The following is a 68238-nucleotide window of genomic DNA, read 5'->3' on the forward strand; positions in this document are numbered from 1 at the left end:
ACACCTCTAGAGACATGCGATCAAATTTGCCATTGTGCTTTCTTTTATACTCAAATTTTATACTCAAATATATATATTTATCAATGAAAACATGCATATATGTTGCATGCAAAAGCTTAAAAAATCCCCCACAAAATTTGCTAAGCAAATTCTAGAATCTCCATGCAAGCCAGAACTGAGTTAGAAAGGTACGCATGGTTGATAAGAGAACCCGAACACCTGGAAACAAGCTGGTTTTACCCAATACCTGGAACCTAGCTGGTTCTACCCAACACCTGGAAGCTAGCAGGTTCTACCCAACACCACAAACCTAGCTGGTTCTACCCAACACCTGGAAACTAGCTAGTTCTATCCAATATCTTGAACCTAGCTCGTTCTAATGAAGGATTGGAACATAGCTGGTTCTACTCAAAGAATGGAACTTAGCAGGTTGTACTGAAGGACTGGAAACCAGCTGGTTCCAATGAAGGACTGGAAGCTATCTGTTTTTACCCAACACCTGGAAACTAGCTGGTTCTAACCAACATCTAGAACATAGCTGGCTCTAGCCAACACCCGGAACCTAGCTGGTTCTACAAAACACCAACAACCTAGCTGGTTCCACCCAACATATGGAACCCAGCTGGTTCTATCCAACATTTGGAAACTAGCTGGTTCTACCCAACTTATAGAAACTAGCTGGTTCTCCTGAAAATGTGGAAACTAGCCGTTTCTCCTGAAGGATAGTAACCTAGTTGGTTCTACTGAAGGACTGGAACCTAGCTGGTTCTACCCAACACTTAAAACCTAGCCGGATCTACCCAACAGCTGGAACCTAGCTGAAACTACACAACACCAATAAAATAGATGTTTCTAACCTACTTGGTTCTATCCAACATCTGAAACCTAGCTGGTTCTCCTGAAAGACTGTAACCTAGCTGGTTCTACTGAAGGGCTGGAACCTAGATGGTTCTACTGAAGGGCTGGGATGTAGTTGGTTCTACTGGAGGACTGGAACCTAGCTGGATCTCCTGGAGGACTGGAGCCAAGCTGGTTCTACTGACGGACTAGAACCTAGCTGGTTTTCGAGGAGGACTGGAGCCTAGATGGTTCTCCTGGAAGACTGGAACCTAACTGCTTCTCCTGGAGGACTGGATCCTAGATGGTTAAAATTAAATACTGCAACCTAGCTGGATCTCTTGGATGACTGGAATCTAGATGCTTCTCCTGAAGGACAGGAACATAGCTGGTTCTCTTGGATGACTGGAACCTAGCTGGTTCTCTTGGATGACTGGAACCCAGCTGGTTCTCTTGGATGACTGGAACCTAGCTGGTTCTCCTGGATGACTGGAACCTAGCTGCTTCTCCTGGAGGACTGGAACCTAGCTGGGTCTCTTGGATGTATGGAACCAAGCTGGGTCTCTTGGATGTATGGAACCTAGCTGGGTCTCTTGGATGTATGGAACCTAGCTGGGTCTCTTGGATGTATGGAACCTAGCTGGTCCTACTGTAGGACTGGAAACTAGCTGGTTCCACTGAATGACTGGAACCTAGCTTTGCCTCTTGGACGACTGGTAACTAGCTGGTTCATTTGGACGACTGGTAACTAGCTGGTTCTCCTGGAGGACTGGAACCTAGCTGGTTCTCCCAGAGTACTGGATCCTTTGTTGTTCTCCTTGGGTACTGGAACCTAGTTGGTTCTACTGAAGGACTGGAGCCTAGCTGGTTCTACTGAATCACTGGAACCTAGCTGGTTCTATTGAAGGTGTGGAACCTAGCTGGTTCTACTGAAGGACTGGAACATAGATGGTTTTTCTTGAGGATTTGAACCTAGCTGGGACTCTTGGATGACTATAAACTAGCTGGTAATCTTGAATGACAGGAACCTAACTGGTTCTCCTGGAGAACTGGAACCGAGATGGTTCTCTTGGAGGACTGGAACCTAGTTGGTTCTACTGGATTACTGGATTTTAGCTGGTTCTAATTAAGGACTGGAACCTATATGGTTCTACTGGAGGACTGGAATCTAGCTGGTTCTCCTGAAGGAGCCGCCACAAATTCAAGAATTTCCACGCGAGCCAAGATTTCTTTTGAAAGTTATTCATGATTGATACAAGGCCCTTGATACCAACACCTGAACCTTCCTAGTTGTCCTGGAGGACTGGATTGTAGGTGGTTTTCCTGGTAGTAATTGAACCAAGCTGGTTCTCCTGGAGGACTGTAACCCAGCTGGTTCTAATTAAGGACTGGAAGCTAGCTGGTTCTCCTGATGGACCCGGAACATAGCTGGTTATACTGGATGACTGGAACCTAGCTGGATCTCTTGGATGACTGGAACCTAGCTGCTTCTCCTGGAGGACTGGAACCTAGCTGGGTCTCTTGAATGACTGGAACCTAGCTGGTTCTATTGAAGGTGTGGAACCTAACTGGTTTTACTGGAGTACTGGAACGTTGTTGGTTCTCCTTGAGGATTTGAACCTAGCTGGGACTCTTGGATGACTTTAAGCTAGATGGTACTCTTGAATGACTGGAACTTAGCTGGTTCTCCTAGAGGACTGGTAGTTAGCTGGTAGGCATATCATTGGAAGATTGACCATAAGAGACTACATTTTCCAGGTGTCCGCCCGATGTCCTCCATCGAAATTGGTGCGTCTTTTTCAGCTGCTGGTATTTTTCCATGCGATTCTGAGGGGAAAGCAGGCTTCCACGAACTGCATATCAATGAAGAGATATGTGAAAGAACACCTTGAGGATTGATTCTAAACAACGTTTGCCATGTTTCGGTCGATATTATGGAGTTAATTCGGAAAAAATTTGACGTTTTGGTGACTGAATTTTCGGTTCGTTTCGGTAGTCAAATGTGATGTACAAAACGGAGCGATTTCTCCTACACAAAGATTCTTTCAGGAAAAACTGAACATTTGCTATGTAACTGAGAGTCTCCTCATTGAAAACATCCGAAGCTCTTCAAAGGTAAATTATTTTATTTATTTGGTTATCTGGTTTTTGTGAAAATGTTGCGTGCTAAATGCTACTCAAAATGCTAAGCTAGCTTAGCATACTCTTACACAAATTAGTGATTTGCTATGGTTCAAAAGCATATTTTGAAAATCTGAGATGACAGTGTTGTTAAGAAAAGGCTAAGCTTGAGAGCAGGTGCATTATTTTCATTTTATTTGCGATTTTCAGAAATCGTTAACGTTGTGTTATGCTAATGAGCCTGAGGCTTTATTCACGATCCCGAATCCGGGGTGGGGAGTATCAAGAGGTTAAGCCTAGCATTCAGCAGGCAACATTTTCACAAAAACAAGAAAAGCATTCAAATAAAATCATTTACCTTTGAAGAACTTCAGATGTTTTCAATGAGGAGACTCAGTTAGATAGCAAATGTTCTGTTTTTCCAAAAGGATTATTTGTGAAGGAGAAATCGCTCCGTTTTGTTCATCAAGTTTGGCTAAGAAAAACCCCAGAAAATTCAGTCATTACAACGCAAACTTTTTTCCAAATTAACTCCATAATATCGACAGAAACATGGCAAATGTTGTTTAGAATCAATCCTCAAGGTATTTTTCACATATCTATTCAGTGATAAATCACTCGTTGCAGTTTGGTTTCTCCTCTGTTCAAAATGGAAAAATGCACGCACCTGGAGATTACGCAATAGTTTTGACTGAGGACACCGAGAGGACACCTGGTAAATGTAGTCACTTATGGTCAATTTTCCAATGATATGCCTACAAATACAATGCTGCAAACACCTTGGGGAAACGACAGAAAGTGTAGGCTCATTCCTTGCGCATTCACAGCCATATAAGGAGACATTGGAACACAGCGCCTCCAAAATCTGTCTCACTTCCTGTATGAAATGTAATCTTGGTTTGGCCTGTAGCATTAGTTCTGTGGCACTCACAGACAATATCTTTGCAGTTTTGGAAACGTGAATATGATGTCAGATCAGTTGTCGTCTGAGACATGATTACTTATAATAGGACGACATAAACTGTATCTTGGAAAGATTCACATGGAATTGTTGTACAATATTACATGTTGAAATATGAAACTATTTGTGAAGAGATTAAATGTAATTTTAGTTAATAAAATAAGAGAATTGATTTCATAAGTAAAATATGCTCAATCAGTGGCCACGCCCACATGAATAGGCATCCACGCCCACATGAATAGGCATCGGTTGGAAATTATGAGCCAACCCCTTTTCTATATTTCTGTAAGAGCCCTGTGACCCAATTCACAGCGAACTAAGCCAACCACAGCGTGAGCTCTGGTTGTGAATCGTTGAACGACCACAACCAAACTAAATTAACATTGTGTTCCCGACAACGTGAGGACTGGTGTCCATACGTATAAAAGGGCTAATTTCAACGTGGAGGCGACGATTGCCACGCTGGAAGGATGAATTTTGACTATACCAGACAGAATAACCCTAACCCTAACTTCATCCTTTCCATCCAGCCATTCCATGTAAAAAATAAATTGTCCATACAATAGTTGGGGACAATAGAATTTATCCCTTAATCGACACCCTCTTAACTATGGCTAACATATGACGGTAGCCAACTGAAAACGACTGTGAGAAGGAATTAGAGGTCTACAGCTGCACTGTGAAGATGAACAGTTGAATTCAAAATCAGATGATGTCACATAGCTGACATTACTGAATAAAAATACAATACAATATTTGTATTAATGTCTTTAAATAATTTGTTTGTAAATTGTCAACTATACTTTTTTATATTGTATTTTATATTGGGTGGTTCCATTTTTGTTGTTGTTGGTGATATAGTTGGTGTGTGCACCAACAAGAGAGTGGTCTATTCTCACAATTTTCCTTTTCCATCCTTGCTGCACTATCGTTAGCTCCACACAGCTAACCTGCAAACTTTTAAACTTTTCAATCTTTCATGATGAGTTAATCAGCACATAGAATATCCAACTAGACACAGTGCATTTCGGAAAGTATTCAGACCCCTTGACTTTTCCACATTTTGTTACGCTACAGCCTTATTGTATAATATATATATATATTTTTTAAATCCTCAATCTACAGACATAATGACCTCATAATGAGCAAAAACAGGTTTTTAGACAATTTATTAAAAACAAAAAACAGAAATACTATTCAGACCCTTTACTCAGTATTGTTGAAGCACCTTTGGCAGCAATTACAGCATCGAGTCTTATTAGGTATGGTGTTTATCTGAGGGTAGCCTCAAAGCCAACGGGGTTTTTTTTTCAGCTTTGAGACTGGCCATGAGTGGGAACTTACACATTGTCAATAACTTAATAATAAATCATGTGAATTGGTTTATAATAAAATAATGAATATAACAACCAGATGAATTAGTTGAAACATTAAATAACAGAACAAATAACAAATGCAAGTTGGCTTAACGAGTATGCTTACCTTAAACCTTTCTACTATGGGGGATTTTAGATTGACAAAGGCTAGTAATTTTGCTGTTTGTTACTCGTCTTCTTGGCTTCTTCTGAAGATGTGCTTTGAAATTTGGTAAGAAGGACGCACGCAGGTGCATGTTCTGTTAAGACAAAGAACCATAATATTAAGGTGATTTCTGTCATTCTGAGCACCCTGGGTGGACATCCCAATCATGCACCCAATGTATATTGGTCCATTAAATTAAAATGCTGCTGGTCAAATGTCCGGTGCTGCATTTTCCTAATGGAAACCCTGCCGTGTGTGTGTGCATAGTGAGGGTAGGGCCATATTTCAGGACTGCGGAGGACACCTAAAACACTTTGTTGTAATTGAGTCTCTGACTGTTTAAAAACTGAAGTTGGCGTGGAAGGAATGGCCAGGTTCGTAGGTGAGGGCTAAGGGGGTAGAATAAAAGAAGAGGCATAAGTCTAGGGGACGGTTGTTATTAGCCGTATGCACGTTGAAACTTTTTTTTTTTTTTATGGACAAAATTCAAATCACAGTTCAGTTATCACGAAACATTATTTTCCTCATTATAGCCTAACTAGATGATGGGCTATAAAGGCCTGGGTGAAGTTGTGCAATTTTAAATAAAACCTGAGAAAGATGTGAACTTTAGGCTACTTTTGTGAATTTGCGAGTCAAGACATCGAGAGATTCAGATGACAGACCGGTGCGCACCATGTTTTTTACTTTGCCTGCCCTTGCTCTGGCTCGCCTGGGTGCGTATTCATATGTGACCGACGGTCTTATGTAGCAAAATTTGAAATTGTGTTTTTTACATTTGATGAAGGTAGAGACTTAGACATAAAAAATGGTACAGTGCCTTCGGAAAGTATTCAGACCCCTTGACCTTTACGTCGTTTGGTTGCTTTGCAGCCTTGTTCTAAAACTGATTTGATTTTTTTCTTCTCAGGAATCAAAACACAATACCCCATCATGAGTAATCGAAAACAGGTTTTTAAGAAAAAAAATTCAAATGTATTAAAAAAAAATCTAAAATCCTTATTGAAGTATTCAGACACTTTGCTATGAGACTCGAAATTGAGGTCAGGTGCATCCTGTTTCCATTGATCATCGTTAAGATGTTATTACAACTAGATTGGAGTCCACCTGTGGTAAATTCAATTGATTGGACAAGATTTGGAAAGGAACACATCTGTCTATATAAAATCCCACAGTTGACAGTGCATGTCAGAGCAAAAATAAAATGTTATTTGTCACATACACATGGTTAGCAGATGTTAATGCGAGTGTAGCGAAATGCTTGTGCTTCTAGTTCCGACAATGCAGTAATAACCAACAAGTAATCTAACTAACAATTCCAAAACTACTGTCTCATACACAAGTGTAAGGGGATAAAGAATATGTACATAAAGATATATGAATGAGTGATGGTACAGAGCAGCGGAGGCAAGATACAGTAGATGGTATCGAGTACAGTATATACATATGAGATGAGTATGTAAACAAAGTGGCATAGTTTAAAGTGGCTAGTGATACATGTATTACATAAAGATGCAGCCCCCCAATGGTGGAACAAACTCCCTCACGACGCCAGGACAGCGGAGTCAATCACCACCTTCCGGAGACACCTGAAACCCCACCTCTTCAAGGAATACCTAGGATAGGATAAGTAATCCTTCTCACCCCCCCCCCCCCTTAATGATTTAGATGCACTATTGTAAAGTGGCTGTTCCACTGGATGTCAGAAGGTGAATTCACCAATTTGTAAGTCGCTCTGGATAAGAGCGTCTGCTAAATGACTTAAATGTAAATGTAAATGTAAATGTTACAAGCTTGGCACACCTGTATTTGGGGAGTTTCTCCCATTCTTCTCTGTAGATCCTCTCAAGCTCTGTCAGGTTGGATGGGGGCGTTGCTGCGCAGCTATTTTCAGGTCTCTCCAGAGATGTTCTTTCGCGTTCAAGTCCGGTCTCTGGCTAGGCCACTCAAGGACATTCAGAGACTTGTCCCGAAGCCACTCCTGCGTTGTCTTGGCTGTGTGCTTAGGGTCATTGTCTTGTTGGAACGTGAACCTTCGCCCCAGTCTGAGGTCCTGAGCGATATGAAGCAGGTTTTCATCAAGGATGTACTTTGCTCCATTCATCTTTCCCTTGATCCTGACTAGTCTTCCAGTCCCTGCAGCTAAAAAACATCCTAACATCATGATGCTGCCACCACCATGCTTCACCATCATGGTGCCAGGTTTCCTACAGATGTGACACTTGGCATTAAGGCCAAAGTTAAAAATGTATTTCTTCAGACCATTAAATCTTGTTTCTCATGGACTTAGAGTCCTTTAGGTGCATTTTGGCAAACTCCAAGTGGACTGTCATGTGCCTTTTACTGAGGAGTGGCTTCCACCTGGCCACTCTACCATAAAGGTATTGGTAGTTTATTAGGATCCCCATTAACTGTTGCAAAAGCAGCAGCTACTCTTCCTGGGATCCACACAAAATACTAAAACATGACATAATACAGAACATTAATAGACAAGAACAGAACTACATTACTTTTTTTAAGGCACACGTAGCCTACATATCAATATATACACAACCTATCGAGACCATAAAGGCCTGATTGGTGGAGTGCTGCAGAGATGGTTGTCGTTCTGGGAGATTTTCCCATCTCCACAGAGGAACTCTGGAACTGTCAGAACACCATCAGGTTCTTGGTCACCTCCCTGACCAATGCCCTTCACCCCGATTGCGCAGTTTGGCCAGGCAACCAGCTCTAGGAATAGTCTGGGTGGCTCCAAACTTCTTCCACTTAAGAATTATGGAGGCCACCGTGTTCTTGGGGACCCTCAATGCTGCAGAAATGTTTTGGTACCTTTCCCCAGATCTGTGCCTCGACACAATCCTGTCACTGAGCTCTACGGACAATTCCTTCAACCTCATGTCTTGGTTTTTGCTCTGCCATGCACTGTCAACTGTGAGACCTTATATAGACAGGTGCATTTCCAAATCATGTCCAAACAATTGAATTTACCACAGGTGGACTCCAAGTTGTAGAAACATCTCAAGGATGATAAATGGAAACAGGATGCACCGGAGCTCAATGTCCAGTCTCATAACAAAAGGTCTGAATGCTTGTAAATAAGGTATTTCAGTTTTTTTAAATGTATACATTTCCAAACATTTCTAAAAACCTGTTTTCGCTTTGTCATTATGGGGTAGTGTATGTAGATTGATGAGGAAAACAATTAATTCAATCCATTTTAGAATAAGGCTGTAACATAAACAAAATGTTGAGAAAGGGAAGGGGTCTGGATACTTTCTGAATGTATGGTACACAACAGATAAGAGTCAAGCACCATGTCGCCATGTGTTTAATCAGTTTAGAAAAAGGGAAAATTCACATTGCATAATGCCACCAAATTATGAAAATTTTTCAATACAAACCACACATACATGATACAGCGTATCTATCAACATTATTTTGTTTGGTCAGTTCAAACACTACTATTATTAATCAGAGTTAAAAGTATCTACTTTCCTCCGTCTAGCTACTTTGATATTTTTTATTTTTTGAATAGCCCCCCACCCCTCTGCTGCTCTCCCACCCACCCCTGCTCATCAGTTGGTCTTCTCCTTCTGGGCCAGGTCAGTGTGTGTCTGGGCCTGCTGTAGGTGTCTCCATGCATCCAGTATGAGGACCAGAGGAATGATGATCCACAGGATGTTCATGAAGACAAAATAGAACCAAAAGTACAGAGGATGACCCATCTGACTGTGGCTGTACCCATCACGGTGCTCAGTGTAGAAATACAGCACCGCCCCATACAGCTGACCTGGAGACAGAGGACAGGGGTTAAGACACACAGAGCTGTGTAGAAATACAGCACCGCCCCATACAGCCGACCTGGAGACAGAGGACAGGGGTTAAGACACACAGAGCTGTGTAGAAATACAGCACCGCCCCATACAGCCGACCTGGAGACAGAGGACAGGGGTTAAGACACACAGAGCTGTGTAGAAATACAGCACCGCCCCATACAGCTGACCTGGAGACAGAGGACAGGGGTTAAGACACACAGAGCTGTGTAGAAATACAGCACCGCCCCATACAGCTGACCTGGAGACAGAGGACAGGGGTTAAGACACACAGAGCTGTGTAGAAATACAGCACCGCCCCATACAGCCGACCTGGAGACAGAGGACAGGGGTTAAGACACACAGAGCTGTGTAGAAATACAGCACCGCCCCATACAGCCGACCTGGAGACAGAGGACAGGGGTTAAGACACACAGAGCTGTGTAGAAATACAGCACCGCCCCATACAGCCGACCTGGAGACAGGACAGGGATTACCTGACCTGGAACAAGATAATATAATGTCAGCCTTAAAAACACACAGATCAGAATCAGCTCATAGGGTTTCCACCCCCCCGGTACTGTATCAGTGTACGTACCAAGAGAGACAATGAGTTGCAGGACAAAGCGGCATGGTTTGTTGGCCAGGAAGGCAAACACCGTCCACAAACTCAATGGACCCCAGAACCAGGCTGTTACTGTCTCCATACACACCGTGAAGTTATCAGCTCTACACGGAGAGGGAGGAGATGAGGGAGGAGGAGAGTGATTGAACAGGAGGAGAGAGAGAACACTCAGCAGTTGATTAAATTGTTCAGACTACAGTTACTAAACAAAAATATAAACACACAAAATGTAACAATTTCAAAAGATTTTACTGAGTCACAGTCCATATGAGGAAATCAGTCAATTGAAAGAAATTCATTAGGCCCTAATCCATGGATTTTGGGAATACAGATATGCATCTGTTGGTCAGACACCGTACCTTAATAAAAAATAAAAAAAGTAGGGGTGTGGATAAAAAAATAGTTTAAAAAAGGTGTCAGTAGTGCTTTGAAAGGCTAGTCAAAGATCATATCACCTCCTCGACACACTCCACTCTCACCAGTCACCACCTCGACACATTCCACCCTCTCCAATCACCTACCACCCTGACAGATCACCTGACAATGCACTGAAAAATGCCCTTACCCACCTGGACAAAAAAAGTGCATATGTGAGGATGCTGTTCATCGACTACAGCTCAGCCTTCAATACCATAGTGTCCTATCAGCTCATTACAAAGCTCACAGCCCTGGGTCTGAACTCCTCCCTATGCTACTGGGTCCTGACATTACCCCCTCCACACTGATCCTCAACCCTGGAGCCCCACAAGGGTGCGTCCTCAGTCCCCTCCTGTACTCCCTGTATACCCATGACTGTGTGGCCTCACACAGATCCAACTCCATCATCAAGTTAGCTGACGACAGTAGTTGTTTTTACACTGCTGCTACTTGCTGTTTATTATCGATGCAGTCACTTCACCCCTAAATACATGTACAAATTACCACTAACCTGTACCTGCACACTGACTCTGTACCGGAATCCCCTGTATAAAGCCTCGTTATTGTTATTTTATGGTCTTACTTTTTATTATATTTTACTTTATTTGGTAAATATTTTCTTAACTCTTCTTGAATTGCACTGTTGGTTAAGGGCGTGTGAGTAAGCAAACAGATGTATTCAGGGCATGTGACAAATAAAGTTTGATTTAAAGATCATCACAGATCCCCCAATGTTCACAAAATCAAAAGTCAGTATCTGGTGTGGCCACCAGCACTGGAGTACTTAATGCAGCATCTCCTCCTCATGGACTGCACCAGATTTGCCAGTTCTTGCTGTGAGCTATTACCCCACACTTCCACCAAGGCACCTGCAAGTTTCCAGACATTTCTGGGAGTGAGTAGATGGTCCTACATGTGCTCAATGGGATTGGGATCCGGGCTCGTCGCTGGCCATGGCAGAACACTGACATTTCTGTCTTGCAGGAAATCATGCACAGAACGAGCAGTATGGCTGGTGGCATTGTCATGCTGGAGGGTCATGTCAGGATGAGCCTGCAGGAAGGGTACCACGAGGGAGGAGGATGTCATCCCTGTAACGCACAGCGTTGAGATTGCCTGCAATGACAACAAGCTCAGGCCGATGATGCTGTGACACACCGCCCCAGACCATGACGGACCCTCTACCTCCAAATCAATCCCGCTCCAGAGTACAGGCCTCTGTGTAACGCTCATTCCATCGACGATAAATGCGAATCCAACCATCACTCCTGGTGAGACGAAACCGCGACTCGTCAGTGAAGAGCACTTTTTGCCAGACCTGTCTGGTCCAGCGACGGTGGGTTTGTGCCCATAGGCAACGATGTTGCCCGTGATGTCTGGTGAGGATCTGACATCCATGAACATCAATGCCATTCTTAAAATCGATACACAAGTATATATTTTTAAACCTGCATATTTAGTTAAAAGAAATTGTTAGCAGGCAATATTAACTCAGGAAATTGTGTCACTTCTCTTGCGTTCTGTGCAAGCAGAGTCAGGGTATATGCAGCAGTTTGGGCCGCCTGGCTTCTCCCTAACGAAGACCTTAATTAACTTGCAAGAATTGTACATAATTATGACATAACATTGAAGATTGCACAATGTAACAGCAATATTAAGATGTAGGGAGAACGGTTCCATACAGAATGGTTCCGTATTTCACTGAAAGAATAAACGTTTCCGGATTTGAACATATTAATGTCCTACGGCTCGTATTTCTGTGTTATATTATTATATTATAATTAAGTCTATGATTTGATATTTGACAGAGCAGTCTGACTGAGCCGTGGTAGGCAGCAGCAGGCTCGTAAGCATTCATTCAAACAGCACTTTCCTGCATTTGCCAGCAGCTCTTCGCTGTGCTTCAAGCATTGAGCTGTTTATGACATAAAGCCTATCAACTCCCGAGTTTAGGCTGGCAATACTATTTTTTTTTTTTACCTTTATTTTACTAGGCAAGTCAGTTAAGAACAAATTCTTATTTTCAATGACGGCCTAGGAACAGTGGGTTAACTGCCTTTTCAGGGGCAGAACAACAGATTTTTGTACCTTGTCAGCTTGGGGATTCGAACTTGCAACCTTTCGGTTACTAGTCCAATGCTCTAACCACTAGGCTACACTGCCGCCCCTATAGTGCCTATAAGAACATCCAATAGTCAAAAGGTATATGAAATACAAATGGTATAGAGAGAAATAATCCTATAACAGCCACAACCTAAAACTTCTTACCTGGGAATATTGAAGACTCATGTTGAAAGGAACCACCAGCTTTCATATGTTCTCATGTTCTGAGCAAGGAACTTAAATGTTAGCTTTTTTTACATGGCACATATTGCAATTTTGCTTTCTTCTCAAACACTTTGTTTTTGCATTATTTAAACCAAATTGAACATGTTCCATTATTTATTTGAGACTAAATTGATTTTATTTATGTATTATATTAAGTCAAAAAAGTGTTTTCAGTATTGTTATAATTGTCATTAATTTTTTTAAATAAAAAGTCGTCCAATAAATCGATATCTGCGTTGAAAAAAATCATAATCGGTCGACCTCCAGTCCAGAAGCTCTTTTAGTACATAAGAGACGGTAGCAGCAACATTGTAGAAAGCTAAGGTAACTGAGCTAAACGACTACCGCCCCGTAGCACTCACTTCCGTCATCATGAAGTGCTTTGAGAGACTAGTCAAGGACCATATCACCTCCACCCTACCTGACACCCTAGACCCACTCCAATTTGCTTACCGCCCAAATACGACGCAATCTCAGCCACACTGCACACTGCCCTAACCCATCTGGACAAGAGGAATACCTATGTGAGAATGCTGTTCATCGACTACAGCTCGGCATTTAACACCATAGTACCCTCCAAGCTCGTCATCAAGCTCGAGACCCTGGGTCTCGACCCTGCCCTGTGCAACTGGGTACTGGACTTCCTGATGGGCCGCCCCCAGGTGGTGAGGGTAGGCAACAACATCTCCACCCCGCTGATCCTCAACACTGGGGCCCCACAAGGGTGCGTTCTGAGCCCTCTCCTGTACTCCCTGTTCACCCACGACTGCGCGGCAACGCATGCCTCCAACTCAATCATCAAGTTTGCAGACGACACAACAGTGGTAGGCTTGATTACCAACAACGACGAGACGGCCTACAGGGAGGAGGTGAGGGCCCTCGGAGTGTGGTGTCAGGACAATAACCTCACACTCAACGTCAACAAAACTAAGGAGATGATTGTGGACTTCAGGAAACAGCAGAGGGAACACCCCCCTATCCACATCGATGGAACAGTAGTGGAGAGAGTAGTAAGTTTTAAGTTCCTCGGCATACACATCACAGACAAACTGAATTGGTCCACTCACACAGACAGCATCGTGAAGAAGGCACAGCAGCGCCTCTTCAACCTCAGGAGGCTGAAGAAATTCAGCTTGTCACCAAAAGCACTCAAACTTCTACAGATGCACAATCGAGAGCATCCTGGGCGGGCTGTATCGCCGCCTGGTACGGCAACTGCTCCGCCCACAACCGTAAGGCTCTCCAGAGGGTAGTGAGGTCTGCAGAACGTATCACCGGGGGCAAACTACAGGACACCTACACCACCCGATGTTACAGGAAGGCCATAAAGATCATCAAGGACAACACCCACCCGAGCCACTGCCTGTTCACCCCGCTATCATCCAGAAGGCGAGGTCAGTACAGGTGCATCAAAGCTGGGACCGAGAGACTGAAAAACAGCTTCTATCTCAAGGCCATCAGACTGTTAAACAGCAACCACTAACATTGAGTGGCTGCTGCCAACACACTGACTCAACTCCAGCCACTTCAATAATGGGAATTGATGGGAAAGGATGTAAAATATATCACGAGCCACTTTAAACAATGCTACCTAATATAATGTTTACATATCCTACATTATTCATCTCATATGTATACGTATATACTGAACTCTATCATCTACCGCATCCTTATGTAATACATGTATCACTAGCCACTTTAACTATGCCACTTTGTTTACATACTCATCTCATATGTATATACTTTACTCGATACCATCTACTGTATCTTGCCTATGCTGCTCTGCACCATCACTCATTCATATCTTTATGTACATATTCTTTATCCCCTTACATTGTGTATAAGAAATTAGTTTTGGAATTGTTAGTTAGATTCCTTGTTGGTTATTACTGCATTATCGGAACTGGAAGCACAAGCATTTCGCTACACTCACATTAACATCTGCTAACCATGTGTATGTAACAAATAAAATTTGATTTAAAGTCATAAAAATGTGAAAAAAATATATTTAAAAAATAACACGGTTGGTTAAGAGCCCATTAAATGGCAGCCATCCTCTCCGGCGCTCGGTCCCCCACTCATTGGTCACGCCGCTCCCTCATGGTCATTCCACCTGCTACAGAGCCCTCTCTTTTATAGTTTTTATATAACCATTTTCACACTTATTTCCTGTATGTTAGAGCTCGGAGCCTAAGATTTTCACGTACCCTGCAATCACGCCTGCAACCCTGTAGAAGTGATTATTAAAACACTGAATCTGAGAATCTCAGTATCTGGTGTGACCACCATTTGCCTCACGCAGTGCGACATCTCCTTTGCATAGAGTTAATCAGGCTGTCGATTCTGGAATGTTGTCCCACTCTTCAAAAGCGAAGTTGCTGGATATTGGTGGGAACTGGAGCACACAGTTGTACACTTCGATCCAGAGCATCCCGAACATGCTCAAAGGCCATTAGCATTCTGAAACATGAGGTGATGGCGACAGATGAATGGTATGACAATGGGATTCAGGATTTCGTCATGGTATCTGTGCATTCAAATTGCCATTGATAAAATGCAATTGCGTTCGTTGTCCGTAACTTATGCCTGCCCACGCCATAACTCCACCATGGGGAACTCTGTTCACAACGTTGACATCAGCAAACCGCTCGCCCACACAACACCATACACTCTGTCTGCCATCCGCCGAGTTGAAATCCGTAGAGTTTGAAACCGGGATTAATCCATCTAGAGTACACTTCTCCAGTGTGCCAGCGGCCATCGAAGGTGAGCATTTGCCTACTGAAATCTGTAACGACCCTGAACTGCAGTCAGGTCAAGACGACGAGCATGCAGTTGAGCTTCCCTGAGACTGTTTCTGACAGTTTGTGCAGAAATGCTTCAGTTGTGCAAACGCACAGTTGTGTCAGCTGCCCGGGTGGCTCGTCTCAGACCATCCCACAGGTGAAGAAGCTGGATGTGGAGATCCTGGGCTGGCGTGGTTATACATGGTGCGCGTGGTTGTGAGGCAAGTTGGACATACTGACAAATTCTCTAAAATAAACGTTGGCTTACGGTAGAGAGATGAACATTCCTGCAGTCAGCATGACAATTGCACGCTCCCTCAATTTGTGGCATTGTGTTGTGTGACAAAACTGCACAATTTAGAGTTGCCTTTCATTGTCCCCCGCACAAGGTGCACCTGTGTAATGATCCTGCTGTTTAATCAGTTTATTGATATGCCACACCACAAATGAGTGCATAAACTTTGAGAGCAATACATTGTGCGTATGGATGATTTCTAGGGTTTTTTAACTCAGCTAAAACAGACCAACACTTGACATGTTGCATTTATATTTTTGTACAGTATAAAAAAAGAAAACGACAGTAAAAATAAACAACTTACATGACATATCGGCTGTCTCCTCTGGAGTACTCCTTCCCTGAGGACCATAAGAGAAGACAACATTCTGTTAGTTAGTCTGCTTGTTGTGGGTTCTCATTTCCTTTTTCTTGCAGTAGGAGGGTTCTAGAAGAGAATGGAGGTTCTACTGGAGGGTTCTAGTACTAAGTTCTACTAGAGAGTCCGAGGTCCTAGTAGTGAATGGAAGTTCTACCATAGGGTTCCAGCACTAGGTTCTACTTACACAGCTGAGACAGGAAGCTCTGGTCTGAGGGGATGACGTCATAGTACAGAGAGAACCATCCCTCAATGACCCCGTGGATGAACCCACAGACAGCAAACCAGCAGATAGCCAGCCGCCTGGCCACCCCGAACTCCTGACCACGGCCATCTCTGGCCCACTTCCGGCCCGTCAGGACCCAGGTGGACAGCAGGAAGAGACCCGACACAGAGAAGAGGAAGGACAGGATCTCATGCATTGACCTATCGTTCGCCACGTAGCCTGGGATGGACAGGTCCCGCGGCCAATAGGGGTGGGGGACGCCAGCGGCTCGGACGGGGCTTTTCGCCATCTGCCAATCAGTGAGAGACATGTTACCAGCTGCCCCTTCATAGAGGCTAGGGCTGTGTTCCAATTCTCGATCCTTCTACTGAAGTGTGCACTCATTCACTGCCTTACATTACATTTAAAACACTGGATTGGTGAAAACGTAACTGGAGAGTTTCCACCATATTGTTCACACACCAGTTTCAACAGTGAAGAGGTGACTCCAGGGTGCTGCAAAGAAAAACTCATATCTCAGACTGGCCAATAAAAATTAAATATTAATATGGGCAAAAGAACACAGACACTGGACAGAGATATGGCTTTTTCTTTGCAACTCTAATTAGAAGGCCAGCATCCCAGAGTCACCTCTTCACGGTTGATGTTGAGACTGGTGTTTTGCGGGTACTATTTCATGAAGCTGCCAGTTGAGGACTTGTGAGGCATCTGTTTCTCAAACTAGACACTAATGTACTTGTCCTCTTGCTCAGTTGTGCAACGGGGCCTCGCACTCCAATTTCTATTCTGGTTAGAGCCAGATTGTGCTAATCTGTGAAGGGAGTAGTACACAGCGTTGTACGAGATCGTCAGTTTCTTGGAAATTTCTCGCACGGAATAGCCTTCATTTCTCAGAACAAAAATAGACTGACGAGTTTCAGAAGGAAGTTTTGTTTCTGGCCATTTTGAGCCTGTCATCAAACCCACAAATGCTGATGCTCCAGATAAAAAATAGTCTAAAGAAACCCAGTTTTATTGCTTCTTTAAAATCAGCACAACAGTTTTCAGCTGTGCTAACAATTTCAAAAGGGGTTTCTAATGAGAGGAGGATTGAGGAGTGGACTACCTGACATGACTCCTTGCTGTCCCCAGTCCACCTGGCCGTGCTGCTGCTCCAGTTTCAACTGTTCTGCCTTATTATTATTCGACCATGCTGGTCATTTATGAACATTTGAACATCTTGGCCATGTTCTGTTATAATCTCCACCCGGCACAGCCAGAAGAGGATTGGTTTTGGCCTTTGTAGTGAGTTTCCTAGCCACCGTGCTTCTACACCTGCATTGCTTGCTGTTTGGGGTTTTAGGCTGGGTTTCTGTACAGCGCTTTGAGATATCAGCTGATGTACGAAGGGCTATATAAATACATTTGATTTGATGGTTGTGGATAATGGGCCTCTATACGACTAGGTAGATTCCATAAAAATATATATTTTAAATCAGCCGTTTCCAGCTACAATAATCATTTACAACATGAACAATGTCTATTTCTGATCAATTTGATGTTATTTCAAATGGACAAAAAAATTTGACTTTCTTTCAAAAACAAGGACATTTCTAAGTGACCCCAAACTTTTGAACAATAGTGTAGGTCCTGGATGTCAGGAAGCTTGGCCACCATAATCTACTGGGCGGACTACCCTCTGTTGCACCTTATGCCAAGCAGTCTGATGCTGAGCAGTTGCCATACCAGGCGGTGATGCAACCGTTCAGGACGCTCTCGATAGTGCAATTGTATAACTGTTTCTGGATCTGAGGACCCATGCCAAATCTTTTCAGTCTCCTGAGGGGGAAAAGGTGTTGTCGTGCCCTCTTCATGACTGTCTTGGTGTGTTTGGACCATGATAGTTTGTTGTTGATGTGAACACCAATGAACTTGAAACTCTCAACCCGCTCCACTTCAGCTCCGTCGATGTTAATGGGGCCCTGTTCGGACGGGGCTGTCGTCTCATCATTGTCTGATCACTGTTGTGTAATCAGCTAACTTAATGATGGTGTTGGAGTCGTGCCTAGCTATGAGTAACGGCTAGCTTAGTTAGCGGTGTGCGCTAAATAGCGTTTCAATCGGTGACGTCACTTGCTCTGAGACCTTGAAGTAGTAGTTCCCCTTGCTCTGCAAGGGCCGCGGCTTTTGTGGGGCGATGGGTAACGATGCTTCGTGGGTGACTGATGTGTGCAGAGGGTCCCTGATTCGCGCCCGGGTATGGGCGAGGGGACGGTCTAAAGTTATACTGTTACATATGCAGTCGTGGGTGAACAGGTAGTACAGGAGGGTTCTGAGCAACACACCCCTAAGGGGCCCCAGTGATGAAGATCAGCGTGGCAGATGTGTTGTTGCCTGCCCTCACCACCTGGGGCGGCACATCAGGAAGTCCAGGATCTAGTTGCAGAGGGAGGTGTTTAGTGTTTAGCTCAGTGATTCCAGGCTGTATCACAACCGGCCGTGATTGAGAGTTCCATAGGGCGGCGCACAATTGGCCTAGCGTCGCCCAGGTCAGGGTTTGGCCGGGGTAGGCTATCAATGTAAATAAGAATTTGTTCTCAACTGACTTGGCTAGTTAAATAAAGGTTAAACAAAATTAAAATAACAGCATTCTCACATAGGTGTTCCTTTTGTCCAAGTGGGAAAGGGCTAAACTTGTCGTTGCACATCTCACACTACAAGAGCATTGCAGATTGTGCCGATAAAATCAAAAGTTTGGAAATATCTGGATTGTTAAAGACGAGATCGGTAGCACCCAGATTGCATCTCAGTCCCGCTTACATTAAACAAGCGCCGGAGACGGTTGCGTGCCCCAAGTAAACAGACGTTGGGATTTTATCTCAGATCTCAAACTTGTCTTGGACAGAAACTCTACCAAAATCATATAGTTAAAGTAGATTTTTTTTGTTTTACTACAGAAATTACAGGGTAGCCTACTCAACTGACACTGCCAAACAGATCAATAAAAACAACGTTGTCTGATCCATATAATAGGCCTACGAGAAAGGGAGACACAAATAGAAAATTACTTCCATCTAACCTGGAGGAGGAATGTATTGTCCAAAACCAAAAACAAAAAATGGCACCGACCCAATGATAAAGACCGTGAATATGCACACCTACTGGGGATATGGCCAATGTTCTCCGCTGGTGCCAATACAACAGGCTACTAGTTTGCTCAATTAAGTTAAGAAATTTGATCACATAAAGACAGATTGGAGTCTTTTCGTCATCTCTTTACAGCAACAGTAATTTGCGTTCCGCCATTGTATTGTAAAGAAACAGCAGGGACCTTCTAGCCCGAGGTCCGGTGCGCTAAAGTATGCTTGTCCGGCAGAGTCGATTTCCATGAATATAAACCCAGGGTCGTTACACTACTCCCTCCTTTCAAAGAGCGCGTCCTCACGCTAGCTTGTGACTCTACGTCTTACAGGAACACGCTCAACGGCCAAGCACACGCACTGTCGTGGATGGGAGGGGAGATCACTTCAGACACCAATGTAATGACCTGACTAGATCATAAAGGAACAATTGTCCAGACAGAGGGTTGAGTTTACGAATTGACGGTTTATCAACCCAACTTTACACAGGCTACTGTTTGTCCGTAGCCCCACGCCTAATAAACAAAATTTACCCCACAAGCCAACCGTGACATTCTCTTGTGAAGCCCAGACGTAAGAGAGAGAACAAAGGCTAAACCTGGTCTTAACTTCCAATGCTCCATCTCCCTGCCCAACCCCACTCAGAACATTCTAGGCATTCCGTGATTGGCAGATTGCGGGTCCGACATGCCAATAAACCTGCTGACACTGGATACTGGTAAGTACACTGCTCCAAAAAATAAAGGGAACACTTAAACAACACAATGTAACTCCAAGTCAATCACACTTCTGTGAATTCAAACTGTCCACTTAGGAAGCAACACTGATTGACAATACATTTCACATGCTGTTGTGCAAATGGAATAGACAACAGGTGGAAATTATAGGCAATTAGCAAGACACCCCCATTAAAGGAGTGGTTCTGCAGGTGGTGACCACAGACCACTTCTCAATTCCTATGCTTTCTGGCTGATGTTTTGGTCACTTTGAATGCTGGCGGTGCTTTCACTCTAGTGGTAGCATGAGACGGAGTCTACAACCCACACAAGTGGCTCAGGTAGTGCAGCTCATCCAGGATGGCACATCAATGCGAGCTATGGCAAGAAGGTTTGCTGTGTCTGTCAGCGTAGTGTCCAGAGCATGGAAGTGCTACCAGAAGACAGGCCAGTACATCAGGAGACGTGGAGGAGGCCGTAGGAGGGCAACAACCCATCAGCAGGACCGCTACCTCCGCCTTTGTGCGAGGAGGAGCAGGAGGAGCACTGCCAGAGCCCTGCAAAATGACCTCCAGCAGGCCACAAATGTGCATGTGTCTGCTCAAACGGTCAGAAACAGGCTCCATGAGGGTGGTATGAGGGCCCAACGTCCACAGGTGGGGGTTGTGCTTACAGCCCAACACCGTGCAGAACGTTTGGCATTTGCCAGAGAACACCAAGATTGGCAAATTCGCCACTGGCGCCCTGTGCTCTTCACAGATGAAAGCCGGTTCACACTGAGCACATGTGACAGACGTGACAGAGTCTGGAGACGCCGTGGAGAACGTTCTGCTGCCTGCAACATCCTCCAGCATGACAGGTTTGGCGGTGGGTCAGTCATGGTGTGGGGTGGCATTTCTTTGGGGGGCCGCACAGCCCGCCATGTGCTCGCCAGAGGTAGCCGGACTGCCATTGGGTACCGAGATGAGATCCTCAGACCCCTTGTGAGACCATATGCTGGTGCGCTTGGCCCTGGGTTCCTCCTAATGCAAGACCTCATGTGGCTGGAGTGTGTCAGCAGTTCCTGCAAGAGGAAGGCATTGATGCTATGGACTGGCCCGCCCGTTCCCCAGACCTGAATCCAATTGAGCACATCTGGGACATCATGTCTCACTCCATCCACCAACGCCACGTTGCACCACAGACTGTCCAGGAGTTGGCGGATGCTTTAGTCCAGGTCTGGGAGGAGATCCCTCAGGAGACCATCCGCCACCTCATCAGGAGCATGCCCAGGCGTTGTAGGGAGGTCATACAGGCACGTGGAGGCCACACACACTACTGAGCCTCATTTTGACTTGTTTTAAGGACATTTCATCAAAGTTGGATCAGCCTGTAGTGTGGTTTTCCACTTTAAGTTTGAGTGCGACTCCAAATCCAGACCTCCATGGGTTGATAAATTTGATTTCCATTGATAATTTGTGTGCGATTTCATTGTCAGCACATTCAAATATGTAAAGAAAAAAGTATTTAATAAGAATATTTCATTCATTCAGATCTAGGATGTGTTATTTTAGTGTTTTTGAGCAGTGTAGAACACAACCACCTACTAGCCTAACACATAACACACAGCTGTCTGTGCGGGTTGCTACAGTATTTTTAAATATTGCAATATGCTTGGCTGGGTCTCTCTGCTTTTCACTGACAGTCCCAACTCAATAATTATATATTTTGGTATTTACTTTCTGGTGTAGTAGCCGATTTTGAATGATTTTATTTATGTATAGACTATTTTTGGCAATTTAATTGACTTAATGGCCTATGCCTTTTAATGTGGCATAAACACAACCAGTCATCTGATGGTCAAACAATCACTAAACAAAGCAGCTCCTGTAGACTACCCGCGCACGTTAGTCCACTCACAAAATAATTTCAACATCCATACCCCAACAGTGCACTATGCACCCGCAATTGGAAAAAAACATGATTCAAAACACCTACCTGTATTGTAACATTACCCTCAAACCACAACGCAATGTGGGGTTTATACCACCCGTTTTCCAGTCAACTCGCACATTTTTAATGCGTCTGACATGCAGTTGTTAAATAATGGTATAATAGCCTATATATTTTTGTTGTATTAAATTGTGATAGGCTCACGCTTTACCGGCATCGCGTACTCCAACATTTATTTTTTTGTTGCCGGGACGCCATACCGGACCGCATTACCTCTGCGTGTCCACTCGGCTTTACTGGCACATCCATTTTAACCGCTAAACTACGCGCGTACACACACAGTCATCATCATTCCGACAGTGAAAGCTGTCTTGAGTAATTTAGTTTTGTATCATTTCTCTGTGTAACGTCAGCCAACTTACTGCGAAGGTAGAGATGAAGACGCGAGCTAAAGCTGAATAGAGAAGCCAAGTTCCTCAAACCTCAATTTCCAATTGGACGAAAGATCTGACAGCAATATGAGATAGATATTCCTAAAGGTTCCACTCAGCTACCTTATTCCTACTCCAATCAGGTGGATACATAGAAAATCATTCAGACAGACTTCGGCACCTCCATTTGTGGCTCGGGAATAAGGGGTTAAAAGTAGGCGGACCCTTGTGATAACAATAGCCAATAAAACAGCTAACATTATGTGCCGAAGCCACACACGTGAGATTTTAGAAACTGTCGATTGGCTAGCCGTCTCGGAACATGGATGCTGTCACAAGTCGTCGGCCAATAAAATGTATCATAAACATCACACACGGAAGTGTGACAAGTTACCGTCAACAAATGAATCAAGTGAACAAAGCTGATGTGTGAATGTCCTAAAGTACTAAAACCATATTGATAAACTATTTTGCTAAATGCTGTAGTTTCAAAGAATATGATACGGTCGTTTATGAAAAATAAATCTCCAAATCGTGTCAGGGATTATTGAACGGTGGTCTATTCCACAAATTACCACCTGCTAAATCTATGAATTGAAATACCTATTTACTCTGTTCCATCTCACTGCTCAATCCACTGTTTTATCAGCCCAGCTAGAGAAGTTATACACTTCATTTCCACGAAAAAAGTATCTAGACATTGTCTCTTAAGACTATTTCTTTAAGGCTCGTAATTGCTTTTCAACAGCGGAATTTTGAATAGTCGTTGCTGTCTGTCTCCGACATTTGCAACATTGTTTTAATGTTGAAATTCGATCTCCACCTGCACTATTGTAAGGGATAAATCTACATTTACTGAAGTGTTACCTGGAGGAAAATGGGGGTCATGCTTTTTCAGTTTCTGTCAATTGGAGGTTTTACTATTTTTTTAATCTATTCCAGGGGAGGGTCATGTAATTTGTGACATTTCTATATTTGTCAGTGTTTTAGACTTAGATGTTTATTAGGCTATATATCGATGTGTGCCCGATGCCGCACCTCGTCTCTGAATCTCTGCTGGGCGTGCAATATCAAGTGTGCCTATAGGCTTTGTAGAGTGGTCTCAATCAAATGATCCATAACCTATAGGCTATAGACTACAAAGTGTATGCTCGGATAAGCAGAGAGAAAAGTTATATTTCTAAGATAGCTGCTAGGATGGTGTAAATAAAACTAGGCATCACCGCAATGGACATTCCAAGTCTGAGCCTGGCATGCTCTGCTCTTGCTGATCAAAAACGTTTTTGTGTGCTGCCTAACCAATGGCTGTTCTGTGTAGGCTTAAGGTGGAAGTTCAGGAGGAGAGTCAAAGGCTTCTTCCGGAAAACAAATTGAATAGGCCCTCTCCAAAAAATGCACTATCTTCAGTGTGGACTAGCCTTTAGTACAGCCTATGTTCTGTTCAATTTTAGAAGGAAAGTGCAAAGATAAGAACGAGGACCGTAATGATGGTGCCAGGTTTCCTCCAGACGTGACGCTTGGAATTCAGCCAAAGAGTTCAATATTGGTATCATCAGACCAGAGTATCTTGTTTCGTATGGCCTGAGAGTCATTTTGCTTTGTCATTATGGGGTATTGTGTATAGATTGATGTGTAATAATAACAATTTAATCCATTTTAGAATGAGGCTGTAACTTAACAAAATGTGAAAAATGTCAAGGAGTCTGAATACTTTCTGAATGCACTGCATATATATATTTATATATGATTTATTTATAATTCAAGGCACACTTAACCAGCATGGCTCCCACAGCAATCAACAGTGATACGCCATCTGATCTGGTTTGTGCTTAGAGGGACTATCATTTGTTTTTTCAACAGGACAATGACCCAAATCGCTTCCAGGCTTTGTAAGGGCTATTTGACCAAGAAGGAGAGTGATGGAGTGCTGCATCAGATGACCTGGCCTCCACAATCACCCGACCTCAACCCAATTGCGATGGTTTGGGATGAGTTGGACCGCAGAGTGAAGGAACAGCAGTGCTCAGCATATGTGCAAACTCCTTCAAGACTGTTGGAAAAGCGTTCCAGGTGAAGTTAGTTGAGAGAATGCCAAGAGTGTGCAAAGCTGTCATCAAGGCAAAGGGTGGATACTTTGGAGAATCTCAAATCTAAAATATATTTGATTTGTTTAACACTTTTTGATGTCTTCACTATTATTCTACAATGTAGAAAATTGAAGAAAAAAAAGAAACTTGATTGAGTTGGTGTGTCCAAACCTTTGACGGGTGCTGTAGGACAGAACATTTTTAACAAATTACCTTTAGATTTTGTGGGGGGACTATCTGTTGTTCAATGTGTATCAAATCAAATTTTAATGGATCACATACACGTGATTTGCAGATGTTATTGCAGGTGTAGTGAAATGCTTGTGCTTCTAGCTCTGACAGTGCAGTAATATCTAACAAGTAATATCTAACAAATTACACAACATATACCCAATACACACACAAATCTAAGTAGGAATGAATTAAGACTATATACAGTGCCTTGCGAAAGTATTCGGCCCACTTGAACATTGCGACCTTTTGCCACATTCCAGGCTTCAAACAAAGATATAAAACTGTATTTTTTTGTGAAGAATCAACAACAAGTGGGACACAATCATGAAGTGGAACGACATTTATTGGATATTTCAAACTTTTTTAACAAATCAAAAACTGAAAAATTGGGCGTGCAAAATTATTCAGCCCCCTTAAGTTAATACTTTGTAGCGCCACCTTTTGCTGCGATTACAGCTGTAAGTCGCTTGGGGTATGTCTCTATCAGTTTTGCACATCAAGAGACTGAATTTCTTTCCCATTCCTCCTTGCAAAACAGCTCGAGCTCAGTGAGGTTGGATGGAGAGCATTTGTGAACAGCAGTTTTCAGTTCTTTCCACAGATTCTCGATTGGAACCAGGTCTGGACTTTGACTTGGCCATTTTAACACCTGGATATGTTTATTTTTGAACCATTCCATTGTAGATTTTGCTTTATGTTTTGGATCATTGTCTTGTTGGAAGACAAATCTCCGTCCCAGTCTCAGGTCTTTTGCAGACTCCATCAGGTTTTCTTCCAGAATGGTCCTGTATTTGGCTCCATCCATCTTCCCATCAATTTTAACCATCTTCCCTGTCCCTGCTGAAGAAAAGCAGGCCCAAACCATGATGCTGCCACCACCATGTTTGACAGTGGGTATGGTGTGTTCAGGGTGATGCGCTGTGTTGCTTTTACGCCAAACATAACGTTTTGCATTGTTGCCAAAAAGTTGAATTTTGGTTTCATCTGACCAGAGCACCTTCTTCCACATGTTTGGTGTGTCTCCCAGGTGGCTTGTGGCAAACTTTAAACAACACTTTTTATGGATATCTTTAAGAAATGGCTTTCTTCTTGCCACTCTTCCATAAAGGCCAGATTTGTGCAATATACGACTGATTGTTGTCCTATGGACAGAGTCTCACACCTCAGCTGTAGATCTCTGCAGTTCATCCAGAGTGATCATGGGCCTCTTGGCTGCATCTCTGATCAGTCTTCTCCTTGTATAAGCTGAAAGTTTAGAGGGACGGCCAGGTCTTGGTAGATTTGCAGTGGTCTGATACTCCTTCCATTTCAATATTATCGCTTGCACAGTGCTCCTTGGGATGTTTAAAGCTTGGGAAATCTTTTTGTATCCAAATCCGGCTTTAAACTTCTTCACAACAGTATCTCGGACCTGCCTGGTGTGTTCCTTGTTCTTCATGATGCTCTCTGCGCTTTTAACGGACCTCTGAGACTATCACAGTGCAGGTGCATTTATACGGAGACTTGATTACACACAGGTGGATTGTATTTATCATCATTGGTCATTTAGGTCAACATTGGATCATTCAGAGATCCTCACTGAACTTCTGGAGAGAGTTTGCTGCACTGAAAGTAAAGGGGCTGAATAATTTTGCACGCCCAATTTTTCAGTTTTTGATTTGTTAAAAAAGTTTGAAATATCCAATAAATGTCGTTCCACTTCATGATTGTGTCCCACTTGTTGTTGATTCTTCACAAAAAAATACAGTTTTATATCTTTATGTTTGAAGCCTGAAATGTGGCAAAAGGTCGCAAAGTTCAAGGGGGCCGAATACTTTCGCAAGGCACTGTACATATGGACGAGCGATGTCAGAGCGGAACGGGCTAAGATACAGTAGAATAGTATAGAATACAGTATATACATATGAGATGAGTAATGCAAGATATGTAAACATTATTAAGTGACTAAGATATTGTAGAATAGTATAGAGCGTTTTCAGCTATACCTTTTGTGGCTGTTTATTTACCACCACAGACAGATGCTGGCACTAAGACCGCACTCAGTCAACTGTATAAGGAAATAAGCAAACAGGAAACCACTCACCCAGAGGTGGCTCTCCTAGTGGCCGAGACTTTAATGCAGGGAAACTTAAATCAGTTCTACCAAATTTCCATCAACTCCCTTGCCCTCCATTTGGTAAAACCGACCACAACTCTATCCTCCTGATTCCTGCTTACAAGCAAAAATTAAATCAGGTGTTAAAAATTTTAAAAAATTAAACCAGTAACTCGGTCTATAAAAAAGTGGTCAGATGAAGCAGATGCTAATCTACAGGACTGTTTTGCTATCACAGACTGGAACATGTTCCGGGATTCTTCCGAGCTGTAGTCCACAGCTTTGATGCACATGTACTGACCTCGCCTTCTGGATGATAGCGGGGTGAACAGGCAGTGGCTCGGGTGGTTGATGTCCTTGATGATCTTTTTGGCCTTCCTGTGACGTCGGGTGCTGTAGGTGTCCTTGAGGGCAGGTAGTTTGCCCCCGGTAATGCATTGGGCAGACCGCACCACCGTCTGGAGAGCCTTGCGGTTCTGGGCGGTACAGTTGCCGTACCAGGCGGTGATACAGCCCGACATGATGCTTTCAATTGTGCATCTGTAAACATTTGTGAGGGTTTTAGGTGACAAACCAAATTTCTCCAGCCTCCTGAGGTTGAAGAGGCACTGTTGCCCCTGTCTGTGTGGGTGGACTATTTGAGTTTGTTTGTGATGTGTATGCTGAGGAACTTTCTGCTTTCTACCTTCTCCAATATACAGGGACTACCAGTACTGAGTAGATGTGCAGGGGTACGAGATAATTGAGGTAGCTATGTATATATAGGTAGGGGTAAAGTGACTAGGCAACAGCATATATCATAAACAGTAGAACCAGTGTATGTGGTGAGTGTGAAAGTGTGTGTGTGTGTGTGTGTGTGTGTGTGTGTGTGTGTGTGTGTGTGTGTGTGTGTGTGTGTGTGTGTGTGGCATCAGTATGCATGTGTGCGTGTGTTATGTGTGGACATGTGTAGTTTGTGTATGTGTACGTTGGGGTTTAAGTATGTGTTAGTGTGTGGGTAGAGTCCAGTGTTTTTGCATAGAGTCAGTGCACGAGAAGTCCAGGGAGCTATGCTTAGCCACAGATTATAAACCATTTCTACTTAGCTAAGGTCTTCTGAGATGAGACAGGTGGAGGACAATGGACCTAAAGACAAGGAGGGTCTGAAGTCTCCTGAAGAGAGACCGGTGGAACAACGGACCTAAAGACAAGGAGGGTCCGAAGTCTCCTGAAGAGAGACCGGTGGAACAACGGACCTAAAGACAAGGAGGGTCTGAAGTCTCCTGAAGAGAGACAGGTGGAACAACGGACCTATAGACAAGGAGGGTCTGAAGTCTCCTGAAGAGAGAAAGGTGGAGGACAACCTCCAGCCGAGCTTCAACGCCATAGAGCTCTCCTTCCGTGGCCTCCAACTGCTCTTAAATGCAGGGGAAACTCAATGCATGCTATTCAACCGATCACTGCCCACACCTGCCCGCCCGTCCAGCATCACTACTCTGGACGGCTCTGACTTAGAATACGTGGACAACTACAAATACCTAGGTGTCTGATTAGACTGTAAACTCTCCTTCCAGACTCACATTAAGCATCTCCAATCCAAAATTAAATCTAGAATTGGCTTCCTATATCGCAACAAAGCATCCTTCACTCATGCTGCCAAACATACCCTCATAAAACTGACCATCCTACCGATCCTCGACTCGGTGATGTCATCTATAACATAGCCTCCAACACTCTACTCAGCCAACTGGATGCAGTCTATCACAGTGCCATCCGTTATGTCACCAAAGCCCCATACACTACCCACCATTGCGACCTGTACGCTCTCGTTGGTTGGTCCTCGCTTCATACTCGTTGCCAAACCCACTGGCTCCAGGTCTACAAGTCTCTGCTAGGTAAAGCCCCGCCTTATCTCAGCTCACTGGTCACCATAGCAGCACCCACTCATAGCACGCGCTCCAGCAGGTATATCTCACTGGTCACCCCCAAAGCCAATTCCTCTTTTGGTCGTCTTTCCTTCCAGTTCTCTGCTGCCAATGACTGGAACAAACTGCAAAAATCTTTGAAGCTGGAGACTCATATCTCCCTCACTAGCTTTAAGCACCAGCTGTCAGAGCAGCTCAGAGATCACTGCATCTGTACATAGCCCATCTATCTACCTACCTCATCCCCATACAGTATTTATTTATTTATCTTTCTCCTTTGCACCCCAGTATCTCTACTTGCACATTCATCTTCTGAATATCTACCATTCCAGTGTTGAATTGGTATATTGTAATTACTTCGCCACCATGGCCTATTTATTTCCTTAACTTCCTTATCTTACCTCATTTGCACTCACTGTATATAGACTTTTTGTTTCCTTTTGTTCTACTGTATTATTGACTATTTTTTGTTTATTCCATGTGTAACTGTGTTGTTGTATGTGTCGAACTGCTTTGCTTTGTCTTGGCCAGGTCACAGTTGTAAATGAGAACTTGTTCTCAACTGGCCTACCTGGTTAAATAAAGGTTAAAAAACCCCACAAAAAAACAATGGACCTAAAGACAAGGAGGGTGTGATGTCTCCTTTTGTTTACTGGCCCAACAATCTAAACTCTAGACTATCTGTGCTATGTAATGTACATTATGGATTTTATTGTCGTTTCCTGTTTGGACCCCAGGAAGAGTAGCCACTGCCTTGGCAACAGCTATTTGGGGATCCTAATAAATAGGCAATACAGAACCCAATTCCCAGCAGGACCATCTGAAGTAGTTTGGAATCAGACCCTCAAACAGGCCCAAGCCTCATTCTAACAAGGTAGGCTAGTTTTCTGTTTGTCTGTCTGCCAGTCTGCCTGACTGGTAGGATCGATGAAACATAGTAGGGTATCTTTCCTTTTGCTTGCACACACCAGTATGGATTAAACATGAACCACATTCAGAAAACATTTAAAACTGTTAATAGATGTGTTTTAGGACTTGATAAATTGTCGTCTTCATATGTAGCTCTTGTCACTCGTTCTCTCTCCTCTTTCTGTCTTCCTCTGTGGCCATACAGCTGTCTGTCTCTCTGCATGCACGCTACTATGTTGTAATGGGGAAAACTCCTCTCTCCATAGTCGTACAGTTGTTAGCGGAGATGGCTGATCTACAGTTTGCAGTCCTGACCACCAGAGAACAGCTGCAACTCCAGCTGAACAGCAACCAGGACCAGACTGAAAGACAGACTGGCCAGATCATGGTTTAGATCTGACGCAGACTAGACACACTGGCTACATTCTCCAGAAGTGTGCACTCATATTATCCCCCTCATGGATATAAATGAATGGACTGGTGTGAGGAATGTGGTGGAAACTCTCTCCAGCCATGCCTGCACCAATCCAATACTTTTAAATGAATGGACTGGTGAGAAATAAACACACAAGAATGAAGCTCTATACAAGAAGTACCAAGTACCAATACCATATCAATATGCAGGGGATGGGGAGATGTGGTAGTTGAGGTAGATACTGTATGTACATGAAGGCAGGGTAAAGTGACTAGGCATCAGGATAGATAATAATAAGGTATTTGAGGTAGATATGTACATGAAGGCAGGGTAAAGTGACATCAGGATAGATAATAATAAGGTATTAGAGGTAGATATGTACATGAAGGCAGGGTAAAGTGACTAGGCATCAGGATAGATAATAATAAGGTATTTGAGGTAGATATGTACATGAAGGCAGGGTAAAGTGACTAGGCATCAGGATAGATAATAATAAGGTATTTGAGGTAGATATGTACATGAAGGCAGGGTAAAGTGACTAGGCATCAGGATAGATAATAATAAGGTATTAGATGTAGATATGTACATGAAGGCAGGGTAAAGTGACTAGGCATCAGGATAGATAATAATAAGGTATTAGAGGTAGATATGTACATGAAGGCAGGGTGAAGTGACTAGGCATCAGGGATAGATAATAATAAGGTATTTGAGGTAGATATGTACATGAAGGCAGGGTAAAGAGACATCAGGATAGATAATAATAAGGTATTTGAGGTAGATATGCACATAAAGGCTGTGTAATGTGACTCGGCATCAGGATAGATAATAATAAGGTATTTGAGGTAGATATGTACATGAAGGCAGGGTAAAGAGACTAGGCATCAGGATAGATAATAATAAGGTATTTGAGGTAGATATGTACATGAAGGCAGGGTAAAGAGACTAGGCATCAGGATAGATAATAATAAGGTATTTGAGGTAGATATGTACATGAAGGCAGGGTAAAGAGACTAGGCATCAGGGATAGATAATAATAAGGTATTTGAGGTAGATATGTACATGAAGGCAGGGTAAAGTGACTAGGCATCAGGATAGATAATAATAAGGTATTTGAGGTAGATATGTACATGAAGGCAGGGTAAAGTGACTAGACATCAGGATAGATAATAATAAGGTATTAGAGGTAGATATGTACATGAAGGCAGGGTAAGGTGACTAGGCATCAGGATAGATAATAATAAGGTATTAGAGGTAGATATGTACATGAAGGCAGGGTAAAGTGACTAGGCATCAGGAAAGATAATAAAAGTAAAAAAAGGCTGTGTTTTTTACAGACAGTCCAATTTTATTGAGCAATCTGATCAGCTCTGAAAAAAATATGATGTGAAAAGATCTGATTGGTGGACCAATCCACCAATTAGTGGAATTGGGCTGCCTGTGTATACTGAAAGCAGCATTTGGAGCAGCAGCATATATGGTGAGTGGATGTGTGTGATTGTGTGTCCACGAGCGGCAGGTAAACTAGCGGTATAACAATGCCCGAAAGGTTGTCAGCTCAAATTCCGATGCCGATCATGTGAAACTGTCGATGTGCGCCAAATGCTCCAGGGTCGTCTTTAATAATGGCTGAGTTGGAAATTAGCCAACAATCCCTGTTTGGTTTCCTCGGGAATTAGATTAAAGGAAATTTGACTATAAAATATAGCGTCAACGGTGGGGGAATTAAACTGAACGATATATTGAGTTGATCCGGCCGAGCGTTGCCGATAACTGCCGAAGTGTTTCGGAAACGCGTATTTGGTTTACTTCCTGGACCAATGGTGACCGCCATCCTCTGCTAGCCCGAAAGCCCAGCCTCCTCGAGTAGCTGGTGCAGTTTGATAACACGGACCAGGCAGGACTGTATAGCTACAGGATTTCAGTGTTTGCAGCGATACTAGATACTTTGTTTAATAGCATGATTCGTGTACGAGCATCGTAGATAGCTGAAACGCGATAGCTCCAAGGCGCTGTTTTGGCAAGTCGCCTGTTTTAACCCATCTATTGTTGCGCGCGTCTGCCAGCGTTTTGATTACAGTGAGTAGGAAGGAAGAAAACGCACACACCCCTCCGCTCTTATGGTAGTGACGAGAGGGAGGCTCGGGAAAAAGAAAGAATAGGTAGAGACATCTCGATTGTTGTCTTTTGGAAAGTTGAATCTACTTCCGAGGATAAAGGTTGGTCATCCCAATGGCGTCAATTTCGAAGGTGTCCATTCTGGATTACTTCAACATCGTGTTCGAGGGGGAGAACGGCAAGATCGAGTCCAACTGTAAAGCATGCGGCACCAGGATACAGGCGAAGAGGAGCGTCACATCCAACTTCGTCACACATCTCAAGGTACCGTATAGATCTGTTTTAACTAAGCTATAGATCTGTCTGACAGTAGGCTATAGGCAGGGTTGGGTGAGTTATTTTCTAAATGTAATCCGTTACTAGTTACCTGTCAAATTGTAATCAGTAAGGTACTTTTTGGATTATCCAAACCCAGTAATGTAATCTGATTACATGTAGTTTTAAATTAATTTCAACCTTAAGAGGCATTTTGAAGAAGACAAATGTATGTTACCAATTTAATGACATTTATTGCAGGATAAGTCCATGTTAAAGATTACATAACTGGCCATATTTGGATGTTACATTTTACTTTATGGGTTGGTTATGTAGGCTTCTTCTAACCCATTGCTTTCTACTACATATAATACGATTAAATTGTATCTTTATATTAAAAAGTCCATCAGAATTCCAATCATTCCAAACATTGTATACCCAGGGATCTTCAAGAACAGGACTTGGAAATATGGAAGTATAGATTATCCAAATAGATTTACCTGAGCATAACCCAAAGCTATGGATTTATTAGCCAGCCCTACTCTGTTGTTTATGATTTTGTTGTCATAGAGGGCACATTGCTTTAAGTTAAAAAATAAATGCTGCGCTCATGGAATGGCATGCTTTGAGCACTACTGAAAAGTGCTATTTACATGTGATAAATGAATGCCATATTCTGCATTTGCTAAAGGCCTATTGTTTACCTTTTTCTTGGTGACACTTTGATATCTTGGTAATATGCAGCTGTTTAAAGGGCAAATCCACAGAAGCAACAAAGATACAATAACAAAACGGTCGCCCCGACTCTGTTTTGGTGAAAAACTGAGGGATGGGCCAGGAGAAATGTAACCACTCTCAGAGTAATAGACAGAGCTGTGGAGTAAGGACTGACCATCCATGATATCAACACTATTGTTTTAACCATGCTATGAGGCTATACAGTGTTTGTTTACATTTACAGTGTTTACAAACATTGGAGTAAAACAAGCATATATTTTGGGTTCTCATGGAGTTTGACAGTTGAACTAAGCTCATGAGGCTAATAATAAGTTATATTCTTCAAGAATCAATGGACATGTATACAGTACCAGTCAAAAGTTTGGACACATCTACTCATTCTAGGATTTTTCTTTATTTTTAATATTTTCTACATTGTCGAATAATAATAACGACATCAAAACTATGAAATAACACATGGAATCATGTAGTAATCAAAGATTCACCGTCTTCTAAACGGTGGCTATTTCTTCTAATTAGCCACCGTTTGCCTTGATGACAGCTTTGCACACTGTTGGCATTCTCTCAACCAGCTTCATGAGGTAGTCACCTGGAATGCATTTCAATTAACAAGTGTGCCTTATTAATTTGTGGAAATTCTTTCCTTAATGCATTTGAGCCAATCACTTGTCTTGTGACGAGGTAGGGGTGGTATACAGAAGATAGCCCTATTTAGTAAAATAACAAGTCCATATTATGGCAAGAACGGCTCATATAAGCAAAGATAAATGACAGTCCATTATTACTTTAAAACATGAAGGTCAGTAAATCTGGAAAATGTCAAGAACTTTGAACATTTCTTCAAGTGCAGTCGCAAAAACCATCAAGCGCAATGATGAAACTGGCTCTCATGAGGACCACCACATGAAAGGAAGACCCAGAGTTACCTCTGCTGCAGAGGATACGTTCATTAGAGTTAACTGCATCTCAGATTGCAGCCCAAATAAATGCTTCACAGAATGCAAGACACATCTCAACATCAACTGTTCAGAGGAGACTGTGTGAATCTCGCTTTCATTGTTGAATTGCTGCAAAGGAAGCACTACTAAAGGACATCAATGAGAAGAAGAGACTTACTTGGGCCAAGAAACATGAGCAATGGACATTAGACTGGTGGAAGTCTGTCCTTTGGTCTGATGAGTCAAAATTTGAGATTTTGGATTCCAACCACCATGTCTTTGAGACGCAGAGTAGGTAAACGGCTAATCTCCGCATGTGTGGTTCCCACTGTGAAGCATGGAGGAGGATGTGTGATGTTGTGAGAGTGCATTGCTGCCTACACAGTCAGTGATTTTATTTAGAATTCAAGGCACACTTAATCAGCATGCCTACCACAGCATTCTGCAGTGATACTCCATGCCATCTGGTTTGCGCTTAGTGGGACTATCAGTTGTTTTTCTACTGGACAATGACCCAACACACCTCCAGGCTGAGTAAGGACTATTTGACCAATAAGGAAATATTATGGAGTGCTGCATCAGATGACCTGGCCTCCACAATTACCCCATCTCAACCCAATTGAGATGGTTTGGGATGAGTTGGAACCCAGAGTGAAGGAAAATCAGCCAACAAGTTCTCAGCATATGTGGGAACTCCTTCAAGACTGTTTAAAAAAAGCATTCCAGGTGAAGCTGGTTGAGAATGCCAAGTGTGCAAAGCTGTCATCAAACCTAATGGTGGCTACTTTGAAGAATCTAAAATATAAGGCAGATTTTGATTTGTGTAACAGCATGGATTACAGGCAACATCTGCATCGAGCTAAAGGCTAGAGCTGCCACTTTCAAGTAGCGGGACACTAATCCGGACGCTGATAAGAAATCCCGCTACACCCTCAGACGAACCATCAAACAGGCAAAGCATGGATACAGGATTAATATTGAATCCTACTACACCGGCTCTGACGCTCGACGGATGTGGCAAGGCTAGAAGAATATTCCGGACTACAAAGGGAAAGCCAGCCACGAGCTGCTTTGACATGTTAATAGATTATATTTATCAATTCATTTCATGCAAAGGGAGTGAACAGAAGAAAAATCTAAATCGAATCCATATTTGGACCACCCTTTGCTTTCAAAACAGCATCAATTCTTGTAGGTACACTTGTGCAAAGTCAGGGATTTTGTAGGCATATGTAACAGTATAACTTTAGACCGTCCCCTCGCCCATACCCGGGCGCGAACCAGGGACCCTCTGCACACATCAACAACAGTCACCCACAAAGCATCGTTACACATCGCTCCACAAAAGCCGCGGCTCTTGCAGAGCAAGGGGAACAAGGGGAGCAAGTGACGTCACCGATTGAAACACTATTTAGCGCGCACCACCGCTAACTAAGCTAGCGTTTCACATCTGTTACACATATGGTCAGGTGTATATTTAAACAATTATACCAAACAGGTGCTAATGATCATCAATTCATTATGTAGGTTGAAACACAGTCATTAACTGAAACAGCTGTGGAGGAGGAATAAACCTGGGTGAGGAACAGCCAAACTCGGCTAACAAGGTGAGGTTGCTGAAGACAGTTTACTGTCAAAGTCAAGACTGAGTACAGCAACAAGACACAGGGTAGTTATACTGCCTCAGCAAGGTCTCTCCCAGGCAGACATTTCAAGGCAGACAGGGGTTTCCAGATGTGCTGTCCAAGCTCTTTTTGAAGAAGCACAAAGAAACGGGCAACGTTGAGGACCATAGACGCAGTGGTGAGCCAAGGAAACTTACTGCAGCAGATGACAGACACATCATGCTTACTTCCCTTTGCAATCGGAAGATGTCCAGCAGTGCCATCAGCTCAGAATTGGCAGAAAACAGTGAAACTCGGGTTCACCCATCTACCGTCCAGAGAAGTATGGTCAGAAGTGGCCTTCATGGAAGACTTGCGGCCAAAAATCCATACCTCCGACGTGGAAACAAGACCAAGCGACTCAACTATGCACGAAAACACAGGAATTGGGGTGCAGAAAAATGGCAGCAGGCGCTCTGAACTGACGAGTCAACATTTTGAAATATTTGGCTGTAGCAGAAGGCAGTTTGTTCGCCGAAGGGCTGGAGAGCGGTACACAAATGAGTGTCTGCAGGCAACAGTGAAGCATGGTGGAGGTTCCTTGATGTTTGGGGCTGCATTTCTGCCAATGGAGTTGGGGATTTGGTCAGAATTAATGGTCTCCTCAATGCTGAGAAGTACAGGCAGATACTTATCCACCATGCAATACCAATAAGGAGGCATCTGATTGGCCCAAAATGTATTCCTGCAGCATGACAACAACCCCAAACACCGTTCTTAATGACTTTCGCTATATCTTCAGCGTAAAGAAGAACAATGAGTCCTGGGTGTGATGGTATGGCCCCCACAGCCGTGACATCGATGAGTCTGTCTGGGATTACACGAGGAGAGAGAAGCACCTGAGGCTGCCTAAATCCACAGAAGAACTGTGGTAGGTTCTTCAAGATGTTTAGGCCAACCTACCAGCCGAGTTCCTTCAAAAACGGTGTGCAAGTGTACCTAGAAGAGTTTATGCTGTTTTAAAGGCAAAGGGTGTTCACCCCAAATATTGATTTGATGTAGATTTTTCTTCTGTTCACTCACTATGCATTTTGTTAATTGAAAAATGTAAATCATTAACATGTCTAGTTTTGAAAGCATTCTTACTTTACAGAATTTTTTTCACTCCTGCCTGAAACTTTTTACACAATACTGTACATGTTTCAAGCAGACCACCAAAGTCCAAGGAAGCGAAGGTAACCTCCCTAAATGATTTCCGTCCTGTAGCACTCACGTCGGTAGCCGTGAAGTGCTTTGAAAGGCTGGTCATGGCTCACATCAACAGCATCATCCTAGATACCCTAGACCCACTCCAATTCTCATACCGCCCTAACAGATTCATAGGTGATGCAATCTCAATTGTACTACACACTGCCCTTTTCCACCTGTGAAAAGTGAGACTGCTGTTCATTTACTCAGCGTTCAACACCATTGTCTTGCTCACATTGAAGGAGAGGTTGTTGTCCTGGTACCATACTGCCAGATCTCTCTGACCGCCTCTCTTTAGGCTGTCTCATCGTTGTCAGTGATCAGACCTACCAACGTTGTGTCGTCAGCAAACTTAATAATGGTGTTGGAGTCGTGCCTGGCCGTGCAGTCATGAGTGAACAGGGAGTACAGGAGGGGACTGAGCACGCACCCCTGAGGGGCTTCAGTGTTGATGATCAGCGTGGAAGATGTGTTGCTACCGACCCTCACCACCTGGGGGAGGCCCGTCAGGAAGTCCAGGATCCAGTTGCAGAGGGAGGTGTTTATTGCCAGGGTTCATAGCTTAGTAATGAGCATTTAGAGCACTATGGTGTTGAACGCTGAGCTTTAGTTAATGAATAGCATTGCAGGATTTCTTATAAGCTTCCAGGTTAGAGTCCCGCACCTTGAAAGCAGCAGCTCTACCCTTTAGCTCATTGCGAATGTTGCCTGTAATCCATGGATTCTAGTTGGGGTATGTACGTACGTTCACTGTGGGGACAACGTCTTCGATGCACTTATTGATAAAGCCAGTGACTGATGTGGTGTACTCCTCAATGCCATCAGAATAATTCCGGGAACATATTCCAGTCTGTGATAGCAAAACATTCCTGTAGTTTAGCATCTGCTTCATCTGACCGTTTGTTATAAACCAAGTCACTGGTGCTTCCTGCTTTCATTTTTGTTTGTAAGCAGGAATCAGGAGGATAGAGTTGTGGTCAGTTTTACCACCTGGAGAGTGAGGGAGAGCTTTGTTTCGATGAAACATGAGATATTACAGTTTTTGATGTCCTGTTGGTGGATATTCGTGATCGTACCTCGTCTAATTTGTTGTTTAATGATTGTACGTTGGCAAGTAATACCGATGGTAAGGGCAGATTTCCCACTCGCCGTCGACGGATCATCACAAGGCAACCAGGCCTGTGTCCTATACCTCCGTCTCTTTCTCCTGCCAATGACGGGGATTTCGACATTGTCGGGTGTCTGAAGTACGTCCTGCGCATCCTGTTTGTTGAGGAAAAAAAATCTGTCTAATCCGAGTTGCGTGATCGCTGTCCTGATATCCAGAAGATCTTAGTCTAATCCGAGTTGCGTGATCGCTGTCCTGATATCCAGAAGGTCTTTGTCTAATCCGAGTTGCGTGATCGCTGTCCTGATGTCCAGAAGATCTTAGTCTAATCCGAGTTGCGTGATCGCTGTCCTGATATCCAGAAGGTCTTAGTCTAATCCGAGTTGCGTGATCGCTGTCCTGATGTCCAGAAGATCTTAGTCTAATCCGAGTTGCGTGATCGCTGTCCTGATATCCAGAAGGTCTTAGTCTAATCCGAGTTGCGTGATCGCTGTCCTGATATCCAGAAGGTCTTAGTCTAATCCGAGTTGCGTGATCGCTGTCCTGATATCCAGAAGGTCTTTGTCTAATCCGAGTTGCGTGATCGCTGTCCTGATGTCCAGAAGGTCTTTGTCTAATCCGAGTTGCGTGATCACTGTCCTGATATCCAGAAGGTCTTAGTCTAATCCGAGTTGCGTGATCGCTGTCCTGATATCCAGAAGATCTTAGTCTAATCCGAGTTGCGTGATCGCTGTCCTGATGTCCAGAAGGTATTTTTTGCCGTAAGATACGGTGGCAGAAACATTATGTACAAAATAAATGACAAGTAACGCACAAAACCCCCACATAATAGCACAGTTGTTTAGACGGCCGTGAAACTGCTGCCATTTCTTCCACCACCATCCATTAGGGATTATTTATTTTATCAGAGTGAAATAGATTGAGCAATAAAAGCTCCACTTTTATTCCATAGGCTGGGATCTGCACTGTGCAGCTGTTGCAAGAGCGCATTTTTCACTGGCTGTCCACTGGTTTCAAAAACAATGATTGATTGGCATCATAAACGTATTGAATTCAACCATTAATGGGTTCAAATACTTATTTGCATTTGTGAACAGCCATCCACAACAACCACAATGCGCAAATAGCTAAATGAGACAGCGCATTGATGTGAATTACACTGCTGCTATGTAGATATCAATAATAAGTGATATCCGTATTTCCGTAGAACACACTGCTGTCATCCTTTACCTCTAAATGTTTATTAAAGTTGGATCATCTTTGGATGCCAATAGCAGTCTCATCATTGGAAGACAGCTTGCACTGTAGCCTTCAAAAGCCTTTTCCTGCGCTTTCCCCACGATCCATCAAACAAAAATGTCATCCTCAAAGTAATCAAGTTTTTCAAAAGTATCTTAATAACCAAGGTATAGATCTGTATGTCTGACAGTAGAAGACAACGGGTACAGCAGGTTATAGATCTGTCTTAACTAAGGTATACATCTGTCTGTCTGGGTGGCTGACAGAAGGTGACAACAGGTACAGTAGGCTACTGGCTGTGATAGATACAGTATTGTCTGTGTATGAAACTGATTGCATAGTTAAGAATGCACATTGTATTCCATAGGGATAGGTAGAAGCATGCTGCGGCTGAATTATACAGTTCTTGTTTGTGTGAAATTCTATTTTATTAATCAATATCAAATCTAAAAACATTGCAATAGGTAGTCTGTCTGACATTTGATCATCAGAATTCCACACTCTCTCTCGTTTCTACAGAGGAAGCACCAGGCGATGTACGATGAGTTTGTAAAGAAGAAGGATATGAAGCGAGAAGCCTACTCCTCATCTTCCTCCTCCCTCCATCCCTACTCCTCATCCTCCCTTCACAGCCTGGCCAACGGAGGAGGCCATCGCTGCAATCACTCCATCACCGCTGGAGGGGTGGGAGTAGGGGGAGGGGGAGGAAGAGAGGGAGCAGGAGAAGGGGTAACGAAGTTCCACAGACACGACCCTCGCCAGGTGTGTGTGTGTGTGTGTGTGTGCGTCCATGGTAATGGAATTACATTTTGACTCATTTTTTTACTTAAACATTTTTGCCAAACAAAAACTTTTGATATAAAAGTTTACCAAATTAAAGTCTATGAACAAGGACTACTTTTAACAATTTCCAATGATGAATTAGTTTTAGTAAATTTAGTGTCAGAATTGTGCAAACTTATAGTAAAATCAGTGTTTTTGTGCAACCACATTTTTCCAAAAATGTATCTGCTCTGAATTAATATTCAAAGATGTCTGCAGAAATAATGGGGTGTCAGCTATTACATGGCACCGTAAGTCTTCTCTTTTGGCTATTGAACTACAATTAGTGAAGTTGATCGACACCCGCTAACAGAATGACGTCATGGGTCCCTGATCTGTACAATACAGAAATGCATCATTATGGTTTCAATGTTGTTCTCCTCATGTTCCATAAGTTTGGACATCACAGTTTTGGTCAGTTCAGTAGGGTAGAGTTCAGTAGGGTAGGGTAGAGTTCAGTAGGGTAGGGTAGAGTTCAGTAGGGTAGAGTTCAGTAGGGTAGAGGTCAGTACGGTAGGGTAGAGGTCAGTACGGTAGGGTAGAGGTCAGTACGGTAGGGTAGAGGTCAGTACGGTAGGCTAGGATTCAGTACGGTAGGGTAGTGTTCAGTGCGGTAGAGTTTAGTACAGTAGACTAGGATTCAGTAGGGTAGAGGTCAGTACGGTAGGGTAGAGGTCAGTACGGTAGGGTAGAGGTCAGTTCTAGGGTTCAGTACGGTAGAGTAGGGTTCAGTACGGTAGGCTAGGATTTAGTACAGTAGACTAGGATTCAGTACGGTAGGGTAGAGTTTAATACAGTAGACTAGGGTTCAGTACGGTAGGGTAGAGTTTAGTAGAGTAGACTAGGATTCAGTACGGTGGGGTAGGATTCAGTACAATAGGGTAGTGTTCAGTACGGTGGAGTTCGGTAGAGTTCAGTTCGGTACAGTAGGCTAGGATTCAGTATGGTAGGGTAGAGTTTGGTACAGTAGACTAGGATTCAGTATGGTAGGGTAGAGTTTAGTTCAGTAGACTAGGATTCAGTACGGTAGGGTAGAGTTTAGTACAGGAGACTAGGATTCAGTACGGTAGGGTAGGATTCAGTATGGTAGGGTTCAGTACGGTCGGGTTCAGTGCGGTAGGGTAGAGGTTAGTAAAGTAGACTAGGATTCAGTAGGGTAGAGTTCAGTTTGGTAGGGTAGAGTTTAGTAGAGTAGACTAGGATTCAGTAGGGTAGAGTTCAGTTTGGTAGGGTAGAGTTTAGTACAGTAGACTAGGATTCAGTACGGTGGGGTAGGATTCAGTATGGTAGGGTTCAGTACGGTCGGGTTCAGTGCGGTAGGGTAGAGGTTAGTAAAGTAGACTAGGATTCAGTAGGGTAGAGTTCAGTTTGGTAGGGTAGAGTTTAGTACAGTAGACTAGGATTCAGTACGGTGGGGTAGGATTCAGTATGGTAGGGTTCAGTACGGTAGGGTAGAGTTCAGTACGAGGGTTCATTACTGGAGGGTAGAGTTCATTACAGTAGGGTAGAGTTCAGTACGAGGGTTCAGTAGGGTAGAGTTCAGTACGGTAGGGGACAGTACGCTAGAGTAGAGGTCAGTACGGTAAGGTAGGGGTCTGTACGGTAGGGTAGGGGTCAGTACAGTAGGGGTAAGGGTCAGTACATTAGATTAGAGTTCAATACGAGGGTTCAGTACGGTAGGGTAGAGTTCAGTACGAGGGCTGCTCAGTAGGGTAGAGTTCAGTATGGTAGGGTAGAGTTTTGTACGGTAGAGTTCTGTACGGTAGGGGACAGTACGGTAAGGGTAGAGTTCAGTACGAGGGTTCAGTAGGGTAGAGTTCAGTATGGTAGAGTTCAGTACGGTAGGGGACAGTACGCTAGAGTAGATGTCAGTACGGTAAGGTAGGGGTCTGTACGGTAGGGTAAGGATCAGTACAGTAGGGGTCAGTAGGGTAGGGGTCAGTCCGTTAGGATAGGGGTCAGTCCATGAGGGGTCAGTATGGTAGGGTAGGGGTCAGTACGGTAAGGGTCAGTACGTTAGGGTAGGGGTCAGTCCATGAGGGGTCAGTCCGGTAGGGTAGGGGTCAGTACAGTAGGGGTAAGGGTCAGTACGGTAGAGGTCTGAACAATAGGGGTCGGTAGGGTAGGATAGGATAAAGTAATCCTTCTCACCCCCCCCCTTAAATGATTTAGATGCACTATTGTAAAGTGGCTGTTCCACTGATGTCAGAAGGTGAATTCACCAATTTGTAAGTCGCTCTGGATAAGAGCGTCTGCTAAATGACTTAAATGTAATGTAAATGGGTCGCTACGGTAAGGTAGGGGTCACTACAGTAGGGGTCAGTACGGTAGAGGTCAGTACGTTAGGGTAAGGGTCACTAAGGTAGGGTACAGTGCGGTAGGGGTCGGTAGGGTAGGGGTCGGTACGGTAGGGTAGGGGTCAGTAGGGTAGGGGTCGGTACGGTAGGGGTCAGTACGGTAGGCTAGGATTCAGTACGGTGGGGTAGGATTCAGTACAATAAGTTAGTGTTCAGTACGGTAGAGTTTGGTAGGGTAGAGTTTGGTACAGTAGACTAGGATTCAGTACGGTAGGGTAGAGTTTGGTACAGTAGACTAGGATTCAGTACGGTAGGGTAGAGTTTAGTTCAGTAGACTAGGATTCAGTACGGTAGGGTAGAGTTTAGTTCAGTAGACTAGGATTCAGTACGGTAGGGTAGAGTTTAGTACAGGAGACTAGGGTTCAGTACGGTAGGGTTCAGTACGGTGGGGTAGGGTTCAGTGCGGTAGGGTAGAGTTTAGTAGAGTAGACTAGGATTCAGTAGGGTAGAGTTCAGTTTGGTAGGGTAGAGTTTAGTACAGTAGACTAGGATTCAGTACGGTGGGGTAGGGTTCAGTACGGTGGGGTAGGGTTCATTACAGTAGGGTAGAGTTCAGTACGAGGGTTCAGTAGGGTAGAGTTCAGTATGGTAGGGGACAGTACGCTAGAGTAGGGTTCAGTACGGTAGAGTTCATTACAGTAGGGTAGAGTTCAGTACGAGGGTTCAGTATGGTAGGGTAGAGTTCAGTGTGGTAGGGTAGAGTTCAGTACGGTAGAGTTCAGTACGGTAGAGTTCAGTACGGTAGGGGACAGTACGGTAGAGTAGGGTTCAGTACGGTAGGGTTCAGTACGGTAGGGTAGAGTTTATTACAGTAGGGTAGAGTTCAGTACGAGGGTTCAGTACGGTAGAGTTCAGTACGGTAGGGGACAGTACGCTAGAGTAGAGGTCAGTACGGTAAGGTAGGGGTCTGTACGGTAGGGTAAGGATCAGTACTTGGAGGTCGGTAGGGTAGGGGTCAGTAGGGAAGGGGTCAGTCCATGAGGGGTCAGTCCGGTAGGGTAGGGGTCAGTTACAGTAGGGGTAAGGGTCAGTACGGTAGAGGTCTGAACAATAGGGGTCGGTAGGGTAGGGGTCACTACGGTAAGGTAGGGTACAGTAGGGGTCAGTAGGGTAGGGTCAGTACGTTAGGGTAGGGGTCACTAAGGTAGGGTACAGGTCAGTGCGGTAGGGGTCGGTACGGTAGGGTACGGGTCATTAGGGTACGGGTCATTAGGGTACGGGTCATTAGGGTACGGGTCATTAGGGTACGGGTCATTAGGGTAGGGGTCATTAGGGTAGGGGTCATTAGGGTAGGGGTCATTAGGGTAGGGGTCAGTAGGGTAGGTGTCAGTAGGGTAGGGGTCAGTCGGTTAGGGTAGGGGTCGGTAGGGTAAGGGTCAGTACAGTAGGGGTCTGTACGGTAGTGTAGGGGTCTGTAGTGTAGGGGTCAGTACGGTAGATGTCAGTACGGTAGATGTCAGTAGGGTAGGGGTCTGTAGGGTAGGGGTCTGTAGGGTAGGGGTCTGTAGGGTAGGGGTCTGTAGGGTAGGGGTCAGTAGGGTAAGGGTCAGTACGGGAGGGTAGGGGTCAGTACCGTAGGGGTCAGTACCGTAGGGTCAGTAGGGTAGGCTAGGGGTCAGTAGGGTAGGCTAGGGGTCAGTACGGTAGGGTTGGGGTCAGTAGGGTAAGGGTCAGTAGGGTAAGGGTCAGTAGGGTAGGGGTCAGTAGGGTAAGGGTCAGTAGGGTAGGCTAGGGGTCAGTACGGTAGAGTTGGGGTCAGTACGGTAGGGTTGGGGTCAGTAGGGTAAGGGTCAGTAGGGTAGGCTGGGGGTCAGTAGGGTAGGGGTCAGTAGGGTAAGGGTCAATATGGTAGGGTTGGGGTCAGTAGGCTAGGGGTCAGTAGAGTAGGCTAGGGGTCAGTAGGGTAGGCTAGGGGTCAGTACGGTAGGGTTGGGGTCAGTAGTGTAAGGGTCAGTAGGGTAGGCTAGGGGTCAGTAGGGTAGGCTAGGGGTCAGTAGGGTAGGGTTGGGGTCAGTAGGGTTGGGGTCAGTTGGGTAGGGGTCAGTTGGGTAGGGGTCAGTACCGTAGGGTAGGGGCAGTAGGGTAGGCTAGGGGTCAGTAGGGTAGGGGTCAGTAGGGTAAGGGTCAGTTACGGGAGGGTAGGGGTCAGTAGGGTAGGCTAGGGGTCAGTACGGTAGGGTTGGGGTCAGTACCGTAGGGTAGGGGCAGTAGGGTAGGCTAGGGGTCAGTAGGCTAGGGGTCAGTAGGGTAGGGGTCAGTAGGGTAAGGGTCAGTTACGGGAGGGTAGGGGTCAGTAGGGTAGGCTAGGGGTCAGTACGGTAGGGTTGGGGTCAGTAGGGTAGGGGTCAGTACCGTAGGGTAGGGGTCAGTACGGTAGGGTTGGGGTCAGTAGAGTTGGGGTCAGTAGGGTAGGGGTCAGTACCTTAGTGTAGGGGTCAGTAGGATAGGGGTCAGTAGGGTAGGGGTCAGTACCGTAGGGTAGGGGCAGTAGGGTAGGCTAGGGGTCAGTAGGGTAGGGGTCAGTAGGGTAGGGGTCAGTAGGGTAAGGGTCAGTTACGGGAGGGTAGGGGTCAGTAGGGTAGGCTAGGGGTCACTACGGTTGGGTAGGGGTCAGTACCGTGGGGTAGGGTAGGGGCAGTAGGGTAGGCTAGGGGTCAGTAGGCTAGGGGTCAGTAGGGTAGGGGTCAGTAGGGTAAGGGTCAGTAGGGTAAGGGTCAGTTACGGGAGGCTAGGGGTCAGTAGGGTAGGCTAGGGGTCAGTACGGTAGGGTTGGGGTCAGTAGGGTAGGGGTCAGTACCGTAGGGTAGGGGTCAGTACGGTAGGGTTGGGGTCAGTAGAGTTGGGGTCAGTAGGGTAGGGGTCAGTACCTTAGGGTAGGGGTCAGTAGTGTAGGGTTCAGTAGGGTAGGGGTCAGTAGGGTAAGGGTCAGTACGGGAGGGTAGGGGTCAGTAGGGTAGGCTAGGTGTCAGTACGGTAGGGTTGGGGTCAGTAGGCTAGGGGTCAGTAGGGTAGGCTAGGGGTCAGTACGGTAGGGTAGGGGTCAGTAGGGTAGGCTAGGGGTCAGTACGGGAGGGTAGGGGTCAGTACGGTAGGGTAGGGTATGGTAGGCTAGGGGTCAGTAGGCTAGGGGTCAGTACGGTAGAGTTGGGGTCAGTAGGGTAGGGGTCAGTAGGGTAGGCTAGGGGTCAGTACGGTAGGGTTGGGGTCAGTAGGGTAAAGGTCAGTAGGGTACGGGTCAGTACGGTAGGGTTGGGGTCAGTAGGCTAGGGGTCAGTAGGGTAGGCTAGGGGTCAGTAGGGTAGGCTAGGGGTCAGTAGGGTAGGCTAGGGGTCAGTAGGGTAGGCTAGGGGTCAGTAGGGTAAGGGTCAGTAGGGTAGGGGTCAGTAGGGTAAGGGTCAGTTACGGGAGGGTAGGGGTCAGTAGGGTAGGCTAGGGGTCAGTACGGTAGGGTTGGGGTCAGTACCGTAGGGTAGGGGCAGTAGGGTAGGCTAGGGGTCAGTAGGCTAGGGGTCAGTAGGGTAGGGGTCAGTAGGGTAAGGGTCAGTTACGGGAGGGTAGGGGTCAGTAGGGTAGGCTAGGGGTCAGTACGGTAGGGTTGGGGTCAGTAGGGTAGGGGTCAGTACCGTAGGGTAGGGGTCAGTACGGTAGGGTTGGGGTCAGTAGAGTTGGGGTCAGTAGGGTAGGGGTCAGTACCTTAGGGTAGGGGTCAGTAGTGTAGGGGTCAGTAGTGTAGGGGTCAGTAGTGTAGGGGTCAGTAGTGTAGGGGTCAGTAAGGTAGGGGTCAGTACCGTAGGGTAGGGGCAGTAGGGTAGGGGCAGTAGGGTAGGCTAGGGGTCAGTAGGGTAGGGGTCAGTAGGGTAGGGGTCAGTAGGGTAAGGGTCAGTTACGGGAGGGTAGGGGTCAGTAGGGTAGGCTAGGGGTCAGTACGGTTGGGTAGGGGTCAGTACCGTAGGGTAGGGTAGGGGCAGTAGGGTAGGCTAGGGGTCAGTAGGCTAGGGGTCAGTAGGGTAGGGGTCAGTAGGGTAAGGGTCAGTTACGGGAGGGTAGGGGTCAGTACGGTAGGGTTGGGGTCAGTAGGGTAGGGGTCAGTACCGTAGGGTAGGGGTCAGTACGGTAGGGTTGGGGTCAGTAGAGTTGGGGTCAGTAGGGTAGGGGTCAGTACCTTAGGGTAGGGGTCAGTAGTGTAGGGGTCAGTAGGGTAGGGGTCAGTAGGGTAAGGGTCAGTACGGGAGGGTAGGGGTCAGTAGGGTAGGCTAGGGGTCAGTACGGTAGGGTAGGGGTCAGTAGGGTAGGCTAGGGGTCAGTACGGGAGGGTAGGGGTCAGTACGGTAGGGTAGGCTAGGGGTCAGTAGGCTAGGGGTCAGTACGGTAGGGTTGGGGTCAGTAGGGTAGGCTAGGGGTCAGTACGGTAGGGTTGGGGTCAATAGGGTAAGGGTCAGTAGGGTACGGGTCAGTACGGTAGGGTTGGGGTCAGTAGGGTAAGGGTCAGTACGGTAGGCTAGGGGTCAGTAGGGTAGGCTAGGGGTCAGTAGGGTAGGCTAGGGGTCAGTAGGGTAGGCTTGGGGTCAGTAGGGTAAGGGTCAGTAGGGTAGGGGTCAGTACGGTAGGCTAGGGGTCAGTAGGGTAGGCTAGGGGTCAGTAGGGTTGGGGTCAGTAGGGTAAGGGTCAGTACGGTAGGGTTGGGGTCAGTAGGGTAGGCTAGGGGTCAGTACGTTAGGGTTGGGGTCAGTAGGGTAAGGGTCAGTACGGTAGGGTAGGAGACACTATATGAGCTGAACATAACAGTATGTCAGTGGAAGATAGGACAGTAACAAACCGTGGTTTGTGATAATTTCCCATTGTAGCCAGTTCAGTTGCAGTAATTCCACTAAAGATGTTTTTGGTATTTACGGGTTTTAATCACTTAATAATTCATAAACAAAATTGATATCAGTAAATTCACCACCATTAAATGTTACTTCTGTGAACGTTCATTATCCTCCCTCATGAGGGAGAAAAATTTGACTATCTTCAGAATATGTAGGTTGTTGGTAACGGAATTACAAGGCAAGGATATATTTCAGGTTAACATTAAGTGTTGATGTTGGCGGAGGTCTTAACGTCGATGTTATTGTGTTGATGTTGGCGGAGGTCTTAACGTCTACATTATTGTGTTGATGTTAGTTGGCGGAGGTCTTAACGTCGACGTTATTGTGTTGATGTTAGTTGGCGGGGGCCTTAACGTCAATGTTATTGTGTTGATGTTAGTTGGCGGAGGTCTTAACGTCTACATTATTGTGTTGATGTTAGTTGGCGGAGGTCTTAACGTCGACGTTATTGTGTTGATGTTAGTTGGCGGAGGTCTTAACGTCAATGTTATTGTGTTGATGTTAGTTGGTGGAGGTCTTAACGTCGACGTTATTGTGTTGATGTTAGTTGGCGGAGGCCTTAACGTCAATGTTATTGTGTTGATGTTAGTTGGCGGAGGTCTTAACGTCTACATTATTGTGTTGATGTTGGCGGAGGCCTTAACGTCGACGTTATTGTGTTGATGTTAGTTGGCGGGGGCCTTAACGTCAATGTTATTGTGTTGATGTTAGTTGGCGGAGGTCTTAACGTCTACATTATTGTGTTGATGTTAGTTGGCGGAGGTCTTAACGTCGACGTTATTGTGTTGATGTTAGTTGGCGGAGGTCTTAACGTCAATGTTATTGTGTTGATGTTAGTTGGTGGAGGTCTTAACGTCGACGTTATTGTGTTGATGTTAGTTGGCGGAGGCCTTAACGTCAATGTTATTGTGTTGATGTTAGTTGGCGGAGGTCTTAACGTCTACATTATTGTGTTGATGTTGGCGGAGGCCTTAACGTCGACGTTATTGTGTTGATGTTAGTTGGCGGAGGTCTTAACGTCTACATTATTGTGTTGATGTTAGTTGGCGGAGGTCTTAACGTCTACATTATTGTGTTGATGTTAGTTGGCGGAGGTCTTAACGTCGACGTTATTGTGTTGATGTTAGTTGGCGGAGGTCTTAACGTCAATGTTATTGTGTTGATGTTAGTTGGTGGAGGTCTTAACGTCGACGTTATTGTGTTGATGTTAGTTGGCGGAGGTCTTAACGTCTACATTATTGTGTTGATGTTAGTTGGCGGAGGTCTTAACGTCAACGTTATTGTGTTGATGTTAGTTGGCGGAGGTCTTAACGTCAATGTTATTGTGTTGATGTTAGTTGGTGGAGGTCTTAACGTCGACGTTATTGTGTTGATGTTAGTTGGCGGAGGCCTTAACGTCAATGTTATTGTGTTGATGTTAGTTGGCGGAGGTCTTAACGTCTACGTTATTGTGTTGATGTTAGTTGGCGGAGGTCTTAACGTCAACGTTATTGTGTTGATGTTGGCGGAGATCTTAACGTCGACGTTATTGTGTTGATGTTAGTTGGCGGAGGTCTTAACGTCGACGTTATTGTGTTGATGTTAGTTGGCGGAGGCCTTAACATCAATGTTATTGTGTTGATGTTAGTTGGCGGAGGCCTCCTCCCCTCCTCCTCCCCTGATATCTCAAAGTGCTGTACAGAATCCCAGCCTAAAACCCCAAACAGCAAGCAATGCAGGTGTAGATGCACGGTGGTAAGCCTAGTGGTAAGAGCGTTGGGCTAGTAACCGGAAGGTTGCAAGATTGAATCCCAGAGCTGACAAGGTAAAAATCTGTCGTTCTGCCCCTGAACAAAACAGTTAATCCACTGTTCCTAGGCAGTCATTGAAAATAAGAATTTGTTCTTAACTGACTTTCCTAGTTAAATAAAATTAGAGCAGTAAAAATACATGTTTTGTCATAACCATGATAAATGGTCTGATATACCATGACTGTCAGCCAATCAGCATTCAGGACTGGAACCACACAGTTTATTAATATTAATAAACCTGTTGTTACATACTTGTTGGAGACAGTTTCTAAATAATGACCGTAACATGTTATCCTCCCCACTGCTGATCTCTGAAGCTATAGCTAAGATGTTGGTCCGTTGTCAATCAATCAAATATATTTGTATCATCCGATGTCACAAAGTGCTGTACAGAAACCCAGCCGAAAACCCCAAACAGCAAGCAATGCAGGTGTCGAAGCACGGTGGCTAGGACAATCTCTGTATGTGTGTGTGTGTTGTAGTTTGTGTGTAATGGACAGTATTATGTTTGACCAGGTGCTGATCTCGGAGGCGATAGCGAAGATGCTGGTCCAGGACCTCCAGCCTGCCTCCCTAGTGGATCTCAGAGGATTCAGAGAGTTACTGCAGCTGTTAGAGCCTCGCTATACCCCCGAGCCCCCCAGATACCTCCACACCCAGCTCCTCCCAGCCTACGCCTACCAGGCCCAGCTGGCCACCAGACAGGCCCTGGCCTCAGCCCTCTCTCTCAGCCTCTCTGTCTCCCTCTGGAGGGGTTTCCTTGGGACCGCAGCAGGGATTAACACTGGGTATGTACTCTAAGCCTAACTCTAGGGTACGGGCAGGTCTCAGGTTTCACTAAATTGATCACTACCATTTTGAAGCTGAGCCCTTTCCTCGTCCTCTGCTGCACAGTACAGTCATATCTGACTAAGATCATAACACGGTGTCAGAAGTGCTTCAACCTCATTAAATATCAGACAGGAGAGATTATTTCACAGGAAATGTTGCTGGACTGTTAGCTTAGAGTGATAAAAAGTAGCTAACAGCTCTCATCATTGAGCAGCCCGAGCAGAGCTGTTGCTATGGATATTCAGACTCAGAGCCTCCATGAGCTGAATGCATGCAGAGTGAGCTCCCTGAGCACAGGGAGCGAGTGACAGACAGAGAGGAACAGCTAATGGATTTACTAACAGGAAGTTATTTCGGTCTTCGGGCAGGGCCTTAAATTTGGCTGAAACAATCGGGCCTGAATGTCGCGGGTAGGGCTTGGGCTTAAAATTCATACTCGTGCATGGCTCTACTGTGCATGGCTAAAATCACCATCTCTGTGTTTTAATATGTCTGTCCTACTGGCCTACTGTCCTACTCAGGGTGCCATTTGGAACCCATACCTAATATTTTCCTATATAGTGCACTAGTTTATAACACCCTATTTCCTATGTAGTGCACTAGTTAATGACACCCTATTTCTTATATAGTGCACTAGTTAATGACACCCTATTTCCTATATAGTGCACTAGTTAATTACACCCTATTTCCTATATAGTGCACTAGTTAATGACACCCTATTTCTTATATAGTGCACTAGTTAATGACACCCTATTTCCTATGTAGTGCACTAGTTAATGACACCCTATTTCCTATATAGTGCACTAGTTAATGACACCCTATTTCTTATATAGTGCACTAGTTAATGACACCCTATTTCCTAAATAGTGCACTAGTTAATTACACCCTATTTCTTATGTAGTGCACTAGTTTATGGGAATAGCATGCCGTCATCTAGGGTTGTTCATTATGACATCGCTGTGTCCAACCCGTCCTGCAGGTACCTGGGGGTGACCTGCCACTTCCTGTCGTCTGATTGGCAGATGCGTTCCGCCCTGCTGGCCTGCCTGCCTCTGGTTGGTGGGCTCTCGGCCAATCGCGTGATAGCAGAGTTCGAGGAGGTGTGTGTGGCGCACGGCGTTTCGGGCCGAGCGTTCCGTGTCGTGGCTGACCCATTTCCCGCTGAAACTCACCCCTCATGCCGCCTACCAGGGTTCTGTATCCACGGCAACCCGGGAGATGATGCCGACGAGGAAGAGGAGGAGAGTGGGGATGAAGGAGGAGAGAGGGAAGGAGAGGTAGAGCAGGAGGACTGGTGGGAGGGAGGTCTGGGGTCTGGCAGAATAGACTGTTTCTGTTGTTCTCTGGGTCAGTGTGTGAGAGATGGACTGCTCTCCTCCTCTCCTCTCCTCTCCTCCACCTTGGCTAAAGCCTCATCCTTCTATAACTATGTCACCTCCGCCGTGCCACACGACAAACTGGTGGGCCTGTTGCGAGGGGGGTTGGGGGGGGCGGGGAGCAGCAGGGCTGGAGAGCGAGACTGGGCCGTACAACTCAAGGTAAGAAGGACTTAATATAGTCTAGTTACAACATAGAACAGCCTGCTGGTTTAAAAGTGTACATTGTAACAATGCTCTTTTGATTCCATTCTCCTCTCCTCCAGGTGTTGCGTGGTCTTCTGGACTCAGCAGAGTTCTTGGAGGATGTCTCTGACCGGGCTGACCTGGTGCTGAGTGGCCAGGAGGTGGCGCTGCTCAGAGAACTGACAGACACACTGGAACCCTTTACTGAGGCCTGGGACATGGTCCACACACACAGACAGGTGAGAGACAGACAGACAGACAGACACACGCACAGACAGACAGGTGACAGACAGACAGACAGACAGGTGACAGACACACGCACAGACAGACAGGTGAGAACATGCACAGACAGACACACACACAGACAGACAGGTGAGAGACAGACAGACACACGCACAGACAGACAGGTGAGAGACAGACAGACACACGCACAGACAGACAGGTGAGAGACAGACAGACAGACACACACACAGACAGACAGGTGAGAGACACAGACAGACACACGCACAGACAGACAGGTGAGAACATGCACAGACAGACACGCACAGACAGACAGGTGAGAGACAGACAGACAGACACACGCACAGACAGACAGGTGACAGACACATGCACAGACAGACAGGTGAGAGACAGACAGACAGACACACGCACAGACAGACAGGTGAGAACATGCACAGACAGACACGCACAGACAGACAGGTGAGAGACAGACAGACAGACACACGCACAGACAGACAGGTGACAGACACATGCACAGACAGACAGGTGAGAGACAGACAGACAGACACACGCACAGACAGACAGGTGAGAGACAGACAGACAGACACACGCACAGACAGACAGGTGAAAGACAGACAGACAGACACACGCACAGACAGACAGGTGACAGACACACGCACAGACAGACAGGTGACAGACACACGCACAGACAGACAGACAGGTGACAGACAGACACACGCACAGACAGACAGGTGAGAACATGCACAGACAGACACACGCACAGACAGACAGGTGAGAGACAGACAGACACACGCACAGACAGACAGGTGAGAGACAGACAGACAGACAGACAGACAGACAGGTGAGCGACAGACAGACAGGTGAGCGACAGACAGACAGACAGGCAGGTGAGCGACACACAGACAGACAGACAGGTGAGCGACACACAGACAGACAGACAGGTGAGCGACACACAGACAGACAGACAGGTGAGAGACACACAGACAGACATACAGACAGGTGAGAGACACACAGACAGACGGGTGAGCGACAGACAGACGGGTGAGCGACAGACAGACAGGCGGGTGAGCGACAGACAGGCGGGTGAGCCACAGACAGACAGGCGGGTGAGCCACAGACAGACAGGCGGGTGAGCGACAGACAGACAGGCGGGTGAGCGACAGACAGACAGGCGGGTGAGCGACAGACAGACAGGCGGGTGAGCGACAGACAGACAGGCGGGTGAGCGACAGACAGACAGACAGGCGGGTGAGCGACAGACAGACAGACAGGCGGGTGAGCGACAGACAGACAGACAGACAGGTGAGCGACACACAGACAGACAGACAGGTGAGCGACACACAGACAGACAGACAGGTGAGCGACACACAGACAGACAGACAGGTGAGAGACACACAGACAGACAGACAGGTGAGCGACAGACAGGCAGGTGAGCGACAGACAGACAGACAGGTGACACACAGAGAAACAGACAGACAGGTGAGAGACACACAGACAGACAGACAGGCAGGTGAGCGACAGACAGGCAGGTGAGCGACAGACAGGCAGGTGAGCGACAGACAGGCAGGTGAGCGACAGACAGGCAGGCAGGTGAGAGACAGACAGGCGGACAGACAGGTGAGAGACAGACAGGCGGACAGACAGGTGAGAGACAGACAGGCGGACAGACAGGTGAGAGACAGACAGGCGGACAGACAGGTGAGAGACAGACACACGGACAGACAGGTGAGCGACACACAGACGGACAGACAGGTGAGCGACAGACAGAGAGACAGACAGACAGGTGAGAGACACACAGACAGACAGGCAGGTGAGCGACAGACAGGCAGGTGAGCGACAGACAGGCAGGTGAGCGACAGACAGGCAGGTGAGCGACAGACAGGCAGGCAGGTGAGCGACAGACAGGCAGACAGGTGAGAGACAGACAGGCAGACAGGTGAGAGACAGACAGGCAGACAGACAGGTGAGAGACAGACAGACAGACAGACAGGTGAGAGACAGACAGACAGACAGACAGGTGAGAGACAGACAGGCAGACACAGACAGGTGAGAGACAGACAGGCAGACAGACAGACAGGTGAGAGACAGACAGGCAGACAGACAGACAGGTGAGAGACAGACAGGCAGACAGACAGACAGGTGAGAGACAGACAGGCAGACAGACAGGTGAGAGACAGACAGGTGAGAGACAGACAGGTGAGAGACAGACAGGTGAGAGACAGACACAGACGGACAGACAGGTGAGAGACAGACACAGACAGACGGACAGACAGGTGAGCGACACACAGACAGACGGACAGACAGGTGAGCGACAGACAGACAGGCGGACAGACAGGTGAGAGACAGACAGACAGGCAGACAGACAGGTGAGCGACACACAGACAGACAGACAGACAGGGGAGCGACACACAGACAGACAGACAGGGGAGCGACAGACAGACAGACAGACAGACAGACAGACAGAGGAGCGACAGACACACAGACAGGCAGGTGAGAGACAGACAGGCAGGTGAGAGACAGACAGGCAGGTGAGAGACAGACAGGCAGGTGAGAGACAGACAGGCAGGTGAGAGACAGACAGGCAGGTGAGAGACACACAGACTGGTGAGAGACAGACAGGCAGACAGACAGGCAGACAGACAGGGGAGCGACAGACACACAGACAGACAGGTGAGAGACAGACACACAGACAGACAGGTGAGAGACAGACAGATTGTGTTCTTGTCTCCTGACAGGGTGACAGACACGTCTCCATCAGTCTGGCTCTGCCCTGTGTCCTGGGGCTCCGTAAGCACCTGTCAGAGTGCGTCTCCCCCCAGCTACCCTGCCTGCTGCTGGGCTTGTCTCAAGCCGTAGAACGCCGCCTGGCTCCCATCTTGGAGGACCCTCTGTACGTCACTGCCACCACCCTGGACCCACAGTTCAAACTCACCTGGAGCTCAGACCCTGACTGGCACAGACAGGTCCTCCTGGACGAGGTCACCAAACACACACAAACACAGGGCCCCAGCATGGAGCTCACCCCCCAGGCCCAGTCCCCTGACGCAGCTTTGTCCCCAGCCTCGTCCCCTCTTCCCTCCTCCACTTCGCTCAGCAGGCCCTGCAAGCTGTTCTCCTTCATCAAGCAAAGGCCCACAGCGCAGGCAAAGAGTGTGGAGCAGGAGCTGGTAGGGTACCTGCGTGAGGAGCCCACTGAGGAGGAGCCTCTCCACTACTGGAGACGAAAGACTATAGACTTCCCTCAGCTCAGCCAGGTGGCCAAGCGGGCGTTTACTGTGCCGGCTGGGACCTCCACCGTGGAGACCATCTTTACCTCGGCCAGACACTGGCTCCAACCCGGCAGAGGCAGGGCTCTCCCCAAAAACCTTGAGACACTCATCTATCTCAAAACCAACTATAGGTTACTGTGGACTTAATGGATCAGCCCTAAACCCGAGGCACTAACACAGCTACAGAGACACAAACACAGCTACAGGCTGGTAATGTTGTCCATGTAACCCGATGGAGACTCAAACTTGAAGACCAATTACAGACTACTGTGGACTTCGACACAGACCGCTATGGACAGAAACACTATAGTCCATGTAGCCTACAGGTTTCAGACCTAAACACCATAATCCATGAAGCCTACAGGTTTCAGACCTAAACACTATAGTCCATGTAGCCTACAGGTTTCAGACCTAAACACTATAGTCCATGTAGCATACAGGTTTCAGACCTAAACACCATAATCCATGAAGCATACAGGTTTCAGACCTACAGTGCCTTGCAAAAGTATTCACCCCCCCCCCCTTGGTGATTTGCCTACTTTGTTGCATTACAACCTGTAATTTAAACAGATTTTTATTTGGAGTTCATGTAATAGACATACACACAATAGTACAAATTGGTGAAGTGAAATGAAGAAAATTACTTGTTTAAAAGAATTCAATAAAATCACAAACTGAAAAGTGGTGCGTGCATATGTTTTCACCCCCTTTGCTATGAAGACCCTAAATAAGAACTGGTGCAACCAATTACCTTCAGAAGTCACAGAATTAGTTAGATTGTACACAGGTGGACTTTATTTAAGTCACATGATCTCAGTATATATACACCTGTTCTGAAAGGCCCCAGAGTCTGCAAAACCACCAAGCAAGCGGCACCATGAAGACCAAGGAGCTCTCCAAACAGGTCAGGGACAAAGTTGTGGAGAAGTACAGATCAGGGTTGGGTTATAAAAAAATATCTGAAACTTTGAACATCCCACGGAGCACCATTAAATCCATTATTAGAAAATGGAAAGAATATGGCACCAAAACTCATGGACCAGGCAAGGAGGGCATTAATCAGAGAGGCAACAAAGTGACCAAAGATAACCCTGAAGGAGCTGCAAAGCTCCACAGCGGAGATTGGAGTATCTGTCCATAGGACCACTTTAAGCTGTACACTCCACAGAGCTGGACTTTACGGAAGAGTGGCCAGAAGAAAGCCATTGCTTAAAGAAAAAAAATAAGCAAACGCGTTTGGTGTTCACCAAAAGGCATGTGGGAGACTCCCCAAACATATGGAAGAAGGTACTCTGGTCAGATGAGACTAAAATTTAGCTTTTTGGCCATCAAGGAAAACGCTATGACTGGCACAAACCCAACACCTTTCATCACCCCGAGAAGACCATCCCCACAGTGACGCATGGTGGTGGCAGCAGCATGCTGTGGGGATGTTTTTCATCGGCAGGGACTTTGAAACTGGTCAGAATTGAAAGAATGATGGATGGCGCTAAATACAGGGAAGTTCCTGAGGGAAACCTGTTTAAGTCTTCCAGATATTTGAGACTGGGACGGAGGTTCACCTTCCAGCAGAACAATGATCCTAAGTACACTGCTAAAGCAACACTTGAGTGGTTTAAGGGGAAACATTTAAATATCTTGGAATAGCCTGGTCAAAACCCAGACCTCAATCCAATTGAGAATCTGAGGTACGATTTAAAGATTGCTGTACACCAGCAGAACCCCTCCAACTTGAAGGAGCTGGAGCAGATTGCTGTACACCAGCAGAAACCCTCCAACTTGAAGGAGCTGTAGCAGTTTTGCCTTGACGAATGGACAAAAATCCCAGTGGCTGGATGTGCCAAGCTTATAGAGACATATTCCAAGAGACTTGCAGCTGAGATTGCTGTTAAAGATGGCTCTACAAGGTATTGACTTGGGGGGGGGGGGGGTGAATAGTTATGCACGCTCAAGTTTTCTGTTTTCTAACCCTTATTTCTTGCTTGATAAATATGTTGCATCTTCAAAGTGATTGGCAGGTGTGTAAATCAAATGATACAAACCCTCTGAAAATCAATTTTCATTCCACAAAATAGGAAAAATGCCAAGGGGGGTGAATACTTTCGCAAGCCACTGTAAACACTATAGTTCATGAAGCCTACAGGTTTCAGACTGCTATGGACGTAAACACTATAATCCATGTTCCCTACAGGTTTCAGACCTGAACACTATAGTCAATATAGTCCATGTTCCTACAGGTTTCAGACCTGAACACTATAGTTCATGAAGCCTACAGGTTTCAGACTGCTATGGACGTAAACACTATAATCCATGTTCCCTACAGGTTTCAGACCTGAACACTATAGTCCATTTAGCCTACAGGTTTCAGACTGCTTTGTACCTAAACACTGTACCCAGCTGACAACGAACATTCCCACAACTTTAGAAAACGAGTCTCATTAGGTCATTAAATAATGTTTTTCATACGAATGTTCCTGTGATGTGCAAGGAATGTTTTCAAAAGACAATTCATTTTAATATCCAATAGAACTTGGTTACCATGTTTTCAGAACTTAATATTTCCCCAATTGTTTTATTTATTACACATCAAGGCCCTGCTTGGTGAACCACTGATCCCCTCATAGCTATTTGTCTGTTGTCAAGGAGACTCACACACACACAGTGCTTTTAACATACTGTTTTCAACAAACATATTTGACACATTTTGACAAACGTGATTATATAGTGCATGTTCATTTGTTACATTATTATTCTCACCTGGGATTTGAACTCACAACCTATTGGTTCATGGTACTCTGATCTTCCTGCTTCGCCTCCATGTTGGGTCTCAGTTAATCTGAATATTCTCTCATTTATTTGATATACTTATTTCAGCAATTTAATGGCTTTCTGTATAATTGTCTAACTTTGGGTCATTTTAACCTGTATTAAATGATACTCCTGAAACACTAGTATGATTATTAAAATATTTTCTCGAGTGTATTTTCAACAGAGTTGAGATTCCACCTATCAGGTTGTTTCAGATCAAATACCTAGGGAGGAGGGGTTAAGGTTTCTTCAGGACAGGGCTATACTGGCCCAATAAGTACATGTCCTAGAGATATCCCTTACTGGGGTAGTGGTTAGGACTTTCATCATTAGTGCTGGTGGCCTGGGTTTGAGACCCTCTAATAGCAGTTATATATTGTTACAACACACCTCTCTGATCTAATGAGTTCAATTCAATTCAAGGGCTTTATTGGCATGGGAAACGTGTTAACATTGCCAAAGCAAGTAAGGTAGATAATATATAAAGTGAAATAAACAATAAAAATCACACATACAGAAGTTTCAAAACAATAAAGACATTACAAATGTCATTATATATATATATATATATCAGTGTTTTAACAATGTGTGTGTATATATATATACACACACAGTGTTTTAACAATGTACAAATGGTAAAGGACACAAGATAAAATAAAGAAGCATAGATATGGGTTGTATTTACAATGGTGCGTGTTCTTCACTGGTTGCCCTTTTCTCGTGGAGTTTCTCATTGAAAAGGGAGTCTGTATGTACTCCTTGAGCACCAACTATGACTGCTTTTCCTTTACCTCCTGTTCAGTATTCATTCTATAAAGATGAGCATCATGGTTTTCTGGAACTCTACTATATCATTCAAGTTCTAAAATGGATGCAGCAACTGCAGATGTCTCCTTTTAACAAAGTATTTCTGTGACTGGTCCCAAGGTATTCTGGTGTGTATTTATCCACATTAAAACTTGGAGACGGAACTCTGTTGTTTTGGTATAACTGACATCATCGTTACTTAAATGGTAGATTTGAGAAAGTGAAGCCATGCGGCTGTAAATATAGAATATGAAATGACATTAACATACATTGCTAAGAATGTGACAGTACCCTACCCCCTCCTCACTAGACCTGAAACAACTTGACAGGTGGAAGCAATAGGGTGAATGCACTGAAGTAAATCTCAGCTGTGTTAAAACTACACTCAATAAATGCTTTTATTGATCAAAGTGATTCAGGAGTATTATTAAAACAGGTTATATGCCTCACCAACATTGGACAACTAGACACAAAAGCCCTTCAGTAAATCAAATCAATGATGAGAGATGGTTAAGAGGATTCTGAGATAATTGTCTTTTAAAGTTTCTAACCCTCATTGGTGTCAGCCAGTTTTATCTTGTATTCGTTTGAATTTAGCAACATGAATTTGAGTCCTATATGCACTGAACTAAAATACAAACGCAACATGTAAAGTATTGGTCCCATGTTACATTACATGAGATTAAATAAAAGATCCCAGAAATCTTCCATTCGCACAAAAAGCTTATTTCTCTCAAATTTTGTTTACATCCCTGTTAGTGAGCATTTCTGCTTGGTCAAGATAATTCATCCACCTGACAGGTCTGGCATATCAAGAAGCTGATTAAACGGCATTATCATTACACAGGTGCACCTTGTGCTGGGGACAAAAAGCCACTGTAAAATGTGCAGTTTGCTGATGTGACAGAGTGCCCCATGGTTGCAATGGGGTTATGGTGTGGGCAGGTACAAGCTATGGACAAAGAACGCAATTGCATTTTATCGATGGCAATTTGAATACACTGTGACGAGATCCTCTGGCACCATTGTCATTCCATTCATCAGCCTCTATCATCCCATGTTTCAGCATGATAATGCACGGCCTCATTGTCAAAAAGATCTGTACACAATTGCTGGAAGCTGAAAATATCCATAGCCTGCATACTCACATTGAGCATGTTTGGGATGCTCTGGATCGGCGCGTATGACAGCGTGTTCCTGTTCCCGCCAATATTCAGCCATTTCGCACAGCCATTGAAGAGGAGTGGGACAACATTCCACAATCAACAGCCTGATCAACTCTTCGAAGGAAATGTGCCGTGCTGCATGAGGGAAATAGTGTTCATACCAGATACTGACTCTGTGACTAGAGGTCGACCAATTATGATTTTTTCAACACTGATACCGATTATTGGTGGCAAAACGTATATTCTTTCAGTGAAATACAGAACCGTTCCATATTTTATCTAATGGGTGGCATCCCTAAGTCTAAATATTGCTGTTACATTGCAGAACCTTCGATGTTATGTCATAATTATGTACGATTCTGGCAAATTAATTACGGTCTTTGTTAGGAAGAAATTGTCTTTACATAGTTCGCAACGAGCCAGGCGGCCCAACCTGCTGCATATACCCTGACTCTGCTTGCACGGAACGCAAGAGAAGTGATACAATTTCCCCAGTTAAAATAAATTAATGTTAGCAGGCAATATTAACTAAATATGCAGGTTTAAAAATATATACTTGTGTATTGATTTTAATGAAAGGCATTGATGTTTATGGTTAGGTACACATTGGAGCAACAACAGTGCTTTTTTGCGAATGCGCTTGTTAAATCATCAATGATAAATTAACAGGCACCATATCGATTATATGCAACACAGGACAAACTAGATACACTAGTAATATCATCAACCATGTGCAGTTAACTAGTGATTATGTTAAGATTGATTGTTTTTTATAAGATAAAGTTTAATGCTAGCTAGCAACTTATCTTGGCTTCTTGCTGCACTCGCGTAACAGGTAGTCAGCCTGCCACGCAGTCTCCTCGTGGAGTGCAATATAATCAGTGTCCAGAAATGCTGATTACCGATAGTTATGAAAACTTGAAATCGGCCCCAATTAATCGACCATTCAGATTAATCAGTCGACCCCTATCTGTGACCAACAGATGCATATTTGTATTTGTATTTATTATGGATCCCCATTAGTTCCTGCCAAGGCAGCAGCTACTCAACCTGGGGTTAAGGCACTAACATTACATATAAAACTAAAGATAAAACTGTACATGATATAACATTATTACACCACTATATATTGTTGTGTCTTTGGTATCATTAAACTGAAGATCAATCTTTATCAAATAACTCTCTGTAATTATTTTTACACGATTAAACTGATTAATCATGTAACTGTAATTAACTAGGAAGTCGGGGCACCAAGGAAAATATTCAGATTACAAAGTTATAATTTTCCTAATATAACTTTACAGATATTTTCATATCTGATCAATTAGTCTTCTGATTAATGACTTGTTCTTTATTTTACCTCACGTTAGTCTCATTCCAAATGTTGTAAATGGTTGGTTAACTGCACGAACCCAGTCTTCACTATGAGTCATCCAACACACAGTTGATAATTATAACAATTGAAATGGTAATCCTTTGCACATGAACGCTCACTCTTTCGGGAACAATTGCCATCAATATATATATTTACACACAGTGTGTCGTCGGGATCTCTGTTGAAAAGTTTGTTTCTGTTGGAGAGTCTGTCTGCCTTCTCTCTCTCTGCCGTGGTTAGAATGGATAGTTCAGAGTGACATTCATTCATGTCGTTATACAATAATGTTTTTCGGCGGTTGTCGGTCTTCACGTTCAATGATACTGAATTCCTAGCTGCAGACCAGTAATAAATATCAAAAACTTGTTCTTATTCTGTCGGTATCGATAGTCTAAGAGTTTAACCACGTGGGATGGTTAAAAGATTCAGCAGTCTGGTCTCAAACCTTTGCCCTCTCATTATCGAGGTAAGCTGGCCTGCAACCTTTGTCCTCTCATAATTGAGAGAAACATGGTCTGGTGATAGAAAACCCAGGTGGGGGTTTTATTCGGAACATCGAAAAGGGCTGTCTCATGACGCCGGTCCTGTCTGTGCCCCCGGGGGCGTGCTAAGGACTTAGTGAAACTTTTTAGGGAATTGGAGTTTCCTTCATTAAACAGTCCAAAATCACATTACACAAACAGCTCCATCCTAACTCATTCATTTTATACAACAATTAGATGTAAGCCTCATTACTGAGGATATTGTATAAACAGCGTTATGGTAATGTGGCTGTAATGTCTCTCATGAGTTTCACAAAATGGTACCAAACGGACCAGTTCGTAGCTGGATCCTTCACTGATCTTTTATACCTTCTCCAGAACATAAATGTTGTTCGGTTCTCCAGTTCTGTAAGGGGGAAAAAATTCCTTTGTTCTCTCTATGAAACTCTCTCTCTATACTGTGGCCATGAGGAGATAGTCTTCTCCAGGAATTTACGACCTCTCTGACCACAGCAGCCTGGGTGTAGGAGACGGGGGTAGGGGGATGGTGCATAGTGAAGGGCTGGTGCAGAGGGAGGGGTGCTCGGGGGACCCAAAGAGGGCAACGCCATGGCAATATCTACAATACAAATGTATAATACCACCGTACAACAATATTACAATGTACGTGTGTGGAGAGTGCATGTGCTAGCGCTTGTGTGCGTATGTGTGTGGATGTACCTGTGTGTGTATCTCTTCACAGTCCCCGCTGTTCCATAAGGTGTATTTTTAATCTAATTTTACTGCTGCATCAGTTACCTGATGTGGATTAGAGTTACATTCAGTCATGGCTCTATGTAGTACTGTGCACCTCCCATAGTCTGTTCTGAACTTGGGGACTGTGAAGAGACCTCTGGTGGCATGTCTGGTGGGGTATGCATGGTTGTCTGAGCTGTGTGCTAGTAGTTTAGACAGACACCTCTGTGCATTCAGCTTGTCAACACTTCTTACAAAAACAAGTAGTGATGAAGTCAATCTTTCCTCCGCTTTGAGACATGAGAGATTGACATGCATGTCATTAATGTTAGCTCTCCGTGTACTTTTAAGAGCCCTGTTCTGAGACCATTGTGATTTTCCTAAGTCTCTCTTTGTGGCAGCTGACCACACTACTGAACAGTAGTACAGGTGCCACAAACCTAAGGCCTGTAGGACCTGCCTTGTTGATAGTGTTGTTAAGAAGGTAGAAACTAGGGCCTGTAGGACCTGCCTTGTTGATAGTGTTGTTAAGGTAGAAACTAGGGCCTGTAGGACCTGCCTTGTTGATAGTGTTGTTAAGAAGGCAGGGTAGCACTTTATTATGGACAGACTTCTCCCCGTCTTAGCTACTGTTGTATCAATATGTTTTGACCATGACAGTTTACAATCCAGGGTTGCTCCAAGCAGTTTAGTCACCGCAACATGCTCAATTTCCACATTATTCATTACAAGATTCAGTTGACGTTTAGGGTTTAGTGAATGATTTGTCCCAAATACAATGCTTTTAGTCTTTGAAATATTTAAGACAAATATATTTCTTGTCACCCATTCTGAAACTAACTGCAGGTCTTTGTTAAGTGTTGCAGTCATTTCAGTCGCTGTCGTAGCTGACGTTTATAGTGTTGAGTCATCCACATACAAAGACACACTGGCTTTCCTCAAAGTCAGTGGCATGTAGTTAGTAAAGGTTGAAAAAGTAAGGGGCCTTGACAGCTACCCTGGGGAATTCCTGATTCTACCTGGATTATGTTGGAGAGGATTCTATTAAAGAACACCCTCTGTGTTCTGCTAGACAGGTAACTCTTTATCCCCAATATAGCAGGGGGTGTAAAGCCGTAACACATGTTTTTCCAGCAGCAGACTATGATTGATAATGTCAAAAGCCGTAGTTTATCTCAGCCAATCATCAGTAATTTCTGTAAGTGCTGTGCTTGTCGAATGTCTGGCCTGAGGGAACACACTTTCTAGAAGGCTTAAATTGAAGATATGGCAAATAGGAGTGGCAGTATCGTCCACTATCATCCTCAGTCATTTACCATTCAAGTTGTCAGACCTCGCTGGCTTGTCATTGTTGATAGACAATAATTTTTTCACCTCTTCCACTTTACGAAATTCAAAAGTACAATGCTTGTCTTTATTCCCAGTCAAGTGAAATCCATAAATTAGGGCCAAAGTTCCTTATATGAACTGTAACTCAGTAGAATTGTTGTGTTTATATTTTGGTTCGGTATAGGTAGAGAACACTGAACAGAACTATTTCAAAGACAACATTTTGCCAAAAATGCATATAGAACCTTATACTTTTTTTATGTGAACTTTATTTAACTAGGCAAGTCAGTTAAGGCAAATTCTTATTTACAATGACGGCCTGCCGGGGAACAGTGGGTTAACTGCCTTGCTCAGGGGCAGAATGACAGATTTTTACCTTGTCAGCTCGGGGACCACTAGGCTACCTTATAGTACCAAGCAATTTTTTCAGAATGTTTCTTTGGAACCATAAGGTGATGGACAAATGATACACAGAAATGGTCTTGTCTAGAACATTAGTCTTACATTCCGAGGACATGGTAACCGTGTTCTGATTGGTGGGACGTTGATGGAATATCAACCCTCAGAACTGGACACATGAATGTTCTTCCAAAGTCACATAAAACACGTCTCGAACGTTGTTGTTTATTCTGAGAACATTCTAGATTTCGTGCATTCGGAAAGTATTCAGACCCCTTTACCTTTTCCACATTTTGTTACGTTACCGACTTATTCTAAAATGGATTAAATTGATTTTTTTATCCTCTCATCAATCTTCACACAATGACAAAGCAAAAACAGGTTTAAATATTTTTGCAAATATATAAAAAAACAACTGAAATTTTACATTTACATAAGTATTCAGACCCTTTACCCAGTACTTTGCAGACGCACCATTGGCAGCAATTACAGCCTTGAGTCTTTTTGGGTATGACGCTATAAGCTTGGCACGCCTGTATTTGGGGAGTTTCTCTGTTTGATTTGGTCCAAGTCCGGGCTCTGGTTGGGCCACTCAAGAACATTCAGAGACTTGTCCAGAAGCCACTCCTGCGTTTTCTTGGCTGTGTGCTTAGGGTTGTTATCCTGTTGGAAGGTGAACCTTTGCCTCAGTCTGAGGTCCTGAGGGCTCTGGAGCAGGTTTTCATCAAGGATCTCTGTACATTACATTTACATTTAAGTCATTTGGCAGACGTTCTTATCCAGAGCGACTTACAAATTGGTGAATTCACCTTATGACATCCAGTGGAACAGCCACTTTACAATAGTGCATCTAAATCATTTAAGGGGGGTGAGAAGGATTACTTTATCCTATCCTAGGTATTCCTTGAAGAGGTGGGGTTTCAGGTGTCTCCGGAAGGTGGTGATTGACTCCGCTGTCCTGGCGTCGCGAGGGAGTTTGTTCCACCATTGGGGGGCCAGAGCAGCGAACAGTTTTGACTGGGCTGAGCGGGAACTGTACTTCCTCAGTGGTAGGGAGGCGAGCAGGCCAGAGGTGGATGAACGCAGTGCCCTTGTTTGGGTGTAGGGCCTGATCAGAGCCTGGAGGTACTGCGGTGCCGTTCCCCTCACAGCTCCGTAGGCAAGCACCATGGTCTTGTAGCGGATGCGAGCTTCAACTGGAAGCCAGTGGAGAGAGCGGAGGAGCGGGGTGACGTGAGAGAACTTGGGAAGGTTGAACACCAGACGGGCTGCGGCGTTCTGGATGAGTTGTAGGGGTTTAATGGCACAGGCAGGGAGCCCAGCCAACAGCGAGTTGCAGTAATCCAGACGGGAGATGACAAGTGCCTGGATTAGGACCTGCGCCGCTTCCTGTGTGAGGCAGGGTCGTACTCTGCGGATGTTGTAGAGCATGAACCTACAGGAACGGGCCACCGCCTTGATGTTAGTTGAGAACGACAGGGTGTTGTCCAGGATCACGCCAAGGTTCTTAGCGCTCTGGGAGGACACAATGGAGTTGTCAACCGTGATGGCGAGATCATGGAATGGGCAGTCCTTCCCCGGGAGGAAGAGCAGCTCCGTCTTGCCGAGGTTCAGCTTGAGGTGGTGATCCGTCATCCACACTGATATGTCTGCCAGACATGCAGAGATGCGATTCGCCACCTGGTCATCAGAAGGGGGAAAGGAGAAGATTAATTGTGTGTCGTCTGCATAGCAATGATAGGAGAGACCATGTGAGGTTATGACAGAGCCAAGTGACTTGGTGTATAGCGAGAATAGGAGAGGGCCTAGAACAGAGCCCTGGGGGACACCAGTGGTGAGAGCGCGTGGTGAGGAGACAGATTCTCGCCACGCCACCTGGCGTACTTTGCTCAATTCCTGCCGCTGAAAAACATCCTCACAGCATGATGCTGCCACCACCATGCTTCACTATAGCGATTGTGCCAGGTTTCTTCCAGACGTGACTCTTGGCATTCAGGGCACAGAAATATTGGTTTCATCAGACCAGAGAATCTTGTTTCTCATGGTCTGAGAGTCTTTTAGGTGCCTTTTGGCAAATTCCAAGTGGGCTGTCACGTGCTTTTTACTGAGGAGTGGCTTCCATCTGGCCACTACCATCAAGGCCTGATTGGTGGAGTGCTGCAGAGATGGTTGTCCTTCTGGAAGGTTATCCCATCTCCACAGAGGAACTCTGGAGCACTGTCAGTGACCTTCGGGTTCATGGTCACTTCCCTGAACAGGGACTTTCTCCCCGATTGCTCAGTTTGGCCGGGCAGCTAGCTCTAGGAAGAGTCTTGGTGGTTCCAAACTTCTTCCATTTAAGAATGATGGAGACCACGGTGTCCTTGAGGATCTTCAATGCTGCAGAATTGTTTTGCTACATTTCCCCAGTTCTTTGCCTCGACACAAATCAAACAAATTTTATTGGTCACATACACATGGTTAGCAGATGCTAATGCGAGTGTAGCAAAATGCTTGTGCTTCTAGTTCCAACAGTGCAGTAATATCTAACAAGTAATCTAACAATTCCCCAAAAGGTACCTAATACACACAAATCTAAAGAGGTGAATGAGAATATGTACATATAAGTATATGGATGAGCGATGGCCGAGCGGCATGTGCAAGGTGCAGTAGATGGTATAGAATACAGTATATACATATGAGATGAGTAATGTAGGATATGTAAACATTATTAAAGTGCCGTTATTTAAAGTGGCGTTTAAATAATAATAATAATAATAATCTGTTATTTTAGGTAAGTTGACTGAGAACATGTTCTCATTTACAGTAACGACCTGGGGAATAGTTACAGAGGAGATGTAGGGGGATGAAAGTGCCAATTGTAAACTAGGGATTATTAGGTGACCCGTGATGGTTTGAGGGCCAGATTGGGAATTTAGCCAGGGCATTGCTTAAAGTGTCCAGTGATTGGGTCTCAGTGTAGGCAGCAGCTTCTCGGAGTTAGTGGCTGCTATTTAACAGTCCGATGGCCTTGAGATAGAAGCTGTTTTTCAGTCTCTCGGTCCCAGCTTTGATGCACATGTACTGACCTCGTCTTCTGGATGATAGTGGGGTGAACAGGCAGTGGCTCGGGTAGTTGTTGTCATTGATTATATTTTTGGCCTTCCTGTGACATCGGTGGTGTAGGTGCCCTGGAGGGCAGGTAGTTTGTCCCCGGTGATGCGTTGTGCAGACCTCACCCTCTGGAGAGCCTTGCAGTTGCCGTACCAGGAGGTGATACAGCCCGACAGGATGCTTTCGATTGTGCATCTGTAAAGGTTTGTGCGTGTTTTGGGTGACAAGCCGAATTTCTTCAGCCTCCTGAGGTTGAAGAGGCGCTGCTGCACCTTCTTCACCACGCTGTCTGTGTGGGTGGACCATTTCAGTTTGTCTGTGATGTGTACGCCGAGGAACTTAAAACTTTCCACCTTCTCCACTACTGTCCCGTCGATGTGGATAGGGGGGTGCTCCCTCTACTGTTTCCTGAAGTCCACAATCATCTCCTTAGTTTTGTTGACGTTGAGTGTGAGGTTATTTTCCTGACACCACACTCCGAGGGCCCTCACCTCCTCCCTGTAGGCCGTCTCGTCGTTGTTGGTAATCAAGCCTACCACTGTAGTGTCATCTGCAAAGTTGATGATTGTGCATGGCCATGCAGTCGTGGGTGAACAGGGTGTACAGGAAGGGGCTGAGAACGCACCCTTGTGGGGCCCCAGAGTTGAGGATCAGCGGGATGGAGGGGGGGGGGCCGTCAGGAAGTCCAGGACCCAGTTTCACAGGGCAGGGTCGAGCTTGATGATGAGTTTGGAGGGTACTATGGTGTTAAATGCTGAGCTGTAGTCGATGAACAGCATTTTTTATTGTGTATGTGTGTTCTTTTACAGGCTCTAGGTGTGTCTGGCAGTGGGGAGGCAGAGAGGAGCCTGGGTAATAAGGAGTAATTACATTCCAGTTGAATCAGTCATCAGACAAACGAGCCTCTACTAAATAGGATGTGCGATATGTG

General features: G+C 45.0%; 2 protein-coding genes across 4 annotated transcripts; one reads left to right on the forward strand and one right to left on the reverse strand.

Annotated features, from left to right (window-relative positions):
• Nucleotides 1–8752: 8752 nt before the first annotated feature.
• ebp (EBP cholestenol delta-isomerase) lies at nucleotides 8753–22697 on the reverse strand. 3 transcript variants are annotated; one of them, XM_064921948.1, is made up of 5 exons: nucleotides 22609–22697; nucleotides 16249–16576; nucleotides 16008–16044; nucleotides 9851–9981; nucleotides 8753–9230 (listed from the first exon to the last, which is right to left on the reverse strand). In XM_064921948.1, exons 1-5 carry the CDS (start codon nucleotides 22636–22638, stop codon nucleotides 9016–9018), a joined length of 741 nt encoding a protein of 246 aa, XP_064778020.1. In that variant the 5' UTR covers nucleotides 22639–22697; the 3' UTR covers nucleotides 8753–9015. The 3 variants fall into 3 exon arrangements, with proteins under 3 accessions (XP_064778020.1, XP_064778021.1, XP_064778023.1); XM_064921949.1 differs by having other exon boundaries at nucleotides 22477–22686; XM_064921951.1 differs by lacking the exon at nucleotides 8753–9230 and adding an exon at nucleotides 9378–9514.
• A 9259-nt stretch (nucleotides 22698–31956) lies between these two features.
• On the forward strand, nucleotides 31957–59436 carry si:dkey-109j17.5 (uncharacterized). The gene is made up of 6 exons (XM_064921952.1): nucleotides 31957–32508; nucleotides 39894–40136; nucleotides 49728–49999; nucleotides 51022–51580; nucleotides 51685–51843; nucleotides 54580–59436. Exons 1-6 carry the CDS (start codon nucleotides 32359–32361, stop codon nucleotides 55258–55260), a joined length of 2064 nt encoding a protein of 687 aa, XP_064778024.1. The 5' UTR covers nucleotides 31957–32358; the 3' UTR covers nucleotides 55261–59436.
• The last annotated feature ends 8802 nt before the right edge of the window (nucleotides 59437–68238 follow it).

This window comes from Oncorhynchus masou, chromosome 18 (assembly GCF_036934945.1).
Source record: "Oncorhynchus masou masou isolate Uvic2021 chromosome 18, UVic_Omas_1.1, whole genome shotgun sequence".
NCBI lineage: Eukaryota > Metazoa > Chordata > Actinopteri > Salmoniformes > Salmonidae > Oncorhynchus > Oncorhynchus masou.

What these genes read in the sequence shown, in the direction of transcription:
- ebp (XM_064921948.1), bottom strand. Translation starts at nt 22,638, where the DNA reads ATGTATCCACCTGATTGGAGTAGGAATAAG. An exon ending in CTGATTGGAGTAGGAATAAG is followed by an intron (nt 16,577 to 22,608) that starts GTAGCTGAGTGG and finishes ACTGATTGGCAG; the next exon opens with ATGGCGAAAAGCCCCGTCCG. An exon ending in GAGCTTCCTGTCTCAGCTGT is followed by an intron (nt 16,045 to 16,248) that starts GTAAGTAGAACC and finishes TATGGTCCTCAG; the next exon opens with GGAAGGAGTACTCCAGAGGA.
- si:dkey-109j17.5 (XM_064921952.1), top strand. Translation starts at nt 32,359, where the DNA reads ATGGCGTCAATTTCGAAGGTGTCCATTCTGGATTACTTCAACATCGTG. An exon ending in GCAGCAGGGATTAACACTGG is followed by an intron (nt 50,000 to 51,021) that starts GTATGTACTCTA and finishes CCCGTCCTGCAG; the next exon opens with GTACCTGGGGGTGACCTGCC. An exon ending in TGGTCCACACACACAGACAG is followed by an intron (nt 51,844 to 54,579) that starts GTGAGAGACAGA and finishes GTCTCCTGACAG; the next exon opens with GGTGACAGACACGTCTCCAT.